The sequence below is a fragment of the Hordeum vulgare genome, chromosome 7H (assembly GCF_904849725.1).
Source record: "Hordeum vulgare subsp. vulgare chromosome 7H, MorexV3_pseudomolecules_assembly, whole genome shotgun sequence".
NCBI lineage: Eukaryota > Viridiplantae > Streptophyta > Magnoliopsida > Poales > Poaceae > Hordeum > Hordeum vulgare.
In genome coordinates, this window is record NC_058524.1 from 229,057,080 (window position 1) to 229,129,168 (window position 72,089).

The following is a 72,089-nucleotide window of genomic DNA, read 5'->3' on the forward strand; positions in this document are numbered from 1 at the left end:
AGTGAATCCATCTTAACCCCTGAGCCCGAACAGGAAGAGCCGGAAGAAGAAGAGGTTACTGCTGCGAATGACCTATCGCTTCTTGACCGATTACATAATGGTGGCCTTCCACATGTTCTTCCTGATAGTGATGATGATGATGCATTTATTGATGATAGTGATGATCATGATGCATTTATTGACCCTGAAGCATATATAGACGAGCAGATTGTTATTAGTTCATGTTAGGTATTCAACTATTACTATATTATAATTTTGAGTTCATGTTAGGTATTTAATTTTTATTAGTCATGTTGGTATTTATGATGATGATACACTTAAATTATATACATTTTATTACTCATTTTGGTATTTATGTTGTACTAATTTCATTTACTCTTTGTCGTGACAGGTGTTGAAAGATGGTGGGAAAGGGTCGAAAGCACTCCGCGGCTCCTTCTTCATCGGCGGGTGGTGGGATGGGTACTTCAATTCTGGCCTCGCCTCTTCGGAGAGCGTTGCCCTCTACTCTGCATGGAGTGGCCGCTTCTTTGACTCTCGCGGCCCCCATGAGAGGAGGTCGACCCCCCGCGAAGCCGAGAGGTACTAAAGGTATTACTCATGTTGGTATTTATGTTGTACTCATGTTGGTATTTATGTTGTACTCTTGTTGGTATTTATATACATTTTATTACTCATGTTGGTATTTATATTGTACTAAAGGTACATGTGGCTGCGGGAGAGGTAGGGCGGTGGCTGCCACGCCTTCCTTGCCGCCACCCCAAGATGATTCACCTGAGCATAGGACTTCTAGGGTGGATTCGTCTGAGGTGGAGGCTACATTGTCTCCGGTTCACGAGCCTCGGGTCGACGAGCCTTCGACCCACGGGACTCGTGTCCCAGAGGCTTTGTTCCAGGCGACTCCGCAGCAAAGCAGCGATGAGGGTACGTCCCCAGAGACCTAGTGGGATACCTGGGCTGATCTGGGTCAGCCTGAGCCAAGTGGCCATGCTCATAGCGACGAGGAGCTGGGTGAGGGGGCCATCATTTACCAGCGTGGTAGTTTGGGGCCCTCGCTCGTGCCGGCGACTGCTACTGCAACAAAATACCTTCCAACGGTGCTAGAAATAGGAGCGTTGCTTGATACTCCTCAGCAACGGCACCAGGAATCCTTCTGCTACGGCTACGCCTTAAGGGACTTCCTAGGCAAATATGCCAAGGATTTCACCCGTGGCCTTGGAGCCTTGCGTTGGTGTTCCCTTGAAGCGGAAAGGGTGATGTACCACAACGGTGGTAAGTATTTCCCTCAGTTTGAGAACCAAGGTATCGATCCAGTGAAGGAGTATCACAAGAGCCTGCACAAACACAAAAAGCTTGCCCCCAACGCTATGAAGGGGTTGTCAATCCCTTATAGATTGTTCGCCAAGTGAGAACTGAAAGCAACAAAGTAACAAAGCAAAGTAAAAGCGAAAGTGGAAACGATAGATGTGAATAGACCCGGGGGCCGTAGTGTTTACTAGTGGCTTCTCTCATGAAAGCAAGTAGACGGTGGGTGAACGAACTACTGTCGAGCAATTGATAGAACCGCGCAAAGTCGTGACGATATCTATGGCAATGATTATATCTATAGGCATCATGTCCAAAACAAGTAGACCGATACTTTCTGCATCTACTACTATTACTCCACACGTCGACCGCTATCCAGCATGCATCTAGTGTATTAAGTCCAAAATAACAGAGTAACGCCTTAAGCAAGATGACATGATGTAGATGGACAATCTCATATCTACGAAAGAGCCCACCTTGTTACCCTTGATGGCAACTACACAATGTGAGCCTTGCTGCCCCTACTGTCACTGGGAAAGGTCACCACATGGTAAGAACCCAAAACCAAGCACGTCTCCCATTGCAAGAATCATAGATCTAGTTGGCCAAACAAAACCCAAGACTCGGAGAGACTTACAAGGATATCAAATCATGCATATAAGAAATCAGCAAAGACTCAAATATATATCATAGATAATCTTATCAAAAATTCACAATTCATCGGATCTCGACAAACACACCGCCAAAGAAGATTACATCAGATAGATCTCCATGAAGATCATGGAGAACTTTGTATTGAAGATCCAAGAGAGAGAAGAAGCCATCTAGGTACTAACTACGGACCCATAGGTCTGAAGTGAGCTACTCACGAGTCATTGAAGTGGCGATGATGATGATGAAGAAGCCCTCCAACTCCAAAGTCCCCTCCGGCAGGGTGCCCGGAAGGGTCTCCAGATGAGATCTCGCGGAAACAGAAGCTTGCAGCGGCGGAAAAGTATTTTCGAGGCTCCCTTGATTTTTTCTGATTTTTAGGGAATATATAGGCGCAAGATCTAGGTCACGGGGCGCCAAGGAGGCCACAAGCCTGCCCACCGCCGCCTCCCCCTTGTGGCGGAGTGGGGGCTTGTGGGCTCCGTGTAGCCCTCCTGGCTTGGCCCACAGGCCCCCTGATCTTCTTCCTTTCGGGAAAAAATCATTTCGGGGATTTTATTCTGTTTGGACTCCGTTCCAAAATCAGATCTGAAAAGAGCCAAAAACACAGAAAAAACAGGAACTGGCACTTGACACTGAATTAATAAGTTAGTCCCAAAAAAGATATAGAAGTTACATAAAATATCCAAAGATGACAAGATAACAGCGTGAAACCATAAAAAATTATAGATACGTTTGAGACATATCAGCGACCCGCGAGTAGAGGTGGTCGATTAAGCCAACTAGGGACAAGTAAGTTAATTTACTCTTATTTAACCTTTTGCCTTCACGTTTTCTCAAATATCTAATGTTTTGGCTTTAATTTGACATACTGCAGGGGTTGGATAGTTGCCAAGGGTGTTTGCAAGCCCAACAACTTCCTTGGTGTGCTTTGCCGTCAAAACTTCCCAGGGTTTGTTACGTTGCCCGGTCAGGAGCGAGAGGTAGGAATGACCTGGGAGCACTACTTGGGTGCCCCGGCCCCGCCAGAGGTGGAGATCGACGGTGTTTTGTGCCACACGAGGGACGACATGGTGATCCGATAGTTCTGGGTAATTTCTCCTTTACACAATTATAAATCAACCATAGCTAGTTATTGTACTAATCAGTGGTGTCTCGTTTGCAGACCTACTACAGGTGTGAGGAGGGATACGAGGAGGACACGACAAAGGTTATCGAAACCAAATGTCGCCGCCTACTTCAAAACTTTCGGCACGAGGCTCAGGTGCAGGCTGTTCGAGACTACTATGCCTTGCGGCGTATTAGGAAGGACAAGGCGAAGTGTCGTGATTCTAAGATGGAGAAGGAGCATTACATGAAGGTAATTACATATTATTAAGGCCTTGTAGTTAGTTTCCTTGATTTGATTCTTACGCGTTGCGCTCAAATTTCTCTTTATTAACTTAGGTGCCCCCGTGATGGTGTGTGGATACGATGGATTGTTGGGAGGCCATGGTGGATCAGTGGTGCTCCGAAACCTGGGAGGCCAGCCACAACAACGCCAAGGAGAAGAGTGGCAATATGGTTGGTGTGCCACACCATCAAGGGAGCGTCAACTTAATCCAATTTGGCGAGAACTGGGTATGTGGTTTGTTTCATGCCTCATGCAATTCATTCTTAATGCTATCTTAAGCCCTTTACTAATACATTTTTCCTCTCTCTCTCTTTTAGGTGCATCACAATAAGATGGAGGTGCCACAAATGTATGACCTGTATGCGATGGCCCATACTGCCTCGTACAAGAAGGTCAAGGAATTCTCTGAGTCTGACCTCGAGCATCTAGAAAACTTCACCAACATCTCCTGCCACCACAAGCTCGTGAAGTACAGAGATCACGGGAAGGCGAGGAAAGGGGAGGAGTTTAACCCGAGCGAGGGGCCTATTGATCGAGAGCTGGTGATGATAGTTGGCAACGGGAGGCCCCATGGCTCGATCGCCATTAGAGACGACCTTATGCGTTGTCCTAGCACTCTCTGGTAGATAAAGGCATGCCAAACGAGCTCCTGTCCTGAGATAACACATCGTCCACGGCCAGTCGAGCTCGCCATCGAGGTTAGTTTAATGGAATCAACTATATTTCCGCATTATGTTGTGCGTGGGAACCAATATGATTACAATGCTAACAATGAGTTGCGTTGCAGGTTGCTATTCTAAAAGAGAGAGAGAGGCAATGCAGGCGCTTTTGGTGGAGAAGGATAAGGAGATGAAGGAGCTGGAGGAGAGGATGGTTGCATTGGTGGAGGCGGAGATGGCACAAAATGATGCGTCTAACAGGACCATGTACGAGCTCTTCGTGGTAAGTTTCTTCTTCATATTATTTCAAATCTTGCATTTTAATGTCCATTTCATTAATAACTAAAAAGTTTGACTTGTCGAAATCAAATGTACAGTCTATGTGAGAGAAGACCGGCCACGTCCCTCCGGCGATGCGAGTCATTAACATGGCGGGGACGGTGAGTTTCATTTCAATGCAGTGATCTCAAGGGTGTCATCATGCTAACGACACATTGCAAATGATGTTTGGTGCAGAATATCTCCCGAAACGCATTGCACGACCCTTCTACAGTGGAGCCTTCTCCAGGGCAGCCTTCTCCAGGTGAAACAAGCCAGAGCCACCGTGCTTCACCGACGTGATAACGATAATGGTATGTTATTTCTAGTGTTTTGCTTAACAACCGCATAATGGTCCAATATGGCTTAATAAGTATACTTAGCTCCAAAATGACAAATTTAATCCAAGTTAGCTCCAAAACGACATATAGTTAGCTTGGCTTCCACCTAAATGACATGATTAGCTTAGTTAGCTCCAAAAAGACCTATTTAATAAAAAAAATGACCTATACTTAGCTAAGTTCTCTCCTAAATGACATAATAAGGCTTACGTAACTCCAAGATGACCTATTCCCCCTAACTTAGCTATTAAATGGCCTATAATTGGCTTAACTAGCTCCAAAATGGCTTAATAAGCATAGTTAGCTTCGAAATGACCTATTTTACCCAACTTAGCTCCGAAATGACCTATAGTTAGCTAGATGTAACGCCCAAGATGCGATCCTATCCTTATTTTGGCACGAGGGCCTTGACAGGGATAGAAGCGCATCTCGTCGTTTCGCAAGAATGGATATCGTTACAAGTACATGTACTGAAGAGAAGAGTATATGGAATTGGCTTACCCTCGCCACAAGCTACATCAGAGTCACATCAGTACAATACATAAATATCACGAAGAAGAGCAGGTCCGACTACGGATGAAAACAAACGAGAAAAGAACGACGTCCATCCTTGCTATCCCAAGCTGCCGGCCTGGAACCCATCCTAGATCGATGAAGAAGAAACAAGAAGAAACTCCAAATGAACAATCATCACGCTCACGTCTTAATATCCTTTACCTGTACCTGCAACTGGTGTTGTAGTAATCTGTGAGCCACAGGGAACTCAACAATCTCATTTCCAAAGGTATCAAGACTAGCAAAGTTTAATGGGTGAGGTACGGTTAAGTGGTGAGGTTGCAGCAAGTGACTAAGCACTTATTTGGTGGCTAACTTACGAGTACAAGAATAAAGAGGGGGATGATCTACGCATAACGGACGTGAATTACTGATGATCAAATGAATGATCGTGAATGCGTACTTACGTCAAACATAACCCCATCGTGTCCTCGATCGGAGAAGGAGCTTGCGAAATAGACAGTCACGGTTACGCACTCAGTTGGCAAGTTTTAATTAAGTTAACTTTAAATTATCTAGAACCAGATGTTAAACAAAGTTTCCACGTTGCCACATAACCGCGGGCAGGGCTTTCCAAAAGATTTAACCCTGCAGGGGTGCTCCAACTAGTCCATCGCAAACTACCACACGCTACGACGGAATGACCTCGATGAGGGAAACCCGTGATCTCCTCGAATCCCTATTGAAAAACCTCAACCTCGAGTTAGCTCAAAGCATCCTCGGAATCCCTCGCACAAGATGCTCGATAAAGGTAAAACAAGTCCAGCAAGGCCGCCCGACGTGTCGACGATCCCGATAGGAGCCGTGTATCTCGTTCTCAGGACACGACGGATAAACGAAGCTTACGGTGTCCTGATAGACATCACCCGAGTTGCCCCGGGTTGGCCCCGCATGGTTCTCTGTTTTGGACCAGCACCATCAACACTGGTCCTCCCTGTATTATGTTGAATTACTCCTCGGGTTCATGACACCCTATGTTTTTCAGTTTTAACAAAATTATTATGTTGGGCAAATATAGTACCAATGTTGGGCCTTGCCAGACGAGTTTTATCCCAAAACGAGAATCTAGGGGGTCCCCATAACAACCCCAAGCATGTTAGGAGCGCTCATTTATGGAACATAACACCGGTAGCCGAAACTAAGGGGGAAAAGGTGGAACAAAACACCAGGCTAGAAAGGCTGAGCCTTCCATATTTTACCAAGTATATAGGTGCATTAAGTTAAATAACAATTATATGGTGATATAACAAGAAACACATGTTATCACATGGAAAAAACTGCACCTGCAACTAGCAACACTAACACATGGCTAAGCAAGCGGTAACATACCCAATCAGTGGTTTTCTAGGTTGTGAACATGTTGAAGGTTTTCATGGCAATGTTGGGAGGCTGATATTTAACAGGTGGTAGGCAGCGAGACATAACGATGTAATCGAAATAACTAGCATGGCAATGATAGTAATGGTATCTAGGGAAATGGTCATCTTGCCTGAGATCCCGCTTGGAAGAAGAACGACTCCGTGAAGCAGACGAACCGATGTAGTCGAACGAGTCCTCGCATTTCGACACGCTTGCGGAACTCTATCAAGACGAAGCAAACCGGAAACAAGCATCAACACTGATATTCACCACGACACATGCACGACAAGATGCAATCCACATATGATGCATGATCAGCTGAATATATGCAAGACATGGCATGTCAATTCACAACAATCAAATACTACACATTAAGTGAAGTTCAATATGCAACAAGTTGCATATTGACGAAACTCCACATACAAATTATTTAGTTCTATTCCGATTAGGTACACGATAATATTAAATGTTGGTTAAACATGGCAAGATGTGAAGCGTAATTAAGCTACCTGTCTAGGCATTTTAAATGAGGTCGGAAACAACATATAGCATCTCCAAACTGACCTCATACGTTAATTTATAATTCTGCCCAGATCTGAACTAACACGTTTTAATATTATCTAAACAGAAAAATAAATAGGTTCACGTAATTCTACGCGTCGTTCTAGTCCATTTACATATATGGAACATCTCCAACGGAGCTACGGTTCAAAAGATACGAACACCACAAGATATGATGACATGAATGCAATATGTATGCAATGACAGCCACAAGCATCCCAAAACATCTAAACAACAAGATAATATGAACCTACACGAGATTCTAAACAAGTTTCATATAGGACACGATCAAAATGGAGCAACGGTTCAACAAATACAAGCTACACAAGAAATAGCTACAATCTGCCAAAACAACAACATGACATTTTCTACACCCTAAAACAACAAGCTACATAATTCTAAAATGCTCAAACAAGCCATGAGACAGTAGTAGTCAAGATGCACAACAACATCCTACTAAATACAACTAACATGGAAGCATGAATCACTAGGAAAAGAACTCACAAAATGGTATCTCACACACAGTTTCAGGCTTACTCAAAATAACACTGTCGAGAGTGCAGTTTTCGATCTAAAGGCATATTGACAGCAGCAAAACTATATGCTACAGGGCACCGGATGACATGAAAATTTACAGCATGCTAGAGAATCTTAAGGACTACATATAACTCCATTACACCAACCCCAAAGGAGCTGTAGATCACTAGAAAAACTCATGGAAAGACAACAACAAAATATAATAGATTTCAGACTTAGAAATATTTTAGCATATCCAAATCAGCACTATTTTCTAGCATGTTGACAACAAGCAAACAACACCTAAACATGTATTTCTATTGCAACCAAAATTACCAGAGGCTAGAATACATATCCAAGGGCGTATCTCTAGTTCACTACTCATGCATATCACGCACAGAATAAATCCCACAAAATAGACAAGAGGGCAACATGGCAAAATATCATGCACACAAACTTACTCGAAAGACAAAACTTAATGCACAGTTAAATTATATGGATTTTAGAGCAAAGAGCCACATTACTAGTGGCAGATTGAATAGATGATGTCTCTCTCCCGCTCCCCGCCCCGCTCCCTAGCCTAGCCTAGCCCACCAGCCTCGCCGCCGTCGAATCCCCGCCGGTAGCCCTCCCCCCTCCCACCGGCCATGGCCTCCGCCAACGCCTGTTCCGGCGACTCTAGCCCCGACGGTCGCATCCGCTGCAGCGGTTCTGCGGGTGAATCCTCTGACTCGCGCTCCTACCGCGAGGTCGTCAGCACCACGCCAGCCCCGCGCGGCCCCCCTTCACCGGCCGCGCCGCGCCCGGCCCATGCTTCCTCGGCCGTGCTGCCGCTCCGCTCGACCGCGCCGGCCGCCCGCGTTCCGGCCTCCGCCCACGTGGGACCGCGCTCGGAAGTCCACCGTGGGTCTGGAGGCCTTGTACTCGACGCCGATGGATTCCAGCAGCCGCGGTGGAGGAACCGTCACCCGCGCACGCGTCGCGCGGCCACCCCTCCGTCCCAGCGCCGCCGCCGCAGCCCGTCGCCCGAGGAAGTCGCCGGCCTGTGCTTCGGGTGCCTGGAAGACGGACACCGGGTATGTGCCTGCACCAACCCCGTGCGCTGCCGCCGCTACCTCATCTCCGGCCACGAGTCCAGCTGCTGCGAGACACGGCTGCCCGGTGACCACCGTGCGTAGCCTCCAGCGGTCCACCGCCCGGTGCCTATCACCCCTCCGCGCAACCCCCCTCCTCAACTCCCCGCAATGCCGCTCCGCCTCGCAACACCGCACCACCCCCGCCGCCCGCCCCCGCGCCGGCGCGTGTCACCATCGCTCGTTCCATCGAGATGGAGGAAGCAGAGGAGGTGCTTGCGCGCGGCATGGTGGCCACCATCATCGGCACTAGGCCCTCTGTCTCACCGGCCGACGTGGAGGCTTCCTTGCACGCCATGTTCGATCTGCATCCCGGAGACTTCACCGTGCACAAGCACGCCCCGAAGGACTTCCTCATCATCTTCTCTTCGTGGCTGATCATGGACCGGATGGCCGGCGACCACCTCATCAACGCTGCCTGCTTCACCCTGCTGCTCCGCCCCTGGTGCAAGCTCGCCCACGCCACTGCTGGGAGATTTTCATACTCTGTGTAGCTCGAGCTCCGCGGCATCCCAGCGCAGGCATGGCTCCTGTCCACGGCCGAGCACATCCTCGGGACTGGCTATTGGGTTGAGCGGCTGCACTTGGACACGCGTTCTCGCGCTGACCATGCCACATTCCGGCTCACCAGGCGCGTGCGAGACCTGGCCTCCATTCGCCGGGATGCCATCCTGGAGATTGTCGAGCACGTCCCCGCCATCCGGCCTGACCTGCCTCCAGCCGTCCGCACCCTGGAGTACCCCATCTCCATCCGGCTAGTGAGATCCGCCGCCCTTCCCAGGGCGGTTGACGATGCTGCCAATGGCGATGGCAATGGTGATGGCGAGGCTCATGGCAGCACGCATGACCGTGCAGGCCGTGGTCGTGGACGTGGGCAGCAATGCCATCGTGGCCGGAAACGTCGCCGCCCAACCTCCGCCCCCGACGGACGCGCCGACGGCATGGCAGTAGACTCTGTCGGCTGGACTTTCTCCAGAGGCCGCCTACGGGACGATGGCGAGGCGGTTGACCCTGGCTGGCCGGCGTCCCGCGCCGCCGCGGCTGTGCATGCGCCTCCGCCCGTACCGTCCCGTGCCAGATGCATGGATGCATGGCCCTAGGCTGGGGCCCACCCGCTTCGTCGCAAAGCCAAAAGAGGAAAGCGTGGGGGAAAGAAAAAGCGCGCCAGGATTCAGGCGGCGCTGCCAAAGCTGCAGCTGCAGCGGATCCCAGGCTGACCGGGTCGCCCACCCAACCGTTGGTCCTTGCCACCCCGACAGGTGGCACCTGCCAATTGGTGCCCGCCCGCCCTCCTCGTGCAGTCGGGCCCGCAACGACCTGGTCGTGCGTGTCGCCTAGCGCGCAGGGAGACACCCCCTCGGGCGATGGACCCACCACGGCCAATGCTTGCGCGTTTGGGGATCCGGACGGCTCATCCTCTGCCAACGAGGTCCCAGACTCGCCACCTGTGGCTCCCGAGGCTGATCCATTGTCGGGGCAAAGCGATGCTTCCCCTCGTCAGCTCGTGTGGCTGATGTGCCATCTGCTGCTTTGCATGCCGGCCCCGCCACTACGACGCGTGATGCAGCGCCCGCGTCCACCCCCGTGGCCCTGCCGGATCTGCATGGCACCCTCTCCTCGCTAACGTGGGACGCGAGTGGTGGGACCCCATCCATCGCGCCTTTGCCCCCTCCTGCCGCTGCCATCAGGGACGCTGGCTTGGGCTGCCCCTCCCCCGCGGCCCAAGAGCCCAGGAGCATACTGCAAAGGCCCACGCCACCTGACGCCCATGCCAACAGGCCCGCTTCCCCAAGCCCGTCAACGCCACAATCCACCCCTGCATCCCATGCGCCTCAGATGCGCAGCGCAGGGTGTTTTGCGATCTTTGCGAGGGGCAACCTGCCGCACCCACAGCGCTGCCCTCTTTGCGATCAGTCTCCGGAGACGATTCATCATCTTCTCCTGGAATGCCCTTTCAGCCGCGAAGTGTGGCACGAGGTCCTCTCATGGCTGCGCCTCTCTTGCCCGCTGCCCAATAACGATGCCACTCTCCACGACTGGTGGTGCTCTGCACGACATGACACCCCTAAACCTATGCACAAGGGATTGGCTTCCGCTGCCTTGCTCGTCCCTTGGATGATTTGGAAGCATCGCAACGGATGCTTATTTGAGGGTGCAACACCGTCGGTTACCTCCCTGGCGGCTACGATTAAGGAAGAGGCCGCCCTCTGGGCCAGAGCTGGCGCCTTGGGGCTCCGGGCCATCTTGCCACAAACATGGGATGTCCACTAGTGTGCATGTACTCACCTTGTAAATCTGCCTCCTAGGAGGATTGTACTAAAACCCTTTTTCCAATACAATGAACCGCAAAAGTCTTTTGCGCTTTCTCGAAAAAAAATTATATGGATTTTTCTACCCCGAAAACATATATAATATGTGGGGTTTGAAAAATAAAACTAGCGTCTCACATATATGCGAGAAAATGTCCTAAACACGACATAACAAACAAGCGACGGAACCTACATGCAAAAATGCAAACAACTACTCTAAAATATATGGCAAAGGGTCCTGAACACCATGAACATTTTATCTATGGGGTTGGAACAATCCGGACGCGCACAAAAATAGTTACGGAATAATTCCCTGTTAGGACAACAAGCAAATCTAGGCATACGGCAGGGCAAACCACTTCAAACATGCATGCAAGTTGAAAAGTATTAATCTATGCAAAATTCTACACAGGTCACATATGTAATACGTCGCGATCCGATGTACGGTTTAATATCTACGAACGTTTGAAAATAACACTAATTCCTGAAATGTTAAAATCACAAAACCTAAAAAAAACGCTAAAGGCCGAATCTGTTAACCGGGCCAAAACAGGGTAGGGCGCAGGATAACATACAAACGCTTGGGGTGCAATATAGAGGGGCTCGGGGTGCTTCTCACCTTGTAGGCTCGAGGTCTAGCTTGGAGGTGCAGGCTCGCCGTGGGGCACGCCAACTGGACCGGCTGGGCGCGGCAACGGGCGAAGCTGGCCGGCCCACGACAACGAGGTGGCCAGCTTGACCGAAGGCGATGCAGGCTAGCTCTGCTAGGCCGCGCGGGAGGCCAACCCAGGGCGTCGAGGCGGTCAACGGGAGCAGACCTCCCGATCGGATCAAGATCAGGGCTGCAACACCTCTCGACGGGGACTTGCGGCGGGATGCGAGGTTGGAGCAGGCTGGGAACGGACGGGGCGGCGAGGCCGGGCGGCGCTGCGGAGGAAGGCGGACCCCGGCGGAGCGCGGCGGGGTAGATCTGGCCGCGGGGGCTTCGTTTCCGATGACGGGCAGCCTTGTGGGCTCCGACGAGCTTCGGCATGGCGGCTAGTTCCGACAGCGGCTACGGACCGGTGGCGAGGTGCTGTGGGGCAGCGAAAAAGCGGCGCAGGGTGGGGCGGCGCGAGCTGGCCGGCGCAGCTAGAGGCGGTGGCCGAAGGAGGCGGGGGGTGCTCTGGGGCGAGGGAGCAGGGGCAAGCGGGCGTTGCGGGCTTAGCGGGCCCAACGGCTGAGGAGGAGAGAGAGACTAGGGCAGGAGCCGGCTAGGGTTAGGGTTAGCATGGGAAACGAGGTGGGAGAGGGGTTTGCTGTCTATTCATAGATACGGGGCTAGGGTTACATGAATCCGGCTCCGTTGTGGACCACGGTATCGTGAACGAATGGCCACGGACGTGGAAATGGTAGGTGGGCTGTGTAGAGTGGCTAGCCGGAGATGAGAGGGAAAACGGGCACCCGGCAACGTGATTTACAAACACCAAAAAAACGTCCGATAAATAACAGAAGACGGTGTATGTTTGCAATCGGAGTTCGTCTTTGGTTATTGAAGAAGGAGGAGGATAAAAACAGCCGATAAATAACAGTTCGGTTACCAGATGAACTCCCATTGCGACGAAAATTTGGGGTCGGCCTACCTACAAATAAATAAGACCATACGCTGAGTTTCAACCCAATCCAAGAAAGTTTTATACACACTTTTAAAAACAATATTTTATCGATGCCGCGGGCGCGTGCGTGTGTGGTTGGGCTCAAAACGGTCAACAACGAGAACGGAGAAAACCGCCAACTGACAACGGATGCAAGTTTTGAAAACTGGCAACAACGGAGTGCCGATGCAATGCAGATGATGTGCATGATGCGTTGATGAATGCGGCAAATAAAATAATAACACGACGACAACAGAAAAGAGGGGAATCTTCTCGAGCGTCGGTCTTGGACTGTCACACTAGGCTTCCACCAAAATCACATAATTATCTTAGTTAGCTTTGAAATGGTCTATTTAATAAAAAATGGCCTATACTTAGCTAATTATCCTCCAAAATGACATAATTAGCTCCAAAAAGGCATACTTAGCTAATTTAGCTCGAAGAAGAGAACAAAAAGAGAAGAAAGAGGAAAAATGAAAAGAAGGAAGAAGAAGAAGAAGAGAAGCAGAAGAGAAGAAGAAGGAGAAGGAGCCCTCCTTCTTCTCCTTCTTCTTCTCTTTCTTCTTCTCTCCTCCTTATTCTCCTTCTTATTCTCCTTCTTCTTCTCTTCTTCTTTTCTTCGTCTTCTCCTCCTCCTTCTCCTTCTCCTCCTCCTCCTCCGCCTTCTTCTTTTTCTTCTCCTTCTTCTTCTCTTGTTGCTTCTTCTCTTTCTTCTTCTACGTAGCTTATTTCCCCAACAAATACATACTTAGCTAATTATCCTCCAAAATGACATAATTAGCTTAGTTAGCTCCAAAATGGTCTATTTAATAAAAATGAAATATACTTAGCTAATTATCCTCCAAAATGACATAATTAGCTCCAAAAGGCATAATTAGCTAATTTAGCTCGAAGAAGAGGACAAGAGGAGAAGAAAGAGGAAAAGTGAAAAGAAGGAAGAAGAAGAAGAAGAGAAGAAGAAGGAGAAGGAGAAGGAGAAGGAGGAGCCCTCCTTCTTCTCCTTCTTCTTCTCTCCTCCTTCTTCTCCTACTTCTTCTCCTTCTTCTTCTGTTCTTCTTTTCTTCTTCTTCTCCTCCTCCTTCTCCTTCTCCTCCTCCTCCTCCTTCTTCTTTTTCTTATCCTTCTTCTTCTCTTCTTGCTTCTTCTCTTTCTTCTTCTACATAACTTATTTTCCCCAACAAAGACATACTTAGCTAATTATCCTCCAAAATGACATAATTAGCTTAGTTGGCTCCAAAATGGTCTATTTAATAAGAAATGACCTATACTTAGCTAATTATCCTCCAAAATGCATGATTAGCTCTAAAAAGGCATAATTAGCTAATTTAGCTTGAATAAGAGGATAAGAGGAGAAGAAATAGGAAAAATGAAAAGTGGGAAGAAGAAGAAGAAGAGAAGAAGAAGGAGAAGGAGAAGGAGGAGAAGAAGGAGAAGGAGCCCTCCTTCTTCTTATCTCCTCCTTCCTCTCTTTCTTCTTCTCCTTCTTCTTCTCTTCTTATTTTCTTCTTCTTCTCCTCCCCCTTCTCCTTTTCCTTCTCCTCCTCCTCCTCCTCCTTCTTCTTTTTCTTCTCCTTCTTCTTCTCTTCTTGCGTCTTCTCTTTCTTCTTCTACGTAGCTTATTTTCCCCAACAAAGACATACTTCACTAATTATCCTTCAAAATGACATAATTAGCTTAGTTAGGTAAAAACATCATAATAACCTTGGTTAGCTTATTAAATGTCTAATTTAGCTCCTAAATGACATAATAAGCTCAAAATGGCATAAGAACCTTGGTTAGCTCATGAATATTATATACTTACCTTGTTTTACTCTAAAATGACATAATTAGCCCATTTAGCTCCAAAAAGACATACTTAGCTAATCTATCTCCAAGAAGAGGAGAAGAGGAGAAATGAAAAGAAGGAAGAAGAAGAAGAAGAAGAGAAGAAGATTCTCTTCTTCTTCTTCTTCTTCCTTCTTTTCATTTCTCCTCTTCTCCTCTTCTTGGAGATAGATTAGCTAAGTATGTCTTTTTGGAGCTAAATGGGTATGAAACATACTTATTTCTTACCCTCTTCATCTAGTCTTCTTCTTCTAACTTACTTATTTCCCATTTTGCACATTACATTCACTTCACGGAAGCTTGGATTATATTGATGGAGTGCTTCAATATGGTTTCTTCTAAAATGGCTTCACGGAAGCTTGGATTGAAGCTATTGTAGTAAATGGATATGAAACTTTGTATGTATGGATGAAACTAATGTAATATATGGTTTGATAGGGATGAAACTTGCATAATATGTATGTATTATGGATGAAACTTATTTTAATATGGTTATGAGTATGGGGCGGTTTGTGTGAAATATATTATGTCATTTGGAGCCTTTGTGTGAAATATATTTTGTCATTTGGGGCAGTTTGTGTGAAATATATTCCTGATTTGTGTGAAAATTGCTGGATATTATTAAAAATAAAATAAACAATGGCAGTTTGGAGCCTTTGCCGTGTGCCCACCAACGGCAAAGGAGCTACAATAGACGGCAAAGGGCCCAAACTGGCCTTTTGAATCAAACTGGGTTCCCCCCTTTGCCGTCTGCCATGCTGGTGGGCAGACGTCTAATGGGCAAAGGGCAGACGACAAAGGGGAAAACGAGAGGGGCTTTGATGGCACCTTTGCCGTCAGCCCACCAGCATGGCAGACGGCAAAAGGGTCCATGGTAGACGGCAAACTATCTGTGGGCCCAACAGGCTACCGTTAGCACTTGACGGAGGTGCCCGCAGATGTGTCGTCCCATATTCTTTGCCGTCTCCCCCTCACGACAAAGATCCTTTGCCGTCAATTGTCCCAATGCACACGCTAAAGAGGCCCTTCAGCGGATTTTTGTTTGCCGTTCAGTTAGTTGTCTGCTGACGGACGACAAAGGCATTTGCCGTCCGGGGTGTCCCCCTTTGCCGTCCGCCATGGCAGACGGCAAAGTATCTACTCCCTGTAGTGGAGGACCGATCCGATATTTGCACTCGAGGGCCCGAGGGTAACCTCGCCCGAACACGCTTCCCATGCTGATGCACCGGAGATCAACTCCGCCGAAGTTTTGAAGACTGGTTCGGCCAATCTCTCGCTATCAAACGAGATGGTAGTCCGAACCCGAACCACGGATAGTTCGGACGGATCGGCCCCGATCTATGATCGTTTCAGCTTTGAGTCCAGGTGCAGGGAACTTTATTTCCCACCCACCACCCACTTGATAGCCACTATGAAAGATCTAACCGATATGTTAGACTTCTCGTCACAGGAAACCAAAGATATGGACACGGCTGTCAATACACCCGTTCCTCTCGCAACTGGACGGTGGACTGCCACTTCCACGTACGACGTGTACATGGTGGACACCCCTAAAGAAGATGGCATCACACGAAAGAGCGATGATAACACACCGGTCAAAAACAGTGGCGATGAACCCATCACGCGCCGACGCCAGCGAAAAAGCCTAAGGCTCGTAATGGCAAGGAAAGTAACGTGGGAACCAGAGATAACCCCACTTGTGGGGATACAGTAACTCTCGTCGAACCCGCAGACCCCAAAAACGACCCCGATGATTTGCGGGAGCACACAGATCCGGACAAGCCTAAGGATCTCGATGTTTCCAAAGATAGAAACTACCTCCCTCCGGTCGAAGAGGAGGACAACCTGGCAGACGAGGATTTCATCGTCCCCGAAGACCCACTGGATCAAGAAGTATTTGAGCGGAAGCTCATAGCCACTGCTCGGATCCTTAAGTTAAAAGAGAGGCAGATTAAATCCAAACAATAATCCGTCAATGAAAGATGGACGAAAGTCCTAGCCACCAAAGAAGGGTACAACTAGGCACGATGGGGACAAAATAAAAGTTACCCACGTTGTCGGTTGCTGCCAGAGTTTGAAGACGAGGCCTTGGATCCCGCACCGCCCATATTCGCACAAGATGACCAATCGGACCATCCCCCTCGAGGATGGGACAGGACAGCTGGAGAAGGTGGAGACCATCCCGAACACCCACGCAGAAGGAGAAGAGAGTCAGCTCAGTCCACAGACCCATTTGACCTGCGGCATAATATGATTGCTAGAAGAGGACAAGAAAGATCTATTTATGGATCCAAAGGGCACACTCCCGCTTGATGGGACACGTACCAAGCTCGGCTCGATCAAACCGATGGAGTTCGCGAAAACCAGCAGGGCAGGGTTTCTCTGATCTCTAGCATGACACAACTCGAATAAGGGGCTCCACTCACCCAATGTGTTTGGCACATGAGGTGATGCAGCATCAGTTCCCCGAAGGGTTTAAATCCGTAAATATAGAGCAATATGACAGGACAACATACCTAGTCGTGTGGATTGAGGATTTTCTTCTCCACATTCATATGGCTTGCAAAGATGACCTCCATGCCATTAAGTACTTACCATTACAGCTCAAAGGACTAACGCGGAATTGGTTGAATAGCCTACAGGAAAACTCCATTGGGAGTTGGGAAGAGCTCGAAGATGCTTTCCGAGACAACTTTCGAGGCACTTATGTTCGACCGCCTAGGTCCGACGACTTGAGCCATATCATCCAAGAAGGCGATGAGCCATCCCCGGCAATTCTGGAATCGATTCCTCACTAAGAAAAATCAAATTGTTGACTGTTCGGACGCCGAGGCATTAGCTTCTTTCAGAAATAATATACGAGATGAATGGTTAGCTCGGACGCTCAAACAGGAGAGGAGACAACCCTTACCTCGCTCATGACCCGCTTTTGTTTGGGCGAGGATACTTGGCTAGCTCGTCGAAACAACCCTCCTGCAAAGTGTCGTTGTCAAAACTGGTCGATTTCAGGTAGGGCTCGGAAGTGTGGATCTAGGATCAATGGGTAACATGGGACGAAGGATATGATGTTTTACCGAGGTTCGGGTCCTCTTGATGGAGGTAAAACACTACGTCATGCTCTTGTTGTATTGATGAAGTAGTACAGAGTACAGAGTTGATCTATCTCGGGATTGGATGTGGTGGTCTAAACCCTAATTGTGATGAGCTTAATGTGTCCTACGAACTATGGCTCCCTCGTTTATATATATACTAGGGGTGCTAGGGTTACACAAAGGCGGTTACAATAGGGAAGGAATATGCCGATTAGTACGTCACCTTTGATTGTACGCCAAGTCTTCGAAAGAGTCCATCTTGATTCCAATACCTCAAATGATGATCGGACAGTCCGAGGAGTCCGTCCCATGAAAATAGATAGGCGGCTCGAGGAGCCCTTAGTCCCGAACTCCCTTAGTAGCTCCCGAATTGGCCTCCAATGCCCAAACCCCCCATCTCTTGTTGATTTATAAATACTTTGGCTTGCGAGGCAAGTTCTTCTCTTCCTTTAACCATCGATAGTTCGGCTGCCGATGACCTTTCCTCCTTCAAATACATATATATTAATTTTTAGGCCGGCCGTTCAACTAAGAATAGTGTATTTCCCTTCTCTATCATCCTACCATCTAGGGGTAGTTACCCCACATGTTTCATATACTAACATGCGGTAGTATATATATACTAATTTATCATTTTAATTATGTTTATATATTATATACTCCCTCCGTTTCAGTTTATAAGTCCGGCACGTGTATCTAGGTTGTCAATTTGATCAACTTAATAAAAGGCATATATTACAAAAAATATATCATTAGAAAATTTAGATGTTCTATTTTCTAATGATATAATTTTTATGTTAAACAATATAGTTTATATAAGTCAAATTAACGATCTAGGTACACGTGCACGCCTTATAAACTGTGATATAGGGAGTATAAGATTTTTCTAAATGAGTTACATGAATAAATTATAAGTTAATCCACAGTTACATGAAAAAATTATAAATATAACGGCCGGGAACCTAGATGCCCACGCACCTTGTATGGATACCATTGGATCACATCACATTTCTAATGTTCAGCTAGCTAAATGGATTATTGGGTTTTGACCTGCTAACACATTATTGAGATTCTACATGCATACCTTCATCGGCCAATTAATTTATTTCTATATAAATGTTGTGTGAGGATACTCAGTACGAACAATTATGGTTACCTTCCAAACTACTTCCTCCGTCACGGTTTAGAAGACGTGTTTGGAAATTTTCTGGAACCTAGGTGCTCATTGATTGAATGTGAGATGTGATAAAAAGTAGCATTGACACTACGCATGCATATAGAAGTATTATAATGAAGTACTCCCTCCGTTCCGAATTATAAGTTGTTAAAGAGATTCACGTACAAACTTTTTTACCAAGAGGAACTTGTCAACTTTCCAAAAATGCCCTCCCACCGCTCCACTCGCTCTCGCTGTCGTTCCTCTTACTCCACTCGCTCGGGCTGTCGTTCCCCACCACCGCGCCTCTCCGTCGTCGCCGGCCAGATCTCGTCCTCTCACCCGCCTCTCCGTCGCTGGCTTTTCCTCTCCCCACCACCGCGCCACCTCTCTTTTCTACCAAGGTCAAAAGATTGAATCTTTAGGCACCGGCAACGAGCTTCTGGGCGGCGGACGCACTGGATCCGCGTGCGCCGATGCGGACGACGAACTGGGGCATCCACGGCCTGCTACACAGGGCAGCCCCGCGTCGCCGGAGCTCATCCAGGACGCCTACAACGGCAGGGCCTCGCGGGTCCGCCTCTGCCTCAAGCACCACCCCCAGTACGAATCTGCGTGAGTCCGCACGCTCCCCGTGCTGCAGCAGCTGTCCTTCCGGCTCGTCGGCTGCAGCGGAAGCTCGTTGTCGGTGTCGAGCTCGCGGTGACAACAAAGCGCAGCGTCCGGGTGCGGCTTCCTCACGCTCTCGCTCCGCCTCGTGCCCTTCGTCGACGGTTTCCTCCTCATCCTGCTCCACGCGCTCACTGTGGCGGCCGTCGTGGCCGGCTGCGTCGTCATCGCCGCGCCCGACCCGCCGCGCGGCCGCGTCTACACCGCCCACATGTCCGGCACCGTCGTCGTGTCCATCCTGCAGGGCGCCGCCGCCGTGCTCGCCTTCTGGGAGCTTCTTACTGGTGAAGTTCAGTTCATTGTCATTTTACACTACTGCACATTTTGCACATACAGTTTTCTACAAGCATTCGTGCCCAAATTCCGCTGCAGCCCGAGGGAACAAAATTCGTGCCCAAGTTAGTGCTTATGAGCCTACAATGTTTCTCAGTTTCTCAGTTTCAGTTACAAAATGCTTCTCAGTTTATTGTTCAAAATGACACGGTTTCAGTTACCACTGAAACTAACAAAATGACACCTACTCCCTCAGGCTGCAGCTAAAAAAATGCTTCTCAGTTTCAGTTACGACTGAAACTAACAAAATGTCACTGAATTCAGTTCTCAATTTTCCCAAAGGGCTGACGTTTGGTCAGAGTTTGCCACACCTACAATGACACAGTAACGAGATAGGTCTTGATAGCTACTCCTGTAGTCATGGAGTGCTCAATCTAATGGTTGCATTTTTTTCCTGGATATATCAGTTTATTGTTCTTCCAACAAGTTTAAGAAAGTGCATTAAAGAACAAACCATATCTTACATTTATTTTACTGCTTACCTCAATGATCTTATGGTGGTTACTACCATAATACCACTTGGAAGTTGTGTTTAAGCTTACATCTTTGGTTTGTTTTCAGTTGCAAACACTCGGAAAAATCCAGTTAATTAATAATGTATTGATATATTTTGTTCTGAGCCAAATATTAGTATTGTTAAAATGGAGTAACTGATCGGTGTACTGTTATCCATAGAAGATGTCCTGTTAATTACAGTATTCAGAGCACTATTAATTTTGGATTAGCTTGTTCCTGTTAATGGAGAAGTTATTCAGAGAAGGTGATCTGGTGCAGTAATGTTTCAGTTAATTAATTGCTAGTACTTGAAAACCCAAATCACTTCGGTCTGCCTAGTTCAGCTTCGCAGAAAAATAACTGTTCCGAGTAGCGTGTCGACAAAATTCAACTTGTTTTGAGGTTCAGCTTCACAGAAAAATGCAACTTGCCAAGTAACTTGGTTCCATTTTGCTCATGTCCTTGCCGCCCATCTGTTTCATCAGGGCCTGCAGGCCGCCCATCTGCTTCAGCACTTGCGGCGGGAGGGCCTTGGTCATGTGCTGGATGTTCAGGTTCTGGGACAGATCGCTCATCTTTCCGTTCTTCGGCATCAACTGAAGTGATTCTGAAGCTGAACTAGGCAGACCGAAGCTGAATTATCCAGACCGAAGTGATTCTGGAACAGTTAAAATTTCAGTTAATTCTCTCTTATCTCTTCTTCTCTCTTAGTGTACTGTTGCTGTTAAATTTCAGTTAATTAACTGAATCTTCGTTTCTTTGGTTCTTGTTTATGCACTTCTTGTTTATGCGGAGAGGTGCTGAGCCAGCTGCTAGTGTCCTGTGCTGTTGGCAGTTGTGAGCACCTGCTTATCTTTCTTTCTGCACTTGTTCACATTACTGCCAAATACTGATAGAGTTGTTGCCAAATTCAGGTTGATGAGATGAATGTGGGCATCAACCGACCTCAGCAGCAGCTCCAGGAATAACCTCCACCTGGGTGTGCCGTGTGCAGCACCACCACCACCAGTAGTAGCAGCAGCTCGGGAGAGGAGGATCGCCTGGAGGTGTAGGCGCTCGGACCTGGGTGCAGTCTTGGAGGTGGAGGCGCCAGGATCTGGGTGGAGGTGGATGTGGATGTTGAGGGCGGGGCCGGAGGTGGAGGTCGAAGGCGAACCGCCGGAGGTGGGAGGTGGAGGTGGAGGTCAAGGGCGGGTCCGGAGGTGGAGGTCGAGGGCGAGGCCGGACCGTCGGAGGTGGGAGGTGGGAGGTGGAGGTGGAGGTCGAGGGCGGGGCCGGAGATGGAGGTCGAGGGCGAGGCCAGACCGCCGAAGGTGGGAGGTGGAGGTGGAGGTGGAGGGCGGGGCCAGAGGCGGAGGGCAGGTGTGGAGGTGGAGGGCGAGGACAGGAGCGGAGGCGGAAGTGGAAGACGTCGAGGAAGAAGATTTAGAATTTGAACTGGGGGCATAAATGTCTATTTACTCTTTTTCACCTGGTCGAAAGATAGTCTCCAGCGACTTATAATTCGGAACAGAGGGAGTACTAATTAGCTGTTAGGAATAAATGCAATGCGTCTTAAACCTTATCTATTATGAAAATGCACGTAAGTTTAACTGTCCCTTCTAAACTGTGACGGAGATAGTAACTACATGCCGTGGAAATATTCAATCTGCGTAATTTATGCGTGTCATGATCGGCCAATTGATTACTTTCTTTCCACAGTAATTTTGCATGCGGATACCTAGTACGACAATTGATTACCTTCCAGAATAGTTGCATGTCGTTAGTGCCATGGAAATATCAAAACTACATAATTCAGCTCCATCGGCCAATTGATTACTTTCTATAATAATGTTGCATGTGGATACTCATCGCAATTGATCACCTCCCCGAATAGTTGCATGCCGTTGGTGCTGTGGTAATAATAAAATGACATAATTGATGCGTGTCATCTATTTTACCACTGTATGACTGAGAGCAAAACACATATAGTAATTTATTTTCTTAACTTGTTGTGTATATGATGGATGGAAGTTAATCATTTTAGGAATAAATAGAGAGAAATTTCGGCATTGGGTATGTCACCTTTTGTTATCATTATTTCAAGTATGGTCCACATGTTTATATTTTTATGAAAAAAGTCTCAAGACGTAGATCACACTAATTACGTGCACATGTTTATTTAAAATACACAGACATATACATACCCTTTCTCGAAAAATAAATCGATGTACACCTGATGGTAGCAGCACTAACAATGACGTTGGTAAATCATAGCGAGCACAACAAGAACCGAGTTATGCACATGGCGTGGGAGTCACCTGATGGCAATCTTGAGAGGCAAGAAAAAGGAAAACGTATATGGTGGTGTCTACTAGAATTAACATGGAAAGTTGGCTGCATAGGAAAGTAATTAATTGGAATATTTTGATAGGTATCTCACGGCAATTAAATTTGGCAAGGTATCAATTGTCCAAGAGAAATGTTTACCGGTTGCCTCGTGTTTGACGATTAAAATATCCATTGTGTATGTCATGATTCACGTCTCATAAGGCTCAAGATCTAGATGTCCAGTTATTTTACATAGCCATTTTCCTATACATATATAGAGCGAAAGTAACATTATTCTGATGCTAGCATGAGAATACTATTCTAATTCTAGGATTATATAGAGTGCCCTCCTCGCGAACTTTCGAACCCGCGGAGAAAAAAAATCAGATCCTACAACTAACCTACAGCCTCTCGTCCACCGCACACCCCACATCACCCACCTCCCCCGGCGGATCCGCACCACCTGCCCACGATCGATCTGTCACCCCCGTGCCGCCCCACCCTAAGGCTTCGTTCAGTTACGCCTTCCCCCGTCGGGATCGAAACCGAAACCCGGTCAAACCCCGGGGTTTTGCCCCGACCGGGATTAAATCCATGTGACCCAGTTAACTGTCTTCGGTTAAACCCGACCGGGATTACATCCCGTTCGATCCCTTCCAAAACCGTTGGGTTTCAGCGGGGAATCAACACCCACCTCTCCTCCTGTGGAATAAACCCCCGCCTCTCCTCCCAAAAAACAGAAGGCGCCTCTCCTCTCCCCGTCGCCCCCGCCAACCCCGCTCCCCGTGCGGCTCCGGGGCGATGGCGTCCTCCATCCTCTTCGACTGCTCCTCCTGCGCCACCTCCCGGCTCCTCCCCCTCCGCCGCGCCCTCCACCCGCTGCCGCCCCGCTTCCGCCCATCCCCCGGTCCGGCGCAGAGGCCTCTCCTCGCATGGCCGCGCTCCCTGCCGCTGCCTCCTCCGTCGCGGAAGCGGCTGTGTGGTCCTTGTGTATTAATCAACAGGGAAGGAACCGAACAGGTTATACACACAGGAATTTTATATGGATAGGGAATGGTGGGGATTGGGTGACAGACCGGGATCACCAATTCTGTGGGAGGTTAGAAACCATAGGCGGATTCTACCATGAGACAACCGAACGGAGCCTAACTGATGTGTTGTCGGCACCCTCTCCTCGCCCCCAACTGGCGCCGCCACCCCCGCCTCGCCTCCAACCTATGTCGCCACCCCTCGCCTCGCCCCCTCATCGGTGTTGCAGCCCACTCGCCACCCCTACCCCGCCCCAAACAAAGACGATGATGTCGCCCCGCCCCCAACCGGTCCCGCCATCATATCTCGCCACCGCCGGACGGCGCCGGTCCGACAACCACCTACCTCAATAAGATACATGGGGCGTGCAAAGGAACTCGGATTCCCCACGCGCACTATCGGATCCCCCCGGAGCTTCTTGTTGGAAATATGCCCTAGAGGCAATAATACAATGGTTATTATCATATTTCCTTGTTCATGATAATCGTCTATTGTTCATGCTATAATTTCACAGAAACAGTAATACATGTGTGAATAAATAGATCACAATGTGTCCCTCGAAACCCTCTAGTTGGCTAGCTCATTGACCAATAGATGATCATGGTTTCCTGATCATGGGCATTAGATGTCATTGATAACGGGATCACATCATTGGGAGAATGATGTGATGGACAAGACCCAATCCTAAGCATAGCACTAGATCGTATTGTTCGTATGCTAAAGCTTTTCTAATGTCAAGTGTCTTCTCCTTCGACCGTGAGATTGTGCAACTCCCGGATACCGTAGGAGTGCTTTGGGTGTATCAAACGTCACAACGTAACTGGATGACTATAAAAGTGCACTACGGGTACCTCTGAAAGTGTCTGTTGGGTTGGTATGGATCGAGATCGGGATTTGTCACTCCGTGTGACGGAGAGGTATCTCTGGGCCCACTCGGTAGAACATCATCATGAGCTCAATGTGACTAAGGAGTTAGTCACACGATGACGTGCTACGGAACGAGTAAAGAGACTTACCGGTAACGAGATTGAACAAGGTATAGGTATACTGACGATCGAATCTCGGGCAAGTTCTATACCGACAGACAAAGGGAATTGTATACGATATTGATTGAATCCTTGACATCGTGGTTCATCCGATGAGATCATCGTGGAGCAAGTGGGAGCCACCATGGGTATCTAGACCCCGCTGATGGTTATTGGCCGGAGAGGTGTCTCGGTCATGTCTGCCTGTCTCCCGAACCCGTAGGGTCTACATACTTAAGGTTCGATGACGCTAGGGTTATAGGGAATTGTTATGCGAGGTTACCGAAATTTGTTCGGAGTCCCGGATGATATCCCGGACGTCACGAGGAGCTCCGGAATGGTCCGGAGGTAAAGATTGATATATAGGATGGATGGTTTTGGACACCGGAAATGTTTCGGGCGTCACCGGTAGCGTACCAGGACCACCGGGACCACCGGAAATGGTCCCGGGGGTCCATCGGGAGGGGCCACTAGCCCCAAGAGGTAGCATGGGCCAAAAGGAGGAGGGCAACCAGCCCAAAGTGGGCTGGTGCGCCTCCCACAAAGAGGCCCAAGGCGCAGGAGGTGGAGAGGGGGGGGGGAAACCCTAGGCGCTGGTGGGCCTAAGGCCCACCTAGGGGTGCGCCACCCCTCCCCTTGCCCTCGCCGCTGCACCTCCCATCTGGGGGGGGGGCTGCTGCACCACCTAGGGTGGGAACCCTAGGGGTGGCACCCCTCTCCCCTCCTCCTATATATAGTGGGGGTTTTGGGGCTGTTTTACACACGGTTTTCTCTCCTCTCAGCGCAGCCCTGCTCCCCTCCTTCCTCCTCCTCCCACGGTGCTTGGTGAAGCCCTGCCAGGAGACCTCGTCTCTCTATCGACACCACGTCGTCGTGCTGCTGGAGATCTTCCCCAACCTGTCCCTCCTCCTTGTTGGATCAAGGTGCGGGAGACGTCATCGGGATGCACGTGTGTTGAACGCGGAGGTGCCGTAGTTCGGCACTAGATCGGAATCACACCGCGATCTGAATCGCCGCAAGTACGACTCCATCAACCGCGTTCTAGCAACGCTTCCGCTTAGCGATCTTCAAAGGTATGAAGATGCACTCACCCCTCTCTCGTTACTTGTCTCTCCATAGGAAGATCTGAATATGCGTAGGAATTTTTTTGAATTTATGCTACGTTACCCAACAGTGGCATCCGAGGCAGGTTTTCTATGCGTAGATTCTATGCACGAGTAGAACACAAAAGGTTGTGGGCGATGATTTGTCAAATGCTTTCCGCTACTAGTCTTATTCTTTTCCGGTGGTATTCTAGGATGAAGCGGCCCGGACCGACCTTACACGTACGCTTACGTGAGACTGGTTCCAGCAACAGACATGCACACCGTGCATAAAGGTGGCTAGCGGGTGTCTGTCTCTCCTACTCTAGTCGGATTGGATTTGATGAAAAGGGTCCTTATGAAGGGTAAATAGCTTTGGCACATCATCGTTGTGGCTGTCACGTAGGTAAGAAAGCGTTATTGCTAGAAACCCAAATCAGCCACGTAAAACTTGCAACAACAATTAGAGGACGTCTAACTTGTTTTTGTAGGGTTTGACATGTGATGTGATATGGCCAAAGTTGTGATGTTGCATGTATGATGTATGAGATGATCATGTTATTGTAATAGGTTTCACGACTTGCATGTCGATGAGTATGACAACCGACAGGAGCGATAGGAGTTGTCTTAATTTATTGTATGAGATGCAACGCCATGTGCTTACTACTTTTACTTCATTGCTAACCGTTAGCTATAGTAGTAGTGATAGTAGTAGTTGGCGTGACGACTTCACGGAGACACGATGATGGAGATCATGATGATGGAGATCATGGTCTCACGCCGGTGACGATGATGATCATGCGATGCCTGAAGATGGAGATCGAAAGAGCAAAGATGATAATGGCCATATCATGTCACTATATGATTGCATTGTGACGTTTATCATGTTTTTCATATTATTGCTTAGAACGATGGTAGCATAATAAGATGATCCCTCTTAAAATTTCGAGAACGTATTCCCCTAAGTGTGCACCGTTGCGAAGAATCGTTGTCTCGAAGCACCACGTGATGATCGGGTGTGATAGATTCTAACGTTCGCATACAACGGGTGTAAGCCAGATTTACACACGCGAAACACCTAGGTTGACTCAACGAGCTTATCATGTACAGACATGACCTCGAATACAAGAGACCGAAAGGTCGAACATGAGTCGTATGGTTGAATACGATAAGCATGAAGTTTCTCACCATGATGACTAGTCCGTCTCACATGATGATCGGACACGGGTTAGTCAACATGGATCATGTATCACTTAGATGACTAGAGGGGAGTTCATACTTAATTTGATTAAACGAACTTAATTGTCATGAACTTTGTCTAAAAGTTGTCTTTATTAATATTGTAGATGGTCAACGTTGATACGTCTCGAACGTATCTATAATTTTTGATGGTTTCATGCTGTTATCTTGTCATCTTTGGATGTTTTATGTACTGATGGGGTCATAGTCCTAGGGTAGGGTCATAGGCCTGCCTTGTAGGTCCAACCCAAGGACTACCCCTCACAAGGGATAAGACCCTTAGTCAGTTCCGACTGAACTAAGGAGTTCCCTCCATCCAGTAGGTAACAGATCCTCGACCGTCTAGTCGGAGATTAGCATTCAGAGTTTATCAAACTAACCGACTGGATTCCACTCTGTGCATCGTAACCCCCCTGGAGGGAAACGGTCATATGTTTCCATGTGACTTTATTAGCATTTAAGACGTACGTTACCTATAACGCAGGCATTTATTCGCCACTACTCCACCCCTGTGCACCGAACCGTTGTGGAGGGCAGCGCACTCTATATAAGCCACCCTCCCCCACTGGTGCAGGGGTTAGCAATTCACTGTATTCGATATTCCACTCGACAACAAGCTCCCCGAGCACTGAGACGTAGGGCTGTTACCTCCACCGCAGAGGGGCCTGAACTCATACAACCTCGCCATAGCTAAGGCTCTGCCCATCCCTTTCGTACCCTACACATCTACTGTCAAGCTTATACCCACGACAGTTGGCGCCCACCGTGGGGCAGGCGTCTAAGCGACTTCCAGCGAGTTTGCGACTACATCACTTTGTCATGTCGTCCAGTGGAGATTCGAGCATGGGTCACGAGATCTTCTTCGGCGCTCTCTCCTTCACCGTCGACGATTCGGCATGGCTTCGGGATGCCCCTCTCGACGTCGAGGCGCTTCCCCGCCGCGGGGCTACGCACTTCCGTGCCGGCGCCCGCGGCATTCTCCTTCTCCAGCAATCAGCTCCGATGTCGACCTACACCGCCGTCACGCCCCGCAACAAGCGGTCCCGCCGTTCGCGGCTCCAGCGTTGGGTGCAACACGCCCAGGCACGCCAGAACGCGTCTTCACAAGTGGCAGTTCTAGAGTCGGTTGTGGTTGCCCCGCCGTCCCAGCGCTCGGACTCGGTTCCAACCGAGTTTCCTTCCGAGTACGCGGGGCGCGGGCCTGCAGCAGAAGTACACATGGCCAACTCCCACAAAGATCCCCGTCAAGCCGGCCGGAACGAGCACGAGATCGGCGAAACGTCCGGTGCGCGTCGTCCGTCTCGCCGTTCTGCCAGTCGGCACACTCGGCGGAGCAACGTGGAGTTGTTCCACACACGCCTCCTCAACTTGGCTGCAGCTGCCAAGATAGTTGATTCCCTTCAGCCGACTTATTCAGAGGCTGGCAGGGGGATCGAGCAAATCCGCGCCCTGTTGCACACGGCGCAGCAGCAAAATTCGGCGGTCTCCTAGTTGCACAACACGATCTACAATAGTTCTGTTCATGCGAATACGCATCGGTCAGTTCATAGCCCTGGTTCTCATCAGCGACACAGAGGAGGCAGTCGTTCTATAAATCCCGAAGATCGTCGCCGTTCACGCACCCCTCCGCGGGGTGGGCCCTACGGGCCCCAACATCATGATGATCGGCGTTCAGTCGGCGGCACTTACGACCCAAGGCCCGACGCGAGAGGGCATATCGCCCAGCGAAGGGTCGACAGGGGCCGAGCCCACCGCGATGGTTACGATATTGACCGTCCGAGTGGAAGCAGGACCATCGTTTCTGGTCCCGAGTGTTTCAGTCGAGCCATCCGTTCGGCTGACATCCCTCCCAACATCCGATTGGCGACGGGAATTAGCAAGTTTACAGGAGAGTCCAAGCCAGAAACGTGGTTGGATGATTACCGAGTAGCAGTCCAGATCGGAGGAGGAGACGACCATGTCGCCATGAAGCACCTCCCTCTGATGCTCGACGGCTCGGCGCGAGCGTGGCTGAACCAGTTGGCCCCCTCAATCATCTACAACTGGGCAGATCTGGCCCGAGTGTTCATCAGGACCTTCGAAGGGACGTGCAAGCGCCCTGCTGGCCTCGTGGAACTCCAGCACTGCGTCCAGAAGAAGAATGAGCCCCTGCGTGATTTCATTCAGCGTTGGATAACTCTCTACCACACAGTGGAGAACGTCACGGAGCATCAAGCAGTCTGCGCCTTCAAGGTAGGCGTGCGGTACAGAGATCTGTACCTGAAGTTCGGCCGAACAGGCGACATCTCCATGAGCAAGATGATGGAGATAGCAACACGCTATGCAAATGGCGAAGAAGAGGACCGCATCCGAAGCGGCAAACACAAAACAGTCGCCGATGGAGATGGGAATAACACTCGGAAGCAAAAGCAGAAAGCTCCGTCCACTCCGCAGGCAGAAGCTGCAGCCGTAACCAATGCCAAGTTCAAGGGAAAAGGGAAGGCTCAGTGCACCCCCAAGAAGAAGCAGTTCAATAACCCCATCCTGGACCAGCCATGTCCGGTTCATACGAAGATGGATGAAGAGGGCAACCCCATATATGCGAAGCATACCACTCGACAGTGTCGCCCCCTGATCCAGGGGTTCAGTGAAGGGCAACCGAGTGAGAAGGACAATGAACAGGATGAGGAGGATAAGGAGGATCCGTTCCCCCAAGTCCATGCAACACTGATGATTTTTGCTGACATCGAGAGCAAGAGTCGACTGAAACTGGTGAACAGGGAGGTGAACATGGCCACCCCTACCAACCCCAAGTTCCTCAAATGGTCTTAGACTGCAATCACCTTTGACCAGTCGGATCATCCAGTGCACGTACCCACCCCAGGGAGACAGGCTCTGGTCGTCGACCCGATGGTGGATGGAGTCCGACTACGCAAAGTCCTCATGGACGGCGGCAGTGGCTTGAACATCATGTACGCCGACACTCTCAAGGGGATGGGCATTCCGATGTCCAAACTCAGCGAGAGCAGCATGCAGTTCCATGGAGTCGTCCCTGGACGAAAGGCCAAGTCACTCGGCCAGATTGCGTTGGACGTCGTTTTCGGCTCCGACAAGAACTTCCACAAGGAAAAGCTGACGTTCGAAGTGGTGGACTTCCAGAGCGCTTACCATGCAATTCTGGGCCGCCCAGCATATGCGCGTTTCATGGCCCGTCCGTGTTACGTATACCTGAAGCTGAAGATGCCAGGCCCGAAAGGTGTGATCACCATCACGGGCAATCGACAGCGGGCCGAAGAGTGTCTGCAGCAGAGATCAAGAATCGCCGACCAGCAGATGGCCGTCCTCGAGCTTGACGAGTACAAGAAAACAGTCGACCCCGCTGACTTGATGCGTTCGAAGAAGCCAGCTTTGGAGTCTGCATTCCAGTCGCCGGGAGAGACGAAGAAGGTCAGCATCCACCCGACGGACGCCACTGCTGCCCCGACGAACATCTCCACCACCCTCGATCCTAAATAGAAAGCTGAGCTCACCCAATTCCTCCGTGAGAACTGGGACATCTTCGCATGGAAACCCTCTGACATGCCAGGTGTACCCAGGGAGTTGGCTGAGCACCGACTGTATGTGGATCCCACTGCTCGGCCTGTCCGAGAACGCGTGCGTCGGTCCGCCGCGCATAAGAGGAAGGCAATCGGAGAAGAGCTGGCCAAGCTGTTGGCAGCCAACTTCATTCGCGAGGTTCACCACTCCGAGTGGCTCGCCAATGTTGTCATGGTGCCCAAGAAGGACAAGTCACTCCGAATGTGCATCGACTTCAAGCATCTCAATAAGGTCTGCCCGAAAGACCATTTTCCGCTCCCCCGCATCGATCAAATTGTCGATTCAACTCCGGGCTGCGAGCGATTGTCATTTCTTGATGCCTACTCGGGCTATCATCAGATCCGTCTGTATGGCCCCGATGAATTAAAAAGAGCCTTCATCACCCCATTCGGGTGCTTCTGCTACATCACTATGCCATTCGGTTTGAAGAATGCAGGAGCTACCTTTATGCGCATGATCCAAAAATGTCTCCTCGACCAGATCAGTCGGAATGTGGAGGCGTATATGGATGATATCGTAGTCAAGTCACGCAAAGGTTCCGACCTGCTGACTGACTTGGCAGAAACATTCGCCAACCTTCGTAGGTACGATATCAAGATCAACCCCGCCAAATGTTCATTCGGCGTTTCCAGCGGAAAGTTACTCGGTTTCTTCGTTTCCGAACGAGGGATCGATGTCAACCCCGAAAAGATCGGGACCATCGTCCGAATGGAGAGGCCGGTCAGAATACACGATGTTCAACGGCTCACAGATTGCCTAGCGGCTTTGAGCAGGTTCATCAGTCGACTCGGCGAGAAAGCACTTCCTCTGTACCGACTCATGAAGAAATCAGATACTTTTGAGTGGACAGACGAAGCCCAAGTCGCATTCGATGACCTCAAAGTCCTACTTTCCACCTAGCCGGTTCTTACTGCTCCGCTCAGTAAAGAGCCCCTTCTTCTGTATATCGCGGCTACAAATCAAGTCGTCAGCACTGTTCTTACAGTCGAACGAGAAGAAGAAGGCAAACCATACAAAGTTCAACGGCCAGTGTATTACGTCTCCGAAGTCCTGACTCCTTCCAAGCAGAGGTATCCCCACTATCAAAAACTTATCTACCGGATTTACATGACTGCGAAGAAGGTGGCCCATTATTTCCAAGACCACTCGGTGTCTGTCGTTTCTGACGCTCCGTTGGCGGAAATCCTCCACAATCGAGACGCATCAGGCCGAGTGGCGAAGTGGGCAATGGAGATGTTGTACTGCGATATCAAGTTCGAGGCCAAAAAAGCTATTAATTCTCAAGCTCTGGCTGACTTCATAGCAGAATGGGTAGAACAACAACAACTAACCCACATCTACTCGGCTCACTGGACAATGTTCTTCGATGGGTCCAAGATGTTGAATGGTTCCGTCGCTGGCGTTGTGATCATATCGCCAAAGGGAAACAAACTTAAGTATGTGCTGCAGATACACTTTGATTCCTCCAACAACGAGGCAGAGTATGAAGCTCTCCTCTACGGATTGCGCATGGCCATCTCACTCGGCGTCCGTCGCCTAATGGTCTACGGCGATTCGGATTTGGTGGTCAATCAAGTGATGAAGGAGTGGGACGTCAGGAATCCCACCATGACTACATACTGCAATGCGGTGAGGAAGCTAGAGAAAAAGTTTGAAGGTCTAGAACTCCACCATGTTCCGCGACTGAAGAACCAAGCAGCTGATGAGTTGGCAAAACTCGGATCCACTCGAAAACCAGTCCCGAGTGACGTCTGCCTCGAGCACCTCCACCTTCCCTCGGTCAAAGAAGATCCTTTCACAGAGGAACCAGTACAACCAAAGAGCTCGACAGATCCGACTGAAGTCGACGTACCTACTGTGGTTGATCTGATCATGGAGATTCTTGCTATCATCCCCAATTGGACTGTGCCGATCATTGCATATATCGTGAGGCAGGAATTACCAGAAGACGAAGTCCAGGCCAGGCAGATAGTCCGCAGGTCGAAGTCGTTCACTGTCATTGATGGCCAGTTTTACAAGGAAAGCGTTTCAGATGTTCTTCAACGGTGCATCTCCCCAGAGGAGCGACAGTTAATCCTGGAAGATATTCACTTGGGAACCTGGTCATCACGCCTCTTCGAGAGCGATCGTCGCCAAAGCATTCAGAGCTGGTTTCTTCTGGTTGCAGGCAAACGAAATGGCTAAAGATATGGTCGACCGATCTGAAGGCTGTCAGTTCTACTCCAACAAGTCCCACAAGCCAACATCTGCGTTGAAGACAATCCCTCTTGTGTGGCCGTTTGCAGTATGGGGATTAGATACAGTCGGTCCATTCAGGACAGGCCAAGGAGGATACACACATTTGTTGGTGGCAGTCGACAAGTTCACAAAATGGATTGAAGCCAAGCCCATCAAGAAGCTCGACGCCCTAACAACCATCAAGTTTGTCAGGGACATCATCTCCAGATTCGGTGTACCTCACAGCATAATCACGGACAACGGGACAAACTTTGACTCGGACAGATTCAAAGGTTTCTGTGCAAGCCAAGGTATCCGAGTGGATTTTGCTTCCGTGGCGCATCCTCAATCCAATGGACAAGCAGAGCGGGCGAATGGACTTATTCTGCAAGGTTTGAAGCCCAGACTCCTGCGAGAGGTGGGACATGCCGCTAGCGCATGGGTCACCGAACTACCTTCAGTGCTTTGGGGTCTCCGCACAACCCCGAACAGATCTACAGGGCGATCACCGTTCTTCCTCGTTTACGGAGCAGAAGCAGTCCTTCCGAGTGACTTGCTTCACAATGCTCCACGAGTCGAACTCTTCTCCAAAGCTGAAGCAGAACAAGCAAGGAAAGATGGAGTGGACCTTCTAGAGGAGGAGCGCGAGATGGCACTGACTCGCTCAACCATTTATCAACAAGGTCTGCGGCGCTTTCACGCACGCCACGTCAGGAGTCGCACGTTCCAAGCACGCGACCTGGTGCTCCGAGTCGATCAACAAAGACCTCACAAGTTGGCTCCTGCCTGGGAAGGACCCTTCATCATCTCCAAGGTGCTGAACAACAGAGCATACGGACTCTACAACATCGACAGGGAGACAGACGAGCCGCGAGCATGGAACGGAGATCTCCTGAAGCGCTTCTACACGTGACCGTCAACTGAAGCGATGTAAAGAACAAGTATTGATGAAATAATATAAAGCAGATTGAGCTTTTGCAGTTTCAGAATTCTTCCGCGGTCACACACTCCGGTCTCAAAAAAAACTTAGCTGCGATCCAGAATCGCCTAAGTTCTAACTTTCTCCGAGTGTGCACTCAATGTCACACTCGGGGACTTAGCTGCGATCCAGAATCGCCTAAGTACTAACTTTCTCCGAGTGTGCACTAAACCTCGCACTCGGGGACTTAGCTGCGATCCAGAATCGCCTAAGTACTAACTTTCTCCGAGTGTGCACTAAACGTCGCACTCGGGGACTTAGCTGCGATCCAGATCCGCCTAAGTACTAACTTTCTCCGAGTGTGCACTAAACGTCGCACTCAGAGACTTAGCTGCGATCCAGAATCGCCTAAGTACTAACTTTCTCCGAGTGTGCACTAAACGTCGCACTCGGGGACTTAGCTGCGATCCAGAATCGCCTAAGTACTAACTTTCTCCGAGTGTGTACTAAACGTCGCACTCGGGGACTTAGCTGCGATCCAGAATCGCCTAAGTACTAACTTTCTCCGAGTGTGCACTAAACGTCGCACTCGGGGACTTAGCTGCGATCCAGAATCGCCTAAGTACTAACTTTCTCCGAGTGTGCACTATACGTCGCACTCGGGGACTTAGCTGCGATCCAGAATCGCCTAAGTACTAACTTTCTCTGAGTGTGCACTAAACGCCGCACTCGGGGACTTAGCTGCGATCCAGAATCGCCTAAGTACTAACTTTCTCCGAGTGTGCACTAAACGTCGTACTCGAGGACTTAGCTGCGATCCAGAATCGCCTAAGTACTAACTTTCTCCGAGTGTGCACTAAACGTCGCACTCGGGGACTTAGCTGCGATCCAGAATCGCCTAAGTACTAACTTTCTCCGAGTGTGCACTAAACGTCGCACTCGGGGACTTAGCTGCGATCCAGAATCGCCTAAGTACTAACTTTCTCTGAGTGTGCACTAAACGTCGCACTCGGGGACTTAGCTGCGATCCAGAATCGCCTAAGTACTAACTTCCTCCGAGTGTGCACTAAACGTCGCACTCGGGGACTTAGCTGCGATCTAGAATCGCCTAAGTACTAACTTTCTCCGAGTGTGCACTAAACGTCGCACTCGGGGACTTAGCTGCGATCCAGAATCGCCTAAGTACTAACTTTCTCCGAATGTGCATTGAACGTCGCAGTCGGGGACTTAGCTGCGATCAAGAATCGCCTAAGTACTAACTTCCTCCGAGTGCGCACTGAACGTCGCACTCGGGGACTTAGCTGCGATCCAGAATCACCTAAGTAATAACTTTCTCCGAGCGTGCACTGAACGTTGCACTCAGGGACTTAGCTGCGATCAAGAATCGCCTAAGTAATAACTTTCTCCGAGCGTGCACTACTCGTCACACTCGAAGACTTAACTGCGATCAAGAATCGCTGAAATCGGAAAGCTTCCCGCGACTGTATCCTACAGATACACTCGGAGACTCAGCAGACCCTCATTGACGCTCATGTGGATGTCAAGACCACTGACAATTACATGAGTAGCAGACCCTCATTGAGGCTCATGTGGATGTCAAGACAACTAACAATTACATGAGTAAAAACTCGCTCCAAGTGCAGCATGTCCGTCGCACTCGAAGACTTAGCCGCGATCATGAATCCCCTAAGTACTCTATTACCTTCGAGTGTATCCTACAGATCCACTCGGGGACTCAGCAGACCCTCATTGAGGCTCATGTGGATGTCAAGACAACTGACAATTACATGAGTAGCAGACCCTCATTGAGGCTCATGTGGATGTCAAGACAACTGACATGGGTAACAACTCGCTCCGAGTGCGGCATATCTGTCGCACTCGAAGACTTAGCCGCGATCATGAATCGCCTAAGTACTCTATTACCCTTGAGTGTTCCTACAGATCCACTCGGTGACTTGGCAGACCCTCAGATAGGTTCACACAGATGTCAAGGAAACTGCTAATTACATGCTCCGCATGTTTGCCATTGGCTTAACCAAGAAACGCCAAACAAAACTCGAGCCAAAATTGCAACAGAAGAGCAAACGATTTGATTCAAATTCGAAGTTCACCTCAAGATGGTTCACTCGGTGCGGATCAAGCTTACCCGCACCGAACCAAGAATGTGACGGCCAACAGAAGTGGCCAAGGTTTCTTACAATCAACACTCGGCATACCGAGGTAAAAGTTTTCTTACGCGTCGTCCGGATTGGCGCCAGGACTGGAGGGCTCCACGAATGTGTCCAAGTCGATCCCGTCGGCGATGCGGGTGGCACTCTCAAGGAATGTTTCCATGAAGTCTTCGAATCGAAGTTTCTTCGTGTTGGCGACCTTCAACGCTTTCAGCTTCTCCTCGCGCACCTCCTTGCAATGCACTTGGACCAGGGACAGTGCAAGGTCTGCACCACAGCGAGCCGCAGATTTCTTCCATGACTGCACCCGGTTTGGGACCTCCTCCAGTCGAGTCATCAAGTTTTCCATCTCATGCCGCGACTCATCTTCCGTCCAAAGCTCCTTGTCGATCCGGTCGACAACTTCTCTCAATCGACCGATGAAAGGACCAACTTTGCCCACGCGAATGTGCGCTGCGAGCAGATCTCGATTGGCGTCCTCGCTGAGTGGAATGTTATCGTGAATCGACCGCTCCACGTCAGCTGCTTCAGCTTCAGCGTCCATGCAAAAATCTGCAAACACAGGACAAGCAAACAATAAGCGCCGAGTGTAACGCATGTACCACAAGCACTCGGAAAAACAGGACTTACCACCCAGACGCGTCATCATGTGCCGAGCCCAGTCACTGACGTATTTCTCCTGCGCTATACACCGCTTGTTCAGCACATTCATTTGCCCCATCAGATCAGACCTTTGCGCCTTCATCTTCTCAACTTCAACAGTCAGTACCTTGTTCGCTTCACGAGCCTGCTCCAACGACTTCTCTCGTTCCACCAGAACCTCCTTCATACCAGCCATTCCAATCAGTGCCGCATCCAGCTCACCGGCAAACTAAACCTTTTCCACCCTAAGAGTCTCGTATGCTGTCCCCATCTCACAAGTTTTCTGCCAGCCAGCAACAAGAGACGAACAGACAAATCCAACACTAAAAAGTCTAAGTTCTTCAGACCCCTGCCGAAGCAAGCAGTCGACAGCGGTCTCGGGGACTACACCCAGTGGGTTCACTGAGAGTGACCCCACTGGCATGAAACTCAAACAGGTCCGCCCTATTGAGATACATGACAACACCTACGCCTACAAGGCCAATACTACCTGACCTGAGTAAAATTACTCTCGGGGACTCTTACAGTAGGTGCACTCCGAGTGCCCCAACTGTTAGCAGTCGACCATATTATTTACGGATCTGACCAAGTCAAAGACAATATGCATAAAGACAACTGCCGGTGCAAGCACTCGACAGAAGTCTCGGGGACTACACCCACTGGGTTCACTCAGAGTGAACCCATTGCAAACATCATACGGTATCCGAGCACACCCAGTGGGTTACAAGAGAAAAGTAAATACTTACTAGCCCACTTACTCGGATATCGTCCCGCAGCTCCAAGCTCCGCTGGTACAAGGATACGATGGAGTCGTACGCTTTCTTGGCTTCTCCCGCCATCAGCTGCGCCTGCACCACGACCCCCTTGGCCGCTCCCACCTGATCCTCCGGGAGGCGCTGGACGTTGAACTCGACATTCGACGGGCCTGGAATCGTTGGAAGCTCCTTGGGCATCCCAAAGACCGCTCCAGTCAGTTCAGCAGCCACCAGCGCCTCCTCAGTCGGCGGCATCGCCTCAGTCGGCGGCACGTCCGTGGTGAGAGCAGTAACTGGCGGGACAGCCTCAAGAACAGGCTCCGCAGCTTGCCCAGGTCTCCCCTGGTCACCCTCATCCACATAAATCACCCCTGCGAGACCGAACGGCGCGAGATCTCAGAAAAAGAAAGGGGCAAGACCGAAGACAGAATTCGCGATGCGATAATATAAAACTTTCGGAATCGCTACAACGCACCTGGCTGGGACGAGACGACGTTGTCCGCGTCCATGGGATCATCCTCCTGGCGCGCCGGAGAGGTGGCAGAGGTGGCAACCCTGTCGAGTGAAATTCATTCGACCATCAAACAGGAGTTCAATCGAATATCAGAAGAAGAACAATGCACTTACGTTGAGGTGACGGGAACAGTGACCCTCATCCGCGGCAAAGCCTTCCGAGGTTTAGATCCGCTCGGTTTAGCCACCTTGGAAGGCTGACCCGCAGGCTCAGCAGCAACGTCCCTGGTCCTCTTGGAGCTCCGAGCACTCGGGACCACGGGAGCAGTGGGCGGAGCACTCGAGGATGCTGGAGGGGCCGAGGGAACTGCAGGTTCATGTCGACGCTTGGTTCGGTGCTCCGGCAGCGGCGGCGGCGAGTCCTGCTCTTCGTCTTCCTCCTCCTCCTCACTAGACTCATCCTCCGTTTCCCCGCTGTCGGAGACATACTCGGCGCTCTCCACGCTGCCCTCCTGGCTGCCCTCCTCCTCCTCCTCGGCCGGGTTCCCGTTCGAGACAGGAGAAAACCAGTTGGTCCACTCCTGCATAGAATACAGTCGGCGACATCAGACGCCAGGCAGAGATTCAAGAAAACAATAAAACTAAGACAGATACATGCACTCGACAAATGGTACTCACCTGGTACGGAGGAGGATTGTCCGCGCAGAAAGCCCTCACTCGCCGAGACCCTCTGGGGTTCTCACAGGCGCCTGTGATCTGGAGCACCCATGACGCCACCTTCTCCTCGGTCACGCCCAAGACGTTGGTCCAAGTGGAGTCTTCGGGCCCCGTGTAGTGCCACATGGCATGGTCGCGAGCCTGCAGTGGTTGTATGCGCCGACCGAGGAAAATCTCCAGCAAATCTATGCCGGTGACTCCTGTCCTGACGACATCTACGAGTGCGACGACCAGAGGCTGGATGTTGACCTTCTCCGCCTTCGTGAGCGCAAGCTGCTTAGGCGGAGCGGGTCGATCTAAGCTAAAGGGAGGCAGCCCTGTCGTGGCATTCGGGCAGGCAACGTCCTGGCAGTAGAACCACGTCGACTGCCAGTTCCTAACCGACTCACTCAGCTGAAAGGCAGGATAACTACTCCTACTCTTCTTCTTGAAACCTAAGCCTCCGCAGAGTTGGAGAAGGTGTGTCTTATCATCCGACTGGTGAAGTCGTTTGATAGTTTGGGATCTAGCAGAGAAAATATGTTTGAACAGTCCCAATGGGGAGGACAGCCGATGAAGCACTCGCACAGGACGATGAAAGCAGAGAGATGAGCTATAGCATTCGGGGGAAAGTGGTGAAGCTGCGCCCGGAAGTGGTTCATAATGCCTTTGAAGAAAGGATGCGGGGGCAGAGAGAAACCTCGATATACGTGGCTGAGCAGCAGGATGCGCTCCCCCTCCCGGGGCGCCGACTCGATCTCATTCTCCGCCGGCAGCCTCCACGACTTGTGCACGATCATCCCGTGCTCCACCAGCTGCAGCAAATCTCCCTCCGTCACCATGGAGGGGAGGAAGTCCCCCTGGATCCACCCCGCCGGCAACGCTCGCTGCCGCCGCTGAGCAGGAGCCGCCGCCTTCCCCTTCTTCTTCTTCGCCTCCAGCTTGCTGGTCTGTCCCTTGGTCATGGCGGAAGCTGCAGGTCCACGAAGGAGAAGGAAAAGGAGGAAGCTTGGGTGCGCAGGGGAAGGCGAGAGGAGCGGAGCAAGCAAAGGCAAGAGATCCGGCGAGCGTAACGAGAAAACCCTCGCCGCTGGAGTTTAAGTAAGGTTCCGACTGTGTCACTGGCAGGTGGCCCTGTAACCTTATCCCCCGACCAACCGCAGCGATATTAGTGGAGAAGATGAAGGCGCAAGAATCGAGGCGTCAGGCGCTACTCGAGCGCGATGGCATCATCCCCGCTGAGCGCGCGATAACCGAAATTTGAGGATCCCGGAAAATCCGCCGCTGTCAGTTGACTGGTCGCGTCAGGAGATACCCTGGAAGCACTCGGTTTCCGACAGTTTATTCCACAAAGAATTCCACTCGGATCGTTGGTCAGAAAAGATAAAATGGATCGAGGCCAGCAACGCCAAAGTCACATCCGTTCCAGTCGGATCCAAACTTCAAGCATCGCTTCGTCCTTCCAACCCCAATCCATTCGGGGACTAATGATGGGGTCATAGTCCTAGGGTAGCGTCATAGGCCTGCCTTGTAGGTCCAACCCAAGGACTACCCCTCATAAGGGATAAGACCCTTAGTCAGTTCCGACTGAACTAAGGAGTTCCCTCCATCCAGTCGGTAACAGATCCTCGACCGTCCAGTCGAAGATTAGCATTCAGAGTTTATCAAACTAACCGACTGGATTCCACTCTGTGCATCGTAACCCCCTGGAGGGAAATGGTCATACGTTTCCATGTGCCTTTATTAGCATTTAAGACGTATGTTACCTGTAACGTAGACATTTATTCGCCACTACTCCACCCCTGTGCACCGAACCGTTGTGGAGGGCAGCGCACTCTATATAAGCCACCCTCCCCCACTGGTGCAGGGGTTAGCAATTCACTGTATTCGATATTCCACTCGACAACAAGCTCCCCGAGCACTGAGACGTAGGGCTGTTACCTCCACCGCAGAGGGGCCTGAACTTATACAACCTCGCCGTAGCTAAGGCTGTGCCCATCCCTTTCGTACCCTACACATCTACTGTCAGGCTTATACCCACGACATGTACCTTTTATATCTTTTTTGGGACTAACTTATTAATTCAGTGCCAAGTGCCAGTTCCTGTTTTTTCTGTGTTTTTGGCTCTTTTCAGATCTGATTTTGGAACAGAGTCCAAACGGAATAAAATCCCCGAAATGATTTTTTTCCTGGACGGAAGATCAGGGGGCTTGAGGGCCAAGCCACGAGGGCTACAGGGGGCCCACAAGCCCCTAACCGCCACCAGGGGGCGGCGGCCAGCAGGCTTGTGGCCACCCTGGCGCCCCCTAACCTAAATCCTTCGCCTATATATTCCCTAAAATACAGAAAAAATCAAGGGATCCACGAAAATACTTTTCCGCCGCCGCAAGATTTCGTTTCCGCGAGATCTCATCTAGAGACCCGCCCCGGTGCCCTGCCGGAGGGGACTTTGGAGTTGGAGGGCTTCTACATCAACATGATCGCCCCTCCAATGACTCGTGAGTAGTTCACTTCAGACCTACGGGTCCGTAATTAGTAGCTAGATGGCTTCTTCTCTCTCTTGGATCTTCAATACAAAGTTCTCCATGATCTTCATGGAGATCTATCCGATGTAATCCTCTTTGGCGGTGTGTTTGTCGAGATCCGATGAATTGTGGATTTGTGATCAGATTATCTATGATATATATTTGAGTCTTTGCTGATTTCTTATATGCATGATTTGATATCCTTGTAAGTCTCTCTGAGTCTTGGGTTTTGTTTGGCCAACTAGATCTATGATTCTTCCAATGGGAGAAGTGCTTGGTTTTGGGTTCTTACCGTGTGGTGACCTTTCCTAGTGACAGTAGGGGCAACAAGGCACAAATCGTGTAGTTGCCATCAAGGGTAACAAGGTGGGCTTTGTCGTAGATATGGGATTGTCCATCTACACCATGTCATCTTGCTTAAGGCGTTACTCTGTTCTTTTGGACTTAATACACTAGATGCATGCTGGATAGCGGTCGACGTGTGGAGTAATAGTAGTAGATGCAGAAAGTATCGGTCTACTTGTTTTGGACGTGATGCCTATAGATATAATCATTGCCATAGATGACGTCACGACTTTGCGCGGTTCTATCAATTGCTCGTCAGTAATTTGTTCACCCTCCGTCTACTTGCTTTCATGAGACAAGCCACTAGTAAACACTAAGGCCCCTGGGTGTATTCACACCTATCGTTTCCACTTTCGTTTTTACTTTTCTTTGTTACTTTGTTGCTTTCAGTTCTCACTTGGCGAACAATCTATAAGGTATTGACAACCCCTTCATAGCGTTGGGAGCAAGCTTTTTGTGTTTGTGCACGCACTTGTGATACTCCTTCACTGGATCGATACCTTGGTTCTCAAACTGAGGGAAATACTTACCACCGCTGCGCTACATCACCTTTTCCGCTTCGAGGGAACACCAACGCAAGGCTCCAAGGACATGGGGGAAATCATTTGCATATTTTCCTAGGAAGTCCCTTAAGGTGTAGCCGTAGCAGAAGGATTCCTGGTGCCGTTGCTGAGGAGAATCAAGACAAGAACAGTCTCCCGTCAGCACGTGTTTCTGGCACCGTTGGAAGATCTTTTGTTGCAGTAGCAAACGCCAACCTCAATTTCAACGCATTCCTAGAGAAAAACAAGCTGAAAGATGATGGTAGCAACTATGCGGATTGGGTTCGCAACTTGAAGCTCATCCTTGAAGCAACTAAAAAGGCTTATGTCCTTGATGCGCCGCTAGGTGACCCTCCCGCTCCCGCAGTAGCCCAGGACATTCTGAACGTCTGGCAAACGCGGAGTGATGACTACTCTCTGGTTAGGTGTGGCATGTCATACAGTTTGGATACGGGGCTCCAAAGGCGTTTTGAGCAACACGGTGCATATGAGATGTTCCAAGAGCTGAAACTAGTTTTTCAAGCTCATGCCCGTGTCGAGAGATATGAAGTCTCCGACAAGTTCTTTAGCTGTAATATGGAGGAGAACAGTTCTGTCAGTGAGCACATACTCAAAATGTCTTGGTTACACGGTCGTCTGACTTCACTTGGAGTCGAACTTACGGATGATGCTATAATTGACAGAATCCTCCAGTCTCTCCCACCAAGCTACAAAGGTTTTGTGCTGAACTACAACATGCAAGGGATGGAGAAGACCATTCTCGAGTTGTACTCGATGCTCAAGTCTGCAGAAGTAGAAATCAAGAAAGAGCATCAAGTGTTGATGGTCAACAAGACCACCAGTTTCAAGAAGGGCAAGGGTAAGAAGAACTTCAAGAAAGACGGCAAATCCTTTGCCGCACCCGGTAAGCCAGATGCCGGGAAGAAGAAAAAGAATCGACCCAAGCCTGAGACTGGGTGCTTCTATTGCAAGGGAAAAGGTCGCTAGAAGCAGAACTGCCCCAAGTACTTAGCGGACAAGAAGGCCGGTAACGTTAAAGGTATATGTGATATACATGTTATTGATGTGTACCTTACCAGCGCTCGTAGTAGCTCATGGGTATTTGATACTGGTGCTGTTGCTCACATTTGCAACTCAAAGCAGGAACTGCGGAATAAGCGGAGACTGGCCAAGGACGAGGTAACGATGCGCGTCAGGAATGGCTCCAAGGTCGATGTGATCGCCGTCGGCATGCTACCTCTACATCTACCATCGGGATTAGTTTTAAACCTTAATAATTGTTATTTAGTACCGTCTTTGAGCATGAACATTGTATCAGGATCTTGCTTAATGCGAGATGGCTACTCATTTAAGTCAAAGAATAATGGTTGTTCTATTTATATGAGTGATATGTTTTATGGTCATGCTCCGCTGGTGAATGGTTTATTCTTGATGAATCTCGATCGTGATGTTACACATATTCATAGTGTTAGTACCAAAAGATGTAAGTTGATAATGATAGTCCCACATACTTGTGGCACTGCCGCCTTGGTCATATCGGTGTTAAGCGCATGAAGAAGCTCCATAATGATGGACTATTAGAGTCTCTTGACTTTGAATCATTTGACACATGCGAACCGTGCCTCATGGGCAAGATGACTAAGACTCCATTCTCAGGAATAATGGAGAGAGCGACCGACTTATTGGAAATATTACATACTGATGTGTGTGGTCCAATGAACGTTGAAGCTCGCGGTGGCTACCGTTATGTTCTCACTCTCACCGATGATTTGAGTAGGTATGGGTATATCTACTTGATGAAGCACAAATCTGAGACGTTTGAAAAGTTCAAGGAATTTCAGAGTGAGGTTGAGAATCAACGTGACAGAAAAATTAAGTGTCTACGATCTGATCGTGGAAGAGAATATTTGACTCACGAGTTTTGCACACACCTAAGGAAGTGTGGAATCGTTTCACAACTGACGCCGCGTGGCACACCGCAACGCAACAGAGTATATGAATGTTGTAATCGCACTTTATTTGATATGGTATGATCTATGATGTCTCTTACCGACTTATCGCTATTATTTTGGGGATACGCCTTAGAAACTGCAACATTCACTTTAAATAGGGCACCGTCTAAATCCGTTGAGACGACACCGTACGAACTATGGTTTGGCAAGAAACCTAAGTTGTCGTTTCTTAAAGTTTGGGGCTGCGATGCTTATGTGAAGAAACTTCAACCAGAGAAGCTCGAACCCAAAGCGGAGAAATGCATATTCATAGGATACCCTAAGGAAACTATTGGGTATACCTTCTATCTTAGATCCAAAGGTATAACCTTTGTTGCCAAGAACGGATCCTTTCTAGAGAAAGAGTTTCTCTCGAAAGAAGTAAGTGGGAGGAAAGTAGAACTTGATGAGGTAATTACACCCCCTTTTGAACAGGAAAGTAGCGCAGTGCGGGAAATAGTACCTGTGGAGCCTACACCAACTGAAGAGGAAGTTAATGATAATGATCATGAAGCTTCGGATCAAGTTACTACTGAACCGCGAAGGTCCACAAGGGCACGCTCCGCACCAGAGTGGTACGGCAACCCTGTGATGGAAATCATGTTGTTATACAATGGTGAACCTTCGAACTATGAAGAAGCAATGGCGGGCACGGATTCCAACAAATGGCTTGAGGCTATGAAATATGAGATAGGATCCATGTATGAGAACGAAGTATGGACTTTGGTGGACTTGCCCGATGACCGGCGAGCCATAGAAAATAAATGGATCTTCAAGAAGAAGACTGATGCAAACGGTAATGTGACCGTTTATAAAGCTTGACTTGTCGCAAAGGGTTTTCAACAAATTCAAGGAGTTGACTATGAAGAGACTTTCTCTCCCGTAGCGAAGCTGAAATCAGTCCGAGTCATGTTAGCAATTGTCGCCTGTTATGATTATGAAATTTGGCAAATGGACGTCAAAACAGCGTTCCTTAACGGGAATCTTAAGGAAGAGTTGTATATGATGCAACCAGAAGGTTTTGTCGACCCTAAGGGTGCTAACAAAGTATGCAAGCTCCACCGCTCCATCTATGGGCTGGTGCAAGCATCTCGGAGTTGGAACATTCGCTTTAATGAGGTGATTAAAGCGTTTGGGTTCATACAGGTTTACGGAGAAGCATGTCTGTACAAGAAAGTGAGTGGGAGCTCTGTAGCTTTCCTCATACTATATGTGGATGACATATTATTGATGGGGAATAATATAGAGATGTTGGAGAGCATAAAGGCCTATTTGAACAAGAGGTTTTCAATGAAGGACCTTGGAGAAGCTGCATACATATTAGGCATCAAGATCTATAGAGATAGATCGAGGCGCCTCATAGGTCTTTCGCAAAGTACATACCTTGACAAGATATTGAAGAAGTTCAATATGGAAAACTCAAAGAAAGGGTTCTTGCCAGTTTTGCAAGGTATGAGATTGAGTAAGACTCAGTCACCGACCACGGCAGCGGATAGAGAGAAGATGAGTACTATCCCCTATGCTTCAGCCGTAGGCTCTCTAATGTTTGCCATGCTGTGTACCAGACCTGATATAAACCTTGCCATAAGTTTGGTAGGGAGGTACCAAAGTGATCCCGGTATGGAACACTGGACAACGGTCAAGAATATCCTTAAGTACCTGAAGAGGACTAAGGAGATGTTTCTCGTTTATGGAGGTGATGAAGAGCTCGTCGTAAAGGGTTACGTCGATGCTAGCTTCGACACAGATCCGGATGACTCTAAGTCACAGACCGGATACGTGTATGTTTTGAATGGTGGGGCAGTGAGCTAGTGCAGCAGCAAGCAAGAAGTCATGGCAGCATCTATATGTGAAGCGGAGTACATAGCTGCTTCAGAAACGGCTCATGAAGGAATTTGGATGAAGGAGCTCATCACCGACCTTGGAGTGATTCCAAGTGCGTCTGGTCCAATGACACTCTTCTGTGATAACACTAGGGCCATTGCCATAACCAAGGAGCCCAGGTTTCACCGGAAGACGAAGCACATCAAACGTCGCTACAACTCCATCCAGGACCATGTCCAGAGTGGAGTAATAGATATTTGTAAAGTACATACGGATCTGAATGTTGCAGACCCATTGACTGAACCTCTTCCTCGAGCAAAACATGATCAACACCATAATGTTATGGGTGTTCGATACATCACAATGTAACTAGATTATTGACTCTAGTGCAAGTGGGATACTGTTGGAAATATGCCCTAGAGGCAATAATAAAATGGTTATTATCATATTTCCTTGTTCATGATAATCGTCTATTGTTCATGCTATAATTGTATTAACAGGAAACATTAATACATGTGTGAATAAATAGATCACAATGTGTCCCTAGCAAGCCTCTAGTTGGCTAGCTCGATGATCAATAGATGATCATGGTTTCCTGATCATGGGCATTAGATGTCATTGATAACAGGATCACATCATTGGGAGAATGATGTGATGGACAAGACCCAATCCTAAGCATCGCACTAGATCATATTGTTCGTATGCTAAAGCTTTTCTAATATCAGGTGTCTTTTCCTTCGAATGTGAGATTGTGCAACTCCCGGATACCGTAGGAGTGCTTTGGGTGTATCAAACGTCACCTCTGAAAGTGTCTGTTGGGTTGGTACGAATCGAGATCGGGATTTGTCACTCCGTGTGACGGGGAGGTATCTCTGGGCCCACTCGGTTGAACATCATCATGAGCTCAATGTGACTAAGGAGTTAGACACACGATGACGTGCTATGGAACGAGTAAAGAGACTTACCGGTAACGAGATTGACCAAGGTATATGTATACCGACGATCGAATCTCGGGCAAGTTCTATACCGACAGATAAAGGGTATTGTATACGGGATTGATTGAATCCTTGACATCGTGGTTCATCCGATGAGATCATCATGGAGCAAGTGGGAGCCACCATGGGTATCCGGACCCCACTGATGGTTATTGGCCGGAGAGGTGTCTCGGTCATGTCTGCCTGTCTCCCGAACCCATAGGGTCTACACACTTAAGGTTCGATGACGCTAGGGTTATAGGGAATTGTTATACGAGGTTACCAAAAGTTGTTCGGAGTCCCGAATGAGATCCCGGACATCACGAGGAGCTCCGGCATGGTCCGGAGGTAAAGATTGATATATAGCATGGATGGTTTTGGACACCAGAAATGTTTGGGGCGGCACCGGTAGCGTACCGGGACCACCGGAAATGGTCCCGGGGGTCCACCGGGAGGGGCCACGAGCCCAAGAGGTAGCATGGGCGAAAAGGGGGAGGGAAACCAGCCCAAAGTGGGCTGGTGCGCCTCCCGCAAAGAAGCCCAAGGCGCAGGAGGTGGAGACGGGGGGGGACCCTAGGCGCTGGTGGGCCTAAGGCCCACCTAGGGGTGCGCCACCCCTCCCCTTGCCCTGGCCGCCGGACCTCCCATTTGGGGGGCTGCCGCACCACCTAGGGTGGGAACCCTAGGGGTGGCACCCCCTCCTCCTATATATAGTGGGGGTTTTGGGGCTGTTTTACACACGGTTTTCTCTCCTCTCGACGCAGCCCTGCTCCCCTCCTTCCTCCTCGTCCCACGGTGCTTGGTGAAGCCTTGCCGGGAGACCTCGTCTCTCCATCGAAACCACGCCGTCGTGCTGCCAGAGATCTTCCCCAACCTCTCCCTCCTCTTTGCTGGATCAAGGTGCGGGAGACGTCACCGGGCTGCACGTGTGTTGAACGCGGAGGTGCCGTAGTTCGGCACTAGATCGGAATCACACCGCGATCTGAATCGCAGCGAGTATGACTCCATCAACCGCGTTCTAGCAATGCTTCCGCTTAGGGATCTTCAGAGGTATGAAGATGCACTCACCCCTCTCTCGTTGCTGGTCTCTCCATAGGAAGATCTGAATATGCGTAGGAATTTTTTTGAATTTATGCTACGTTACCCAACACTTCTCCCCTCCCCCATGGTTCTTCTCCTCCGAATCCTCCCCCAACCTTCGTCAGGGCCGCATCCTCCCCCAGTCGCTATCGCGCTCGCCGTCTACCTCAAGCGCAGCTCCTCCTCTGTCCCCCGTGCTTCCATCCCCACCCCGCAACATTTGCCACAACAACCATCCCCTGACCCCGTTCTTCCCCACCGGTGACCCTCCCTTGCTGCCATCTCCCTCATCACTTCCTCATTCCTCACACACCGAATGGGCTCTGCCGGATCCGGTCGTCCCTACACTCCTGGTTGTGGGTCTCCAATGAACGTAGATGGATGGGATCTATGGACACCGACGACGACCACCGGTGCACTCGCTGTCGCGTTTGGACTGTAGGGACGACCGAATCAGGTCTTCCCTGGCATCACCATTCTTGCTTCTCTTTCTATTCATATACGCGCGCTGCCGTCCACTTGTAACACACCACCTTCTAGTGTAAAATACAAACAATATTGTACATGTGAAGTTCATGTATTTTTCTCATGGGGAAATTTCTTGTAAGTTCATGCAAAAAAATCGATTGTTTATGCCTGTTGACACTGAAACCTTTTTCATTTTGGGTTAGCCAATTTTTTCTGTCGATGTGATGTGCATGTGTGCTTGTGCGTAGTAGAATGAGTTAAAAAAAACAATTTTTCTGTCATGTCGATAAAAAAAGAACATAGAAGAAAAGAGAGTTGCAAAGCCGTTTCAAAAAATATGTGTGTCCAAAAAATAGTCAATTTGAAAAATGCTAAATAAAAATAAAAATGACTCATGGCTATAATTTATAAGAAAGTACCTTGCGAAGCACAAACTATCAGCCACACGGAGTTCAAGAACGAAAGACACCAGAAAAAAGTGAAATAAGTAGAACAAAAACAGTTCAAATAGAGAAACCAACCACGGGAGTTCACTACAAAAACATAGAACAAGGGTGAACAAAAGTATAGAAAAATAAAGAAAAAAATAAACTACACAAAACAATCAAGGGAGTTCGCGTGTAAATTGAAAAGCAATGTATGTATTGAATTTTAGTCTGTGTGTGTGTTTTGTGTGGTGTGCGCGTGTCTATTTTGTGTGTGACACATGTGCATGCTTATCGATAGTTCGAAGAATTGGTTCGTTGCGTTGTCATTCTAGACCTTTGGTACCTTGACGAAAAACAGTTTCGTCACGTTGTCATTCTACACCTTTGGTACGTGACAAAATACAGTAACTTAAGTACATGTATTACTATCGCTAAAAATTTCAAAAAAATAAAGCACTGAGGAGTTACCAAAACCAGGGGCATCCATCAAAATGCCAAGTTCATAAAAGGCGCACGGCCAAAAGGTTAAAAAATCAACTACTATTGCGGAAGTTCAAAACTTCTAGGCTGGACCATTTTCTAAAATTTTGGTTGGAAGGCGTTCGGTGGCGAGAGAGGCATTGTTGCATCTTCTTCTTTTTCTTCAGTGTTTTGGCCATGCGTCTTTGATGTGTTTCACCTTGTATTTCCATGTTTAGAAACACAAAAAATAAATTATTTTTTCTATTTTAAAGTAGTTCTCTCAATCCACAAAGAAGTTCAACTATTATTTGGAAGCAATTTGGTTTCAAAAATAAATTCAAAAAAATTAAATTATAAAAACGAAGAAATTTCACGTACTACATGATGTGTGTTTAATATGATAAACATGAATAAAAAGACAAGGTCCAAATGTTTTGTTGCTATAAGTTCTAGTCCTTGGTCGAAGAAAGTTAAAAACAATTATTGTGAGAGAGGTTTGTACACAAGGAATATCATTTGTGTAACACCGATGAATGGGTGAGAATTCACAAATGAAAATACGTCATAGAAGTTTAACGTGAAAGCAGCAGGAAGATCAACTACTACACTGCATGAATGTCATAAGAAAATCTTTTAAACCGTCGCGAGTATGAAAAAAAGTATCAACACAGAAAAGTTGCGTGTTTACAACAGTTTTACATGGCTTCCTTCTCTTAAGACTGACCACATCCCTCCCTGGTTTCATCAAATATTGCCTAGTGTTCTATAAATGAACAATTGTAGACATGCTTCATGTTTATAGTTCGTGCCCATATAGTTTGACACACTTAGACAAGTTCGATCCTATTACAATGCTATGAACAATTGTGAAGAAGCATTTTGATATTTATACAAATTCAGATTTTCCTTGTTATTAAGGAATGAAAATAAGAAGTTCAAATTTGAATAATGAACTGTCGAATATTTACTACAAAACTAGGATATTTCAATGCTTAAAGGAATAAACCAAGAATTTCAAATTACAAAAATAGATAAGTTCGATATTTATAAAAAAACTCAGGTTTTTCTAGTTACTAAAGAATTAAAATGAAGAAGTTCAAATTAAAATAAAAAGAGTAGTCCGATGTATACGGAAAACTTCAATTATTTCCGTTTCTATGAAAAATAAAACTGTGAAGTTCAAATATTAAAAAAATGTTTGATTCTTATTAAAAAACATATTTCCTTCCTAGTAATAAGACTAAGAAGTTTAAATTAAAATAAGACAGAAGTTCGAAGTATATAAAAAATCAGATTTTTTTTCTCGTTACTAAATAATAAAATGAAGAAGTTTAAACTAAAAAAAGGCTTAGAAGCTTTAGTGTGTTCAAAAGACGCTCTTAACACATCATGATTTTGTAAAACAAAGTGCTTTCCAATAGGTTTTTATTTATATCATTTGATAAAATTCAATGAGTGCTTCAAGAGTTAGAGGCAAAAAAATTATAGATCAGTTCAAACTGAAAACAACCAGAAGTCCACGAACTACATGATGTGTGTTTTCATATGTGAAAAAATAATCAAAAACAAAGTATGAAAGTTTGTTGCTAGAAGGTCAAGTGTTATGCCGAGGGAAGTTAACAATTCAATTTCAACAAAAAGAAAATTTAAAAATCAAATTATAAAAAGGTGAAAGTTCACGTACTACATAATGTGTGTTTAATGTGAGAAAGATGAATATAAAGGCAAGATCAAATTTTTTTGTTGCTATAAGTTCAAGTCCTTGGTCGGAGAAAGTTAAAAAAATTATGATGAGAGAAATTTGTACAAAAGGAATATCATTTGTGTCACACCAACGAATGGGTGAGAAATTACAAACGAAAATATGCGACGGAAATTCATCATGAAATCAACGGAAAGTTCAACTACTACACTGCATGAATGTCGGATGCAAATCTTTTAAACTGTCATGAGTATGAAAAAAAGGTCAACACAGTAAAGTTGCATATTTACAGCAGCTCTTCGTCGGGATATCACTTGCTCAATTCCGGTTAACAGATGGAGTGTTATGAGCAAAAATCCAACACGTGAATAACAGGGTGAAATTTAGGTAAAAATGCCAAGAACTTCAAGTTCTTCACGTGGTGCATTTTCAAAGAATGTGTATCATGAAAAAGGCAAAATGCATGATCTCGTTATTTCAAAACTACTTGAAAACGGCTACGAATGAGAAGAAACTATCTACATGATTTTTTTTGCATTTTCATAGTTTTTGAACGGTATATTATTTGTCCCATTTTGATAAAGTTTGTAAAATCTATGGCCAAAAAACCTTTTTAGTCATTTTTAAAACTGACTTAAAACGTAAAGAATTGGGAAAAACAATCAACATATAAAAGTTTAACATTTGTTCAAGCTTTCAAACGCCATATGATTTGCTCCATTCCGAGAAACTATTGAGAAATTAACGTGAAAATACGAAGTCGATACAACTTCTGCCTTTTTTAAGCTACTTTTAAGCCGTTCATAGTTGGAAGGAACTTTTTATATAAAAAATTGCGCATTTTCATAAGCTTTCCAACGTCATATCATTTGCATCAATCGGACTAGACGTTTTCAAATTAACCCCAAAATACTAACCTGGTTGTTCGGTTTCTTAAATTCCGCCTTTTTGAAATTCCTCTTTAACCGTATGGAATTTGGAAAAGCTTTCAACGTATGAAATGAGGGGATTTGCATCACCTATTCAATGCCATCTCATTTGCCTCATTCCGACAAATTGTTTAATAATTGGATCAAAAATACGATTCACGTTTTTTGTATTAATAGAAACGGTTTTCAAAACTGCTCTTAAACCATGAACATTTCGACAAAAATTCAACCTAGGCTGTTACTGTTGGAAACGTAGCATAAATTTTAAGATTTTCCTACGCCATATTCAGATCTTTCTATGGAGAGACCAGCAAGGAGAGAGGGGTGAGTGCATATTCATACCTTTGAAGATCGCTAAGAGGAAGCGTTGCTAGAACGCGGTTGATGGAGTCGTACTCGCGGCGATTCAGATCGCGGTGTGATTCCGATCTAGTGCCGAACCACGGCACCTCCGCGTTCAACACACGTGTAGCCCGATGACGTCTCCCGCACCTTGATCCAGCAAGGAGGAGGGAGAGGTTGGGGAAGCCCTCCGGCAGCATGACGACGTGGTGTCGATGGAGAGACGAGGTCTCCCGTCACGGCTTCGCCAAGCACCGTGGGAGGAGGAGGAAGGAGGGGAGCAGGGCTGCGCCGAGAGGAGAGAAAACCGTGTAGAAAACAGCCCCAAACCCCTCTCTATTTATAGGAGGAGGGGAGGGGGTTGCCGCCCCTAGGGTTTCCCCCCTAGGTGGTGCGGCGGCCCCCCAGATGGGAGTTGCGGAGGCTAGGGCAGGGGGAGGGGTTGGCGCACCCCTTAGGCGGTCCTTAGGCCCACCAGCGCCAGGGTTTCCCCCCTTCTCTCCCTCCTGCGCCTTGGGCCTCTTGTGGGAGGCGCACCACCCCACTTGGGGGCTGGCTGCCCTCCGCCTTTAGGCCCATGCTACCTCTTGGTCCTGGTGGCCCCTCCCGGTGGATCCCCGGGACCATTTCTGGAGGTCCCGGTCGTCCTGGTACGCTACCGGTGACGCCCGAAACATTTACGGTGTCCAAAACCATCCATCCTATACATCAATATTTACCTTCGGACCATTCCGGAGCTCCTCGTGACCTCCGGGATCTCATCCGGGACTCGGAACAACTTTTGGTAACCTCGTATAACATTCCCTTTAACCCTAGCATCATCGAACCTTAAGTGTGTAGACCCTACAGGTTCGGGAAGCATGCACACATGACCGAGATGTTCTCCGGCCAATAACCATCAACGGGATCTGGATACCCATGGTGGCTCCCACACGTTCCACGATGATCTCATCGGATGAACCACGATGTCAAGGATTCAATCAATCCCGTATACAATTCCCTTTGTCTGTCGGTATAGAACTTGCCCGAGATTCGATCGTCGGTATACCTATACCTTGTTCAATCTCGTTACCGGTAAGTCTCTTTACTTGTTCCGTAGCACGTCATCGTGTGACTAACTCCTTAGTCACATTGAGCTCATGATGATGTTCTACCGATTGGGCCCAGAGATACCTCTCCGTCACACGGAGTGACAAATCCCGATCTCGATTCGTGCCAACCCAACAGACACTTTCAGAGGTACCCGTAGTGCACCTTTATAGTCACCCAGTTACGTTGTGACGCTTGATACACCCAAAGCACTCCTACGGTATCCGGGAGTTGCACAATCTCACGGTCAAAGGAAAAGACACTTGACATTAGAAAAGCTTTAGCATACGAACAATACGATCTAGTGCTATGCTTAGGATTGGGTCTTGTCCATCACATCATTCTCCCAATGATGTGATCCCGTTATCAATGACATCTAATGTCCATGATCAAGAAACCAAGATCATCTATTGATCAACGAGCTAGCCAACTAGAGGCTTGCTAGGGACACATTGTGATCTATTTATTCACACATGTATTACTGTTTCCTGTTAATACAATTATAGAATGAAGAATAGACGATTATCATGACCAAGGAAATATGAAAATAACTATTATATTATTGCCTCTAGGGCATATTTCCAACAGTCTCCCACTTGCACTAGAGTCAATAATCTAGTTACATTGTGATGTATCGAACACCCATAGCATTATGGTGTTGATCATGTTTTGCTCGAGGAAGAGGTTTAGTCAACGGGTCTGCAACATTCAGAACCGTGTGTACTTTACAAATCTCTATTACTCCACTCTGGACATGGTCCTGGATGGAGTTGTAGCGGCGTTTGATGTGCTTGGTCTTCCGGTGAAACCTGGGCTCCTTGGCTATGGCAATGGCCCCGGTGTTAGCACAGAAGAGTGTCATTGGACCCGACGCGCTTGGAACCACTCCAAGGTCGGTGATGAGCTCCTTCATCCAAATTCCTTCATGAGCCGCTTCTGAAGCAGCTATGTACTCCGCTTCACATGGAGATGCTGCCACGACTTCTTGCTTGCTGCTACACCAGCTCACTGCCCCACCATTCAATACATACACGTATCCGGTCTGTGACTTAGAGTCATCCAGATCTGTGTTGAAGCTAGCATCGACGTAACCCTTTACGACAAGCTCTTCGTCACCTCCATAAACGAGAAACATCTCCTTAGTCCTCTTCAGGTACTTAAAGATATTCCTGAGCGCAGTCCAGTGTTCCATACCGGGATCACTTTGGTACCTCCCTACCAAACTTATGGCAAGGTTTATATCAGGTGTGGTACACAGCATGGCATACATTAGAGAGCCTACGGCTGAAGCGTTGGGGACAGTACTCATCTTCTCTCTATCTGCTGCCATGGTCGGTGACTAAGTCTTACTCAATCTCATACCTTACAAAACTGGAAAGAACCCTTTCTTTGAATTTTCCATATTGAACTTCCTCAATATCTTGTCAAGGTATGTACTTTGCAAAAGACCTATGAGGCGTCTCGATCTATCTCTATAGATCTTTATGCCTAATATGTATGCAGCTTCTCCAAGGTCCTTCATCGAAAAACTCTTGTTCAAATAGGCCTTTATGCTCTCCAACATCTCTATGTTATTCCCCGTCAATAATATGTCATCCACATATAGCATGAGGAAAGCTACAGAGCTCCCACTCACTTTCTTGTCTAGACAGGCTTCTCCATAAACCTGTATGAACCCAAACGCTTTAATCAACTCATTGAAGCGAATGTTCCAACTCCGAGATGCTTGCACCAGCCCATAGATGGAGCGCTGGAGCTTGCACACTTTGCTAGCACCCTTAGGGTCGACAAAACCTTCTGGTTGCATCATATACAACTCTTCCTTAAGATTCTCGTTAAGGAACGCCGTTTTGACGTCCATTTGCCAAATTTCATAATCATAAAAGGCGACAATTGCTAACATGATTCGGACTGATTTCAGCTTCGCTACGGGAGACAAAGTCTCTTTGTAGTCAACTCCTTGAATTTGTCGAAAACCCTTTGCGACAAGTCGAGCTTTATAAACATTCACATTACCGTTTGCATCAGTCTTCTTCTTGAAGATCCATTTATTTTCTATGGCTTGCCGGTCATCGGGAAAGTCCACCAAAGTCCATACTTTGTTCTCATACATGGATCCTATCTCGGATTTCATAGCCTCAAGCCATTTGTTGGAATCTGGGCCCGCCATTGCTTCTTCATAGTTTGAAGGTTCACCGTTGTCTAACAACATGATTTCCATCACAGGGTTGCCGTACCACTCTAGTGCGGAACGTGCCCTTGTGGACCTTCGCGGTTCAGTAGTAACTTGATCCGAAGCTTCATGATCATTACCATTAACTTCCTCTTCAGTTGGTGTAGGCGCCACATGAACAATTTCCCGCGCTGCGCTACTTTCCTATTCGAGAGGGGGTGTAATTACCTCATCAAGTTCTACTTTCCTCCCACTTACTTCTTTCGGGAGAAACTCTTTCTCTAGAAAGGATTCGTTCTTGGCAACAAAGGTTTTACCTTCGGATCTAAGATAGAAGGTATACCCAATAGTTTCCTTAGGGTATCCTATGAATACGCATTTCTCCGCTTTGGGTTCGAGCTTCTCTGGTTGAAGTTTCTTCACATAAGCATCGCAGCCCCAAACTTTAAGAAATGACAACTTAGGTTTCTTGCCAAACCATAGTTCATACGGTGTCGTCTCAACGGATTTAGACGGTGCCCTATTTAAAGTGAATGCTGCAGTTTCTAATGCGTATCCCCGAAATGATAGCGGCAAGTCGGTAAGAGACATCATAGATCGTACCATATATAATAAAGTGTGATTACGACGTTCAGACTCTCCGTTGCGTTGCGGTGTGCCAGGCGGCGTCAGTTGTGAAACGATTCCACACTTCCTTAGGTGTGTGCCAAACTTATGACTCAAATATTCTCCTCCACGATCAGATCGTAGACACTTAATTTTTCTATCACGTTGATTCTCGACCTCACTCTGAAATTCCTTGAACTTTTCAAACTTCTCAGATTTGTGCTTCATCAAGTAAATATACCCATACCTACTCAAATCATCGGTGAGAGTGAGAACATAACGGTAGCCACCGTGAGCTTCAACGTTCATTGGACCACACACATCAGTATGTATTATTTCCAATAAGTCGGTCGCTCTCTCCATTATTCCTGAAAATGGAGTCTTAGTCATCTTGCCCATGAGGCACGGTTCACATGTGTCAAATGATTCAAAGTTAAGAGACTCTAATAGTCCATCAGTATGGAGCTTCTTCATGCGCTTAACACCGATATGACCAAGGCGACAGTGCCACAAGTATGTGGGACTATCATTATCAACTTTACATCTTTTGGTACTAACACTATGAATATGTGTAACATCACGATCGAGATTCATCAAGAATAAACCATTCACCAGCGGAGCATGACCATAAAACATATCTCTCATATAAATAGAACAACCATTATTCTCTGACTTAAATGAGTAGCCGTCTCGAATTAAGCAAGACCCTGATACAATATTCATGCTCAAAGCTGGTACTAAATAACAATTATTAAGGTTTAAAACTAATCCTGACGGTAGATGTAGAGGTAGCGTGTCGACGGGGATCACATCGACCTTGGAGCCATTCCCGACGCGCATCGTCACCTCGTCCTTGGCCAGTCTCCGCTTATTCCGCAGTTCCTGCTTTGAGTTGCAAATGTGAGCAACAACACCGGTATGAAATACCCAGGAGCTACTACGAGCGCTGGTAAGATACACATCAATAACATGTATATCACATATACCTTTAATGTTGCCGGCCTTCTTGTCCGCTAAGTACTTGGGGCAGTTCCGCTTCCAGTGACATTTTCCCTTGCAATAGAAGCACTCAGTCTCAGGCTTGGGTCCATCCCTTTTATTCTTCCCGGCATCTGGCTTACCGGGCGTGGCAACGACTTTGTCGTCTTTCTTGAAGTTCTTCTTACCCTTGCCCTTCTTGAAACTGGTGGTCTTGTTGACCATCAACACTTGATGCTCCTTCTTGATTTCTACTTTTGCACACTTGAGCATCGAGTACAACTCGGGAATGGTCTTCTCCATCCCTTGCATGTTGTAGTTCAGCACAAAACCTTCATAGCTTGGCGGGAGAGACTGGAGGATTCTGTCAAATATAGTATCATCCGGATGTTCGACTCCAAGTGAAGTCAGAGGACCGTGTAACCCAGACATTTTGAGTATGTGCTCACTGACAGAACTGTTCTCCTCCATCTTACAGCTAAAGAACTTGTCGGAGACTTCATATCTCTCGACACGGGCATGAGCATGAAAAACTAGTTTCAGCTCTTGGAACATCTCATATGCACCGTGTTGCTCAAAAACGCCTTTGGAGCCCGTTTGTAAAATGTATAACATGCCACACCTAACCAGAGAGTATTCATCACTCCGCGTTTGCCAGACGTTCAGAATGTCCTGGGCTACTGCGGGAGCGGGAGGGTCACCTAGCGGCGCATCAAGGACATAAGGCTTTTTAGCTGCTTCAAGGATGAGCTTCAAGTTGCGAACCCAGTCCGCATAGTTGCTACCATCATCTTTCAGCTTGTTTTTCTCTAGGAATGTGTTGAAATTGAGGTTGACGTTGGCCATCTACAATATTTATAAAGACAACTTTTAGACTAAGTTCATGACAATTAAGTTCATTTAATCAAATTAAGTATGAACTCCCACTTAAATCGACATCCCTCTAGTCATCTAAGTGATACATGATCCATGTTGACTAACCCGTGTCCGATCATCACGTGAGACGGACTAGTCACCATGGTGAGCAACTTCATGCTGATCGTATTCAACCATACGACTCATGTTCGACATTTCGGTCTCTTGTATTCGAGGTCATGTATGTACATGCTAAGCTCGTCGAGTCAACCTAAATGTTCCGCGTGTGTAAATCTGGCTTACACCCGTTGTATGCGAACGTTAGAATCTATCACACCCGATCATCACGTGGTGCTTCCAAGACAACGATCCTTCGCAACGGTGCACACTTAGGGGAATACATTCTCGAAATTTTAAGAGGGATCATCTTATTATTCTACCGTCGTTCTAAGCAATAAGATGAAAAACATGACAAACATCACAATGCAATCATATAGTGACATGATATGGCCATTATCATCTTTGCTCTTACGATCTCCATCTTCACGCATCACATGATCATCATTGTCACCGACATGACACCATGATCTCCATCATCATGATCTCCATCATCGTGTCTCCGTGAAGTCGTCACGCCAACTACTACTATCACTACTACTATAGCTAACCGTTAGCAATGAAGTAAAAGTAGTAAGCACATGGCGTCGCATCTCGTACAATAAATCAAGACAACTCCTATGGCTCCTGCCGGTTGTCATCCTCATCGACATGCAAGTCGTGAAACCTATTACAATAACATGATCATCTCATACATCATACATGCAATATCACAACTTTGGCCATATCACATCACATGTCAAAACCTGCAAAAACAAGTTAGACGTCCTCTAATTGTTGTTGCAAGTTTTACATGGCTGATTTGGGTTTCTAGCAAGAATGCCTTCTTGCCTACGTGACAGCCACAACGATGATATGCTAAAGCTATTTACCCTTCATAAGGACCCTTTTCATCAAATCCAATCCGACTAGAGTAGGAGAGACAGACACCCGCGAGCCACCTTTATGCACGGTGTGCATGTCTGTCGGTGGAACCACTCTCACGTAAGCGTACGTGTAAGGTTGGTCCGGTTCGCTTCGTCCAACAGTACCGCCGAAAAATAATAAGACTAGTAGCGGCAAGCAATTGACAAATCATCGCCCACAACCTTTTATGTTCTACTCGTGCATAGAATCTACGCATAGAAAACCTGCTCGGATGCCACTGTTGGGAACGTATCATAAATTTTAAGATTTTCCTACACCATATTCAGATCTTTGTATGGAGAGACCAGCAACGAGGGAGGGGTGAGTGCATCTTCATACCTTTGAAGATCGCTAAGTGGAAGCGTTGCTAGAACGCGGTTGATGGAGTCGTACTCGTGGTGATTCAGATCGCGGTGTGATTCCGATCTAGTGCCGAACCACGGCACCTCCGCGTTCAACACATGTGCATCCAAGTGACGTCTCCCGCACCTTGATATAGCAAGGAGGAGGGAGAGGTTGGTGAAGCTCTCTGGCAGCACAGCGGCGTGGTGTCGATGGAGAGACGAGGTCTCCCGGCAGGGCTTCACCAAGCACCGTGGGAGGAGGAGGAAGGAGGGGAGCATGGTTGCACCAAGAGGAGAGAAAACCGTGTAGAAAAGAGCCCCAAACCCCTCTCTATTTATAGGAGGAGGGGAGAGGGGTGCCACCCTAGGGTTTCCCCCCTAGGTGGTGCGGCAGCCCCCTAGATGGGAGGGGGGTGCCACCCCCAGGGTTTCCCCCCTTCTCTCCCTCCTGCGCCTTGGGCCTCTTGTGGGAGGTGCACCAAGCCACTTTGGGCTGGTTGCCCTCCCCCTTTAGGCCCATGCAACCTCTTGGGCTTGGTGGCCCCTCCCGGTTGACCCCCGGGACCATTTCCGGAGATCCCGGTGGTCCCGGTACGCTACCGGTGACGCCCGAAATATTTCCAGTGTCCAAAACTATCCATCCTATATATCAATCTTTACCTTCGGACCATTTCGGAGCTCCTCTTGACATCCGGGATCTCATCCGAGACTCCGAACAACTTTCGGTAACCTTGTATAACATTTCCCTATAACCCTAGCGTCATCGAACCTTAAGTGTGTAGACCCTACGAGTTCAGGAAGCATGCAGACATGACCGAGACGTTCTCCGGCCAATAACCATCAGCGGGATCTGGATACCCATGGTGGCTCCCACACGTTCCACGATGATCTCATCGGATGAACCACGATGTCAAGGATTCAATCAATCCCATATACAATTCCCTTTGTCTGTCGATATAGAACTTGCCCGAGATTCGATTGTCGGTATACCTATACCTTGTTCAATCTCGTTACCAGTAAGTCTCTTTACTCGTTCCGTAGCACGTCATCGTGTGACTAACTCCTTAGTCACATTGAGCTCATGATGATGTTCTACCGAGTGGGCCCAGAGATACCTCTCCGTCACACGGAGTGACAAATCCAGATCTCGATTCGTGCCAACCCAACAGACACTTTCAGAGGTACCCGTAGTGCACCTTTATAGTCACTAGTTACGTTGTGACGTTTGATACACCCAAAGCACTCCTACGGTATCCGAGAGTTGCACAATCTCACGGTCAAAGGAAAAGACACTTGACATTAGAAAAGCTTTAGCATACGAACAATACGATCTAGTGCTATGCTTAGGATTGGGTCTTGTCCATCACATCATTCTCCCAATGATGTGATCCCGTTATCAATGGCATCTAATGTCCATGATTAGGAAACCATGATCATCTATTGACCAACGAGCTAGCCAACTAGAGGCTTGCTAGGGACACATTGTGATCTATTTATTCACACATGTATTACTCTTTCCTGTTAATACAATTATAGCATGAACAATAGACGATTATCATGAACAAGGAAATATGATAATAACTATTTTATTGTTGCCTCTAGGGCATATTTCGAACAGTTACGAGGGTGTCCATAGCTTTCAAACGGTATATCGCAAGCCCCATTTGGAAAATATTACCAGGGTGAGTGGATGGAGTGTTACGAGCAAAAAAAACAGCACGTGGAAAATAGAGTGAAGTTCAAGTGGACACGGTGAGAAGGTCAAGTTCTTCACGCGGTGCATTTTTGAAGGATGTATTTCGGGAAAAAGGAAGAATGCATGATCTTTTGTTTTCGAGATTTCTTAAAAACGGTTAGGAATCTCAGAAAACTATCTACATGAAAAAGTTTCGCATTTTCCATAGCTTTCGAACGGTATATTATTTGCCCCATTCTGATTAAGTTTGTAAAACCTACATCCAAAAACACTTTTAGCCATTTTTAAAACTGACATAAAATTGTAAGGAATTGGGAAAACAATCTACATATAGAAGTTTTGCATTTTATCAAGATTTCCAACGCCATATCATTTGCTCCAATCCGAGAAAACATTGCGAAATTAAAGCAAAAATACGAAGTCGGTACAACTTCTGCCGTTCTCTAAATTACTTTTAAACCTTTAATAGTTGGAAGAAACTTTTTATATGAAAAACTGCGCGTTTTCATGAGCTTTCAAATGCCACATCATCTTCATTAATTGGACTAGCCGTTTTCAAATTAACCCCGAAAGACTAACCCGGCTGTTCGGTTTCAAAAAAAGTTTCACCATTTTTGAAATTCCTCTTTAACCATAGGGAATTTGAAAAAACTTTCAACGTTTGAAATGTGGGGATCTGGAACATTTATTCAACGCAATCTCATTTGCATCATTCCGACAAACATTTTACAAATAGGATCGAAAATATGATTCACGTTTTTTGTATGAGCAAACACGGTTTTCAAAACTGCTCTTAAACTCTGAACATTTTAACAAAAAATCAACCTAGGCTGTTACCAGGGTGTCCATAGCTTTCAAACGGTATATCGCAAGCCCCATTTGGACACTTTTAGTTGAAGTTCTGTTGGAAATATGCCGTAGAGGCAATAGTAAAATGGTTATTATTATATTTCCTAGTTCATGACAATTGTCTATTATTCATGCTATAATTGTATTAACCGGAAACCGTAATACATGCGTGAATAGATAGACCAAAACATGTCCCTAGTGAGCCTCTAGTTGGCTAGCTCGTTGATCAATAGATGGTCATGATTTCTTGATCGTGGACATTATATGTCATTGATAATGGGATCACATCACTAGGAGAATGATGTGATGGACAAGACCCAATCCTAAGCATATCACAAGATCGTGTAGTTCGTCTGCTAAAGCTTTTCTAATGTCAAGTATCATTTCCTTAGACCATGAGATTGTGAAAATCCCGGATACCGTAAGAGAGCTTTGGGTGTATCAAGCGTCACAACATAACTGGGTGATTATGAAGGTGCACTACAAGTATCTCCAAAAGTGTCTATTGGGTTGGTACGAATCAAGACTCGGATTTGTCACTCGTGTGACGGAGAGGTATCTCTGGGCCCACCCGGTAATACATCATCGTAATGATCTCAATGTGACTAAGGAGTTAGCCACGGGATGATGTGTTACGGAACGAGTAAAGAGACTTGCCGGTAATGAGATTGAACAAGGTATAGGTATACCGACGATTGAATCTCAGGCAAGTATCATACCAGTAGACAAAGGGAATTGCATACGGGATTGATTGAATCCTCGACATCATGGTTCATCCGATGAGAACATCGTGGAACATGTGGGAACCAGCAGGGATATCCAAACCCCGTTGTTGGTTATTGACCGGAGAGGTGTCTCGGTCATGTCTGCATGGTTCCCGAACCCGTAGGGTCTACACACTTAAGGTTCGATGACACTAAGGTTGTTCGGAGTCTCAGATGAGATCTCGGACGTCACGAGGAGTTCCGAAATGGTCCGGAGGTAAAGATTCATATATAGGAAGTGGAGTTTTGATCACCGGAAGAGTTTCGGAGATCGTCGGTATTGTACCTGGACCACCGGAAGGGTTTCGAGGGTCCACCGGGGAGGGCCACCAACCCCGAAAGCCTACATGGGCCAAGAGTGGAAGGAAACCAGCCCCTAGATGGGTTGGTGTGCCTCCCACCCCATCCCGAGGCGCAAGTGAGGGCTAAGGGGGCAAATCCTAGGTGTGGGGGCTGCCATGGGCGGCAAGCCCACCTTACGGTGCTGCCCCTCCTCCACTTGGCCGCCGGCCCCTCCCCATCTAGGGCTGCCGCACCACCTAGGATGGAAACCCTAGGGGCAGCGCACCCTCCTCCCTCTCCTGCTATATAAACTCAAGGGGTTTTGGGGCTGCACACACAATTCATCTCTCTCTCGGTGCAACCCTACCCGTCCTCCTCCTCGTCCTCCGTAGCGCTTGGCGAAGCCCTGCCGGAGTACCACGCATCTCCACCGTCACCACGATGTCATGTTGTCGGAGCTCTCCCTCAACCTGTCGTCTCTCCTTGCTGGATCAAGGCGTAGGAGACGTCACCGGGCTGCACGTGTGTTGAACAAGGAGGCGTCGTTGTTAGGTGCTTAGATTGGAATCCACCGCAACCTGAACCGCTACGAGTATGACTCCATCAATCGCGTTCTAGTAACGCTTCCGCTTAGCGATATTCAAAGGTATGAAGATGCTCTACCCCATTGCTCGTTGATGGTTTTCTCCTAGATAGGTCCTTGTGAAGTGTAGGAATTTTTTTGAAATTACTACGTTCCCCAACAGTGGCGTCCGAGCGAGGTTCAATGCGTAGATTCTATGCACGAGTGGAACACAAAAGTTTTGGGCAATGATTTTGTCAATTGCTTGCCGTTACTAGTCCAATCTTTTTTTGATGGTATTGTGGGATGAAGCGGCCCGAACTGACTTTACACGTACGCTTACGTGAGACTGGTTCCACCGCCTGCCATGCACTTGGTGCATAAGGTGGCTAGCGCGTGTCTGTCTCTCCCACTTTAGTCGAACTCAATTCGATGAAAAGGGTCCTTATGAAGGGTAAATAGATTTGGCATATCAACGTTGTGGCTGTCACATAGGTAAGAAGCGTTCTTGCTAGAAACCCAAATCAGCCACGTAAAACTTGCAACAACAATTAGAGGACGACTAACTTGGTTTTGTAGGGCATGCTATGTGATGTGATATGGCCAAAAGCATGTAATGTTATATATGTGATTGATCATGTTCTTGTAATAGGATTCACGACTTGCATGTCGATGAGTAAGACAACCGGCATGAGCCATAGGAGTTGTCTTAATTTATTGTATGAGATGCAACGCCATGTGATTACATTACTTTATTGCTAACCGTTAGCTATAGTAGTAGAAGTAATAGTTGGCGAGATGACTTAACGGAGACACAATGATGGAGATCATGGTGTCATGCCGGTGACAATGATGATCATGCCCTGCCCCGAAGATGGTGATCAAAGGAGCAAGATGATATTGGCCATATCATGTCATTATATGATTGCATGTGATGTTTATCATGTTTTTCATCTTATTGCTTAGAACGACGTTAGCAAAGATAAGATGGTCCCTCATTAAAATTTCGAGATAAGAATTCCTCTAATTGTGTACCATTGCGAAGGATCGTTGTCTCGAAGCACCACGTGATGATCGGGTGTAATAGATTCTAACGTTCGCATACAACGGATGTAAGCCAGATTTACACACGCAAAACACTTAGGTTGACTCGGCGAGCCTAGTATGTACAGACATGGCCTCGGAATACGGGAGACTGAAAGGTTGAACATGGGTCGTATGGATGATACGATCATCATGGAGATGCTCACCATTGATGACTAGTATGTCTCACTTGATCGGACACGGGCTAGTCGACGTGGATCATGTATCACTTGGATGACGAGAGGGATGTCTATATAAGTGGGAGTTCATCATATAATTTGATTAGATGAATTTGATTATCATGAACTTAGTCTAAAATTGTCTTTACAAATATTGTAGATCCAAAGGCCAACGCACATGTCCCATTCAATTTCAACGCATTCCTAGAGAAAACCAAGCTGAAAGACAATGGTAGCAACTATTCAGACTGGGATCGTAATTTGAAGCTCACCCTCATGAATTCCAAGAAGGCATATGTCCTTGATGCGCCGCTAGGTGACCCTCGCGTTCCCGCGGCAGCCCAGGACGTTCAGAACGCCTGGTAGTCGCGAACTGATGACTACTCTCTGGTACAGTGCGGCATGCTTTACAGTTTAGAACCCGGGCTCCAAAACCGTTTTGAGCAACATGGAGCATATGAGATGTTCGAGGAGCTAAAACTAATTTTCCAAGCTCATGCCCGGATCGAGAGATATGAAGTCTCCGACAAGTTCTTAAGTTGTAAGATGGAGGAGAATAGTTCTCTCAGTGAGCACATACTTGGAATGTCTGGGTTGCACAACCTCTTGTCTCAGCTCGGAGTTGAACTTCCGGATGACGCGGTTATTTACATAATCCTCCAGTCGCTTGCACCTAGCTATAAAGGCTTTGTGATGAACTACAACATGCAAGGGACGGAGAAGACCATTCCCGAGTTGTATTCAATTCTGAAATCGACGGACGTAGAAATCAAGAAGAACGTCAAGCATTGATGGTGAATAAGACCACCAGTTTCAAGAAAGGCTAGGGTAAAAAGAACTTCAAGAAGGACGACAAAGTAGTTGCCGCGCCCGGTAAACCAGTTGCCGGGAAGAAGCCAAAGAAAGGACCCAAGCCTGAGACTGAGTGCTATTATTGCAAGGGAACCGGTCACCCGAAGCGTAATTGCCCCCAAGTACTTAGCGGATAAGAAGGCCGACAACATCAAAGGTATATATGATATACATGTTATTGATGTGTACCTTACCAGCTCTCGTAGTAGCTCCTGCGTATTTGATACCGGTGTTGTTTCTCACATTTGCAACTCAAAACAGGAACTGTGGAATAAGCGGAGGCTGGCAAAGGACGAGGTGACGATGCATGTCGGGAATGGTTCCAAGGTCGATATGATCGCCGTCGGCACGCTACCTCTACATTTACCTTCGGGATTAGTTTTAAACCTTAATAATTGTTATTTAGTACCAGCTTTCAACATGAAAATTGTATCGGGATCTTGCTTGATGCGAGATGGCTACTCATTTAAATCTGAGAATAATGGTTGTTCCATTTATATGAGTGATATGTTTTATGGTCATGCCCCGCTGGTCAATGGTTTACTCTAGATGAATCTCGAACGTGATGTTACACATATTCATAGTGTGAGTACCAAAATATGTAACGTTGATAATGATAGTCCCACATACTTGTGGCACTGCCGCCTTGGTCACATCGGTGTCAAGCGCATGAAGAAACTACATACAGATGGACTTTTGGAGTCTCTTGATTTTGAATCATTTGACACATGCGAACCGTGCCTCATGGACAAGATGACCAAGACTCCGTTCTCCGGAACAATGGAGCGAGCAACCAACTTGTTGGAAATAATACATACTGATGTATGCGGTCCAATGAGCGTTGAGGCTCGCGGTGGCTATCTTTATGTTCTCATCCTTAGTGATGACTTAAGAATGTATGGGTATGTCTACTTAATGAAACACAAGTCTGAAACATTTGAAAGGTTCAAGGAATTTCAGAGTGAGTTAGAGAATCAACGTGACAAGAAAATAAAGTTCCTACGATCTGATCGTGAAGGAGAATATTTGAGTCACGAGTTTGGCACGCACTTAAGAAAATGTGGAATTGTTTAACAACTCACGCCGCCTAGCACAACTCAGCGTAATGGTGTGTTTGAATGTCGTAATCCCACTTTATTGGATATGGTGCGACCTATGATGTCTCTTACTGATTTTACCGTTATTATTTTGGGGATATGCATTGGAAACTGGCGCATTCATTTTAAATAGGGCACCTTCTAAATCTGTTGAAACGGCACCGTATGAATTATGGTTTGGAAAGAAACCTAAGTTGTCGCTTCCGAAATTTTGGGGCTACAATGCTTATGCGAAGAAACTTCAACCTGAGAAGCTCGAACCCAAAGCGGAAAAATGCGTATTCATAGGATACCCTAAGGAAACTATTGGGTATAGCTTCTATCTTAGGTCCGGAGGCAAAATCTTTGTTGCCAAGAATGGATCCTTTCTAGATAAAGAGATTCTCTCGAAAGAAGTAAGTGGGAGGAAAGTAGAACTTGATGAGGTAATTGTACCTCCTCTCGAACCGGAGAGTAGTGCAACACAAGAAAATGTTTCTGAGGTGCCGGCACCGGCTAGAGAAGAAGTTAATGATGATGATCATGAAACTTCAGATCAAGTTGCTACTGAACCTCGAAGGTTCACAAGGACATGTTCCGCACCAGAGTGGTACGGCAATCCTGTCACGGAAATCATGTTGTTGGACAACAGTGAACCTTCGAACTATGAAGAAGCGATGGCGGGCCCGGATTCCAACAAATGGCTTCAGGCCATGAAATCCGAGATAGGATCCATTTATGAGAACAAAGTATGGACTTTGGTGGACTTGCCCGATGGTCGGCAAACCATAGAAAATAAATGGATCTTCAAGAAGAAGACTGATGCAGATGGTAATGTGACAATCTATAAGGCTCGACTTGTTGCTAAGGGTTATCGACAAGTTCAAGGGATTGACTACGATGAGACCTTCTCACCAGTAGCGATGCTGACGTCGGTCTGAATCATGTTAGCAGTTGCCGCATTTTATGATTATGAAATGTAGCAAATGGACGTCAAAACCGCATTCCTGAACGGATTTCTTAAAGAAGAATTGTATATGATACAGCCGGAACGTTTTGTCGATCCTAATAATGCTGACAAGGGGTGCAAGATCCAGCGCTCCATCTATGTGTTGGTGCAAGCATCTCGAAGTTGGAACATTCGCTGTGATGAGGTGATCAAAGCGTTTGGGTTTGTACAGACTTATGGAGAAGACTGTATTTACAAGAAAGTGAGTGGGAGCTCTGTAACATTTCTCATATTATATGTGGATGACATATTGTTGATGGGAAATGATATAGAACTTTTGGAAAGCATAAAGGCCTATTTGAATAAGAGTTTTTCGATGAAGGACCTTGGAGAAGCTGCTTACATATTAGGCATCAAGATCTATAGAGATAGATCGAGACGCCTCATTGGTCTTTCACAAAGTACATACCTTGACAATATATTGAAGAATTTCAATATGGATAAGGTCAAGAAGGCGTTCTTTCTTGTACTACAAGGTGTGAGGTTGAGCACAGCTCAACTCCCGACCACAGAAGAAGATAGAGAAAAGATTATGCTTCAGCCATAGGCTCTATTATGTATGCCATGTTGTGTACCACACCTGATGTGAACCTTGCCATAATAGGGAGGTACCAAAATGATCCAGGAGTGGATCACTAGACAGCGGTCAAGAATATCCTTAAGTACCTAAAAAGCACTAAAGATATGTTTTCGTTTATGGAGGTGCCGAGCTCGTCGTAAAGGGTTATGTTGATGCTAGCTTCAACACAGATCCGGATGACTCCAAGTCAAAAACCGGATACATGTACATTTTCAATGGTGGGACAGTCAGCTGGTGCAGTTGCAATCAAAGCATCGTGGAGGCATCTACATGTGAAGCGGAGTTGCAATCAAAGTGTCGTGGAGGCATCTACGTGTGAACCGTAATACATGTGTGAATACATAGACCACAACATGTCCCTAGTGAGCCTCTAGTTGGCTAGATCGTTGATGAATAGATGGTCATGGTTTCCTGATCATGGATATTGGATGTCATTGATAACGGGATCACATCATTAGGAGAATGATGTGATGGACAAGCCCAATCCTAAGCATAGCACAAGATCGCGTAGTTCATCTGCTACAGCTTTTCTAATGTCAAGTATCATTTCCTTAGACCATGAGATTGTGCAACTCCCGGGTACCCTAGGAGTGCTTTGGATGTATCAAACGTCACAACGTAACTAGGTGATTATAAAGGTGCACTACACGTATCTCCGAAAGTGTCTGTTGGGCTGGTACGAATCGAGACTGGTATTTGTCACTCCGTGTGACGGAGAGTATCTGTGGGCCCACTCGGTAATACACCATTGTAATGAGCTCAATATGACTCAGGTGTTAGCCATGGGATGATGTGTTATGATGACCCACAAGTGTAGAGGATCTATCGTAGCCTTTTCGATAAGTAAGAGTGTCGAACCCAACGAGGAGCAGAAGGTACTGACAAACGATCTTGAGCAAGGAATAACTGCAAGCAGTGAAAGGTAACTTTTTATGGGTTTTCTGGTATAAGTAACAAGGAAATAAATGCAGGGAAAGTAAATGGTACCGAGGTGCAAGTGGCTCAATCCTTTTGAACACGAAGGATAAGCCGGGGGACTAAACTTATAAAGACTAAGGCGTTCCTCAGGACACACGGGAGGGATAGTCAAGTTCTTTCGCCATATTCCGTCTAGTACTATGTTTTGTATTGATAAGTGTAATGTGGGTGGATCTTTACTAGTGCACCGTCTAGGCTAAGACAAGTACACTCTTATGGTTAAACCCCTTGCAAGCATCCGCAAATATAAGAGAGAAATTAAGGCAAAGCCTAACCATAGCAATAAACATTAGGATCCAACACTCCCTCGTGCAAAAGCATGCGAACTGGGGTTCAGGTTTCTGTCACTCCGGCAACCCACCATAAGCATTCTTTATACATGATTGATGATGAGATGATGTATAGACTTCTTGCACCTCGTTGGTTACCCCAAGTGGAAGGTTGAGATGTAGTCAGCAACAAGTTTTCCCTCACATGGGAACTGTAAGGTTTATCGAACCAGGAGGACTCCTAGGCTGAACAAGTAGGTGTCTCCCGCCCTGGCGCTAGCAGAAGACGTGGACCTGCACACACAACAAATAACTTTTCTCCCAATGAGTACAGGGAGGTTGTCAATCTCTCCGACCTTCTAGTTTGCAAAGGATCAAAACACAAGCGGGAAAAGTGATAGTGATTGCAACGGAAAAGTAAATGAAAACGGTAAATGATGGATGTGTAAAAAATGATGGTAATATGGACCGGAGTCACATGATGTTCACTAGTGATGTCTCTCTCCCAAAAGACGATAAACAACTATGCTTGGGTAAACAAATCACAGTTGGGTGATTAACAGAATTGTGAACGCACCACAATGCTAATTATGCTACTTGATAGTTAGAGGCTCAATAGTAATCGGCAGTATGCCAAGACAAGTAGACTAATTATTCATCAACATCTACTTATTAATCATACACCTTGAGATATCTATCCACAACATCTCGCCGGTATTAAGTTCTGAGCCCCACCCAAAGTGTAAACTCAAAGCAACGGACAACTGCATTAACAAACTATGCGTAAGGTAAACAATGCTTGCAACCGTGGTCACAAGCACCGTTGTTTTCTCCCTGGTGGTAATAACACATCCCCTAGTCTCATGTTTCTATCACTCAAGCTAGACATCGAGGGGCATGAACCCACAATCATGCGTAACGCTCCCTCTTGGAGTTACAATCTACTACTCGGCCAAAACAATAAATAGCAACGGAGAACATGCATGAATAACTAAGGAACATAATATAAAAGGATAATCAAATATATAACTCATAACAATCTGAACATAATCTCATAATCCATCGGATCCCAACAAATCGAGCATAGCAATAGCAAGAGAATTACATAGATGCCTTGATCATGTAGGGAAGCTCACTAGGACTAACCACTGAAGCACAAGATTGGAGAGAAGACATCACATAGATACTGGTCATGGACCCATGGTCCAAGGAGGACTACTCACGGCACGTCCGGGAAGCGTCCATGGTGGTGGACAAGCTCCTGGAGGTTAATCCTCCCTCCGGTAGGGTGCCCGGAAGAGGTCTCCTAACGCTCCCGATCTCGGAATTGCTGCGGCGGCGGAGCAATGGAGAAATTCACGATTCTCGAAGTTGTGGAAGGGTTTCCTCTCAGACGACTAAATATAGGCCAAAAGAGGGCACGGGAGGAGGTGGGGCCCACCCAGGCGGCCTCTTGGCGCGACCAGGGGGTAGGTCGCGCTAGCAGGTCGCCTGGACGGCCCCTGGCCCCCGTGTGGCCCATCTTCGATGATCTTGAAGCTTCCGTTTCGCTGATTTGTTATATATTTTTCCTGGAATTTTTCGGGGTTCAGAAAATTGGGTAAAAGCCCCTGCAAAATAGACATCGGCAGACAGAAACTGGCACTGGGTGCACTGAGTTAGTAGGTTAGTCCAAATATGTGTAAAATGATATTAAAGTGTAGCAAAACATATAACAATGTCACCCAAAAGATCATGGAACAAGCAGAAATTATAGATACGTTTGGGACGTATCAACGATGCATTCCCCTAGGTCCTTAAAAAGGCGAAGTGTTATGTAGTCGACGTTCACATAACACAACTAGAAGAATAACACCACAATTTAAATATCAATCAACACATATTAGTTCAACATCATATGACAACTAACAACCAGACTTCTCCCATGTCCTCAAGAACTAAAGGAACTAATCACAAGACATAAAAGAGATCATGATCACAGGGTATGAAAATATGATGAACAATTTGGTCATAACAATAATTCTCCAACAAAACTCAATATCATTCACCACAAAAGAGTAGTCAACACCGGTAGAGTAAAGGGGATGAGTAGCGCAAGGTACAACTCCGATTGCAATGGTAAAGTCAGAAGGGGTGAAGATGGAGATGGTGTTGGTGATGAAGATGATGGTGATGATGATCTCGATGATGCCCGTGATGATGGTGATGAGGATGAGGACGATCTCCCCCTCGGAGACGAGTTCTCCCCGACGGAATCTGCCGCCGGAAAGGACTTTTCTTCTTTGTAGGTTTCCGTGGCGGAGCAGCGGCGATACTCCGGAAACTCTTCTCTCCTCGGGATTTTTAGGTCATGAGGGTCATATAGGCCAAAGGGGAGCACCGGAGGTGGTACCCACCGCCCACACGGCCACGTGGCACGTTCTAGGGGGGACCCGCGCCACCAGGGCGCCTGGTGGCCCCCTCCGGCCCTTCTTTGCCGTGTCTTCGTGACTTGTTCGGAAACTTCTTCCTCATGAATTTCCGCTCAGTTGGAGATGTTCTGATATGGCAACTCTTCACGCTCTTTTTTCCGCTGAATCCTGCGTCTGATGTTTCGGCACCGGAACAACATCATATTGTCAAATATATCAATGAATAGAGACAAATTATGATACAAAATAGTGATGCATTTTGGACGTATTAGTTATGGAACGAGTAAAGAGGCTTTCCGGTAACGATATTGAACAAGGTATAGGGATACCGACGATCGAATCTTGGGCAAGTATCATAATGGTAGACAAAGGGAATTGCATACGGGATTGACTGAATCCCCG